The sequence below is a fragment of the Coffea eugenioides genome, chromosome 8 (genome assembly GCF_003713205.1).
Source record: "Coffea eugenioides isolate CCC68of chromosome 8, Ceug_1.0, whole genome shotgun sequence".
Lineage (NCBI taxonomy): Eukaryota > Viridiplantae > Streptophyta > Magnoliopsida > Gentianales > Rubiaceae > Coffea > Coffea eugenioides.
This window is the reverse complement of record NC_040042.1, coordinates 5710107-5772367: the sequence shown is the minus strand read 5'-3', so window position 1 is coordinate 5772367 and position 62261 is coordinate 5710107. Positions and strand designations below refer to the sequence as shown.

Here is a 62261-nt window from a genome sequence, read left to right as displayed (position 1 = left end):
GCATGAAGTGCAATTTAAACAACGCATGGTAGTTAATTGAAACAAAACAAGCCATGAAGTCGTAGAGTTAAAACTTCCAAGGACCAAATTGAAGAAATTATTTAATTGGTTGGGTCATAGCGGCATTAGTTAGAAACCAAGGGGTCAAAGTGCAATTTTCAGAATTATTTTTGCATGCATGCAGACTAACGTAAGATAACATTCTACAACAAGAAACAAGCAATTACTGCACTTTCTGTTTGCAAATTCATGTCCCCAGGCAACTTTTGATCAAACTTTCTCAAACAAAACCAAAACTCTAAACTAAACCACCAAATACATAACTTCAACATCTAAAAATAGACTAAAACAAAAAACTTGGCAAGTGATTATATAAGTGCTGGAAAATTTTCATGCGCAAACCTCTTTCAATTTCGGCAAAACAGATTCCATACAACAACTTTGAGATTGCTTCCATTTAAACATCACTTAACAAATCAATTAGATGGAAGAAATCCAAGCAAAGTGGTCATTCGAATGCTACAAAGAAAGAAAAACAAATCTGCAATTTGAAGCTATTATTCTGAATTTTCAAACGAGACAAACATTCCTGCCCAGGATCCCAACGTATCTTCACCCATTCAACACAAAGTGCAGATATTTACGACAAAAGTAGATAGAAATCTAACAGACTTAAGGACAAAAATGCAACAAGATGAGCTAGAAAACATGCCAACATTTGAGAAGAGAAACTGCTGCAATTTTCCAGGTATGATTAGCCACACTGATAGTGTTCATTAGCTGTAATTTTTCAGCTATGATTAGCCACATTTATAGTGTTCATTAGCAGCCTGGAAAACTTACATTAAATTCCAGAAAAACACCGTAACACACTGGATTAAACATGCAAACTAATAACTCATTCACAGTTCATTCCGGGCTACACTCATTCAAGGTTTCTTGCTGCAATTCTCTTTAGCAACTTATCGAGACAGGAAAACCAGTTTTATGGGAGTGTCTCGTGGAGAGTCTGGGTTCTTACAACTTCAACAATATCTGGTGATTCACCTAGACGTGCTCGTGTGAAGTAATTCAAACAAAATCTGCTAATTCAACAATCAAAACCTGAAGCAAAGACTTCAAATTACTCTTATTAACACTACCTAACACGAATATCTATCCCAGGAGATTCAATCAAGGCAACTGGATAAAAAAAATTGCAGCAAAGAAAAAGTGGAAACTTGCTGTCAATCATGGAAAAACCATCGCAGTCAAGCAACATGAACATTTCAAGCAAGCAGAAACTTTGGCACTATAGCCTTTAGACACTTAGCTACTGAACTACATTAACATTTCTGCAGCAGATTTCTGATACTCTAAAGGTTCCAGCCATTGCACGCAACAAATTCTGGTACCAAGCCCAAGTCAAAAGCAAACATTCATCCTTACTTCCACAGCATCTAACATCGGACAAATCTTCATTAGCAAAAACCAAAGCTAACAAACTCATCAATCAATATGCAATCTGACCCAAACGAAAATGATATATTCAGCAAACATGCATCCTGCAAAGACCATTAAATGCCGAACGGAGGAAAACCAGACAGCAAGGGAAAGGCTGTGGCAAAAAAAAACATCAAACGGATCTTGTTCTTCATGCAAAAGTACGTTAAATCAAACCAGGGAGGGAGACATGGTTACCTAAGGGTGTTCTAAACCCGGATGGAAGCAAAGAGTCGTGGGAAGGCTGTACAGAATCTGGGGAACGAAGCAAAGGAATATCGCCGCCGTAAAACATAGCGCTGATGAACCCGCCACTTGGAGCTTCCATTTAGCTGTCTTAGAGATGTTTTCAGTCGATTGTTGCTGAACGAAAGCCGCTCCCAGACATCCCAAGAAGGTGTAGGAAAAGAGATCTCTCAGAAATATAGACTATCTAGATCTGAAATGAGTGAGAACAGGGTGAATCGCCAGCCTGGTTCATCATCCGGGCAAATTTCTGAAAATGTTTCCTTCTTGTTTTCCTCTCACTTTCTTCTTGCTGGTCTCTTTTCTTTTCCTTTTCCTCTCTGATTTCTCCAAACTCTCTCAATCCCTCGGCCCCTTTTGTTGTTCTCTACCCCAGCCGCCAACCCAGAATCCTTCCTTTGTTTCTTTCTTTTGCCGTAAGCTTTTTCTTTTCCTCGATGCCCTCTCTCGATTTCTCTCTTTCGGCTGCTGCTCTCTCTCTCGTCCCCCCTTTGCGGCTACCTCCTCTCTTGCTATTTATGCCAGGAACCCCCCTCCTAAAACCCTTAGCACTCTTCTATATTTTCAAATAAGGGCTGCCCCAACAATGCTCCTTTTGCAAGCTGCGGCAAAACGCAGCTTGCATGCCGCAGGACCCTTTTCTTTTTCTTTTTTCTTTTTTTTTTTTAAATACAGAATATAAATAATAACAAAATGACAAAACCATGTAATAATAATAAGAATGAAAACAAATAAATAAAAACAACAAAAATGTCCATTTTTCAAATTTTCTTCATTTTTTCTTTTTTTTCCCTCTTTTTCCAAAATAACTTAATAAAAATAACTAAAGTGCAAAAAGGTTGAATTTAAAGAAATAAACATATTTTTGTGAACAAATTTTCTTTTTTTTCTTTCTTTTCCATTGTTTTTTCATCATCATTTTTTTATCAAGAAAGCATTAAATAAAAACAAAATGACTAAAACATATTTTTTTGAATGTTTTTCCCTTTTTCTCTCTAGCAACTCTATGCTAACTTAAAATTTAAAAACTAAATAAAACTAAAAAGACAAACAAGAATAAATGACAAATGAAATAGATCAACTAAAAGGGCCAAAAATGAACTAAAATAAAATAACTACTAAAAATGAGAAACGAACAATAACGTACTAGAATGCAAACAATCTAAAACAACCAAAATCATGAAATAGATGCCACATACAAATTATTCAAAATTTGGTGTCTACAACATTTATACATTTATATTTATTATATTAATACATTTATACATAATATTAATATATATTTATAATATATTAATTTATACATTTATATAATATTCATTTATAATTTATACACATTTATAATAATATACATTTATACATTTATAAATATATTTATATTATGTAGTATATATAGTATAATACATTTATATATTTTTATGGGATAATTTCAGAAACCTCCCCTGAGGTTTCTGACATTTACACTCACCTCCCCTGTGGTTTGAACAATTACACTAACCTCCCCTGAGGTTACTAATCCTTTACAAATTCAGTCCAAATGATTAAAATATTGTTTTAGAGAGTGAAATTAGAATTTTGTACCTCATTTGCCCTTTGTGCTACATATCCAATGAATGACAAAGTATTACAAATTAATTAATAATTAATAAACTTTAAGGAGTGTAGTTTATAGACAAAAACGTTTTACTTATTTAAAGTACCAGCTCTTTACGAGTATTTTACTTTCAAACATTTACTTTATTACAAATATTTATTCTTAAATACAGATTTGTATTACTCTCAAATATTTAATTTTTATTAAATAAAAAACCTACCAGTTATTATTCCGTAGAAATATTAATATAACACTTTTTCAATTTTAGTTATAAATATTTATGTATTTAGCATAAATTAAATGATTCAGGATTAAATACTCATAAAGAGCTAATACTTTACTCATGTAACGGATGAAAATCATAAAAAATTAATACTTTATGAGGGCATTTCTTTTTTAAAAAAATATTTAATTTATATTAAATAGATAACCTACTGATTTTCTTTTTGCGAGAATATTACTATAACACTTTTTAATTTTTAATTACAAACGTTAATATATTTATCATAAATTAAATATTTGAAAATAAAATATCTGTAAAGAGCGGGTACTTTAAATAAGTTATGTGTATTTGCCTATAAACTATACTCTTTAAAGTAAAGAGTATAGTTTATTGATTTAAGTTAAGGAGTGTAGTTTATTAATTTAAGTAAGGAGTGTAGTTGATAAAATAAATGGTCTCGGAATTAAAGTTTTCTTTCATTTTCACCCATCTTTTTTGAAAATGTTTCAAAGAACAATAATATTATATGTTTCTTTTCCTTTTGCCTGGCTTCTTTAGAAGGTGCGAGATTCAAGCACAAATATTTCATTTAGACACAAGTACCATAACAGCTACTATACCAATAGTTTACATAATACTACGTTGATCCAGTGCGGTCCCCCCCTCTCTCTCTCTCTTTGAAGTTTCGTCGAAGGCTTACCAAAGATTATTGATTGTGCGGACAGTTAAATAGACCCAACCACTTTTGTGTGCACGCTCGTACTTACACGTATAAACTAATCGTTTTACCAAAAGCATACCCATTTTTGTCTCTTAAGAGGACTAACCCCGCCACCTACAAAAGATTCTCTACTAGCTAAATCAATAAACTATACTCCTTACTTTAAAGAGTATAGTTTATAGGCAAATACACATAACCTATTTAAAGTAACGACTCTTTACAGATATTTTATTTTTGAATATTTAATTTATGATAAATATATTAACGTTTGTAATTAAAAATTAAAAAGTGTTACAGTAATATTCTGAAAAAAAGAAAATCAGTAGGTTATCTATTTAACATAAATTAAATATTTTTTTAAAAAAGAAATGACCCATAAAGTATTAATTTTTTATGGTTTTCATCCATTACATGAGTAAAGTATTAGCTCTTTATGAGTATTTAATCCTGAATCATTTAATTTATGCTAAATACATAAATATTTATAACTAAAATTGAAAAAGTGTTATATTAATATTTCTACGGAAGAAAAACTGGTAGGTTTTTTATTTAACAAAAATTAAATATTTGAGAGTAATACAAATCTGTATTTGAGAATAAATATTTGTAATAAAGTAAATGTTTGAAAGTAAAATACTCGTAAAGAGTTGGTACTTTAAATAAGTAATACGTTTTTTCCTATAAACTACGCTCCTTAAAGTTTATTAATTATTAATTAATTTGTAATACTTTGTCATTCATTGGATATGTAGCACAAAGGGCAAATCAGGTACAAAATTCTAATTTCACTCTCTAAAACAATATTTTAATCATTTGGACTGAATTTGTAAAGGATTAGTAACCTCAGGGGAGGTTAGTGTAATTGTTCAAACCACAGGGGAGGTGAGTGTAAATGTCAGAAACCTCAGGGGAGGTTTCTGAAATTATCCCTATTTTTATATAAATATATTTATTTATAAATATTTATAAATGTATTATAAATGTATAAATGTATAAATGTAATTGTTATAAAAATATATAAATTATAAAAATAATCAAAAATATGTTATTCTAAAAGTAATCCATAAAACATCTACAGTAAAAGTTTTTCATATAGTTTTTGAAAAACAACCCAAAAAACAACTAATCCAAATGGACTTGTATTTGAAAAACGAAATGCTACAGTGTTGTTTTTGAAAAATAATCCCAAAAACAGCTAATTCAAACGAACCCCAAACTTTTTCAGTTCAAGAGAACTTTGCTGCTAATGTTTATCCTTCCTAATGGTGCTCCACTTAGTTTGGCAAAAAGCAGATTGGTGTAGGATTAAAATCAGTCAAATCAGACCCTGCCTTTTTTTATTCACTGTTAAAATGCTTGGCTTATTTAGGCACAAATTAAGTTCGTTATGGGAGTACAATAAATTAAGGATTTCACAGCAGAAACATCAGAAGCAAAGACCGGATGTAATTTGGTCAGCCGCGGACGTGCGCAGTCAGCACGTCTGCGTCTGACACATGCTCTGTCCGAAATCAGCCACGAACGTGCCCAGTCAGCACGTCCACTCTGACACCTGCTGCTCTCTGAATTTTTTGCAAAATTTTTTGCAGGCAAGTTTCTGGTGGAATTTTTAATTATGCGGATGATAGGCTGCAATTTATCTATTTATTTTATTATTATTTTCCCCTATTACCTGACTTGATGTGGATTAATTGCTGGATTCTACTCATTTTTCTTAATTTACGTATACTTCAGGGAGTAGAACGAAAATATGATAACAGATGCCAAATTGACAGGAAAAGATTTCAGATGATAAAGCTTGTCCCAGGGGCACTTTTGGAAGAGGAGATGTCACGCCCATTTTGGTAAATTTCGGAAAGGAATGACGGACGGAGGGCTTCTCTTCCTGCTGTGAGCCGCCGCAATTAAAAGAGGAAAAAGAGGATCAGATGGGGGCTGGCTTAATTCTTAGCTTTTCGTCTTTAGCTTAGCAAAGAAAATTGTTGACTTTTCCCTTGTACTTTACTTTTTGGCTTAAGACATGTACGAATGTGAGGAGGAAGCTTTTGGTCAGCTTTCTTTGACTTTTCCTTCTTGCACCTTGTGAATGATTTTGCTCTGCGGATGCTAGGAACAATAAAGGGCTTCAATTTGTTACCTGTGCCTTACATTTGCTTACCAAGTGTTTGACGAATTGCGGCTCTTGAAATGCATACAATGGCCGTGACTTCTGCTGAAATTTCCCGCGGGCTTAGTTCATCCAATATGAGCTAATCCCCTCGTTCTAGTCAAGAAACGACGGATGCTTTGGGTCACCTGAAAACTGTGAGATCGATTTAATTTAATCTTTCCCTTTTATTTATTGGTATTCGTGTATTCCCTGATTACTATGCTTATGGTTATTTAATTAGTTGATTGTCTTGGATCCAGATAATTAATTGATTTGGTAATCTATTGTCAATTGGGTATTGAATCCGTAATTGTTTAATTACCTCAAAATAGTGACAACTGGCACGATTAGATTCGTGTCAGGAGGGATACGCGGGCTAATCTAAAATAACCCTGGTAGTGCGTTATTTGGTTAGAATAGGGCTCCTCTAATACGTAAGGCAATTGGGGAATTAAATTCTACGGGCGTACCTAGGATTATTTCTCAATTAGAGCAGTGTTTAACGGGCGTACCTTGATCACCGACACAGTAAGGAGGCGTTGACTGTCATCGCTTGTTTGGCAGTTATAACCTATTTATTAGTAAATAATTGGAATTGCCTTTGCTTATCGATGATCAATTAGGTGAACCATTGCTGAAGTTATTTCTTGGCTAGATCCTTAATTATCACTTATTAGATTTTAGTAACTTGTTATTTAATTTCTAGTTGGCTATTCTACTTTTATCATTTTATTTTTAGTTGAATTGTTTAAATTGTCACTCCTGATATAAAACACCCCCTTTTGTTACTGTGAATTTGGAAAGGAACAATTACTCCCAGTCCCTGTGGATTCGATCCTGCTTACTGCTATCTACAGAAATTACTTTTAGTTTGAGCAGGTTTTATTATTGCACAGGTTTCGACAACCTGTCAGCGGACGTGCCCAGTCAGCACGGCTGCTATAGAATGAGAAACACCCCTGTCAGAGGTACATTTGACGGATTATTTTTTTTTTAACGTATAATCTAAGAAATTAGCCCCCGGACCCGAACTGCTATTTCTGTTGTCGTTCCTTTTATCATGAAATCAAGATGAATAAATCAAAATTTGGGGGAAAAAAAAAAGACCGAATATGTAGACGTAGATGTCAAAATTCATAATAAACGTCAATCCTTTTTTTTTCTTTCGGCATCGAAGGACAATCTAGACTTTCTGTATCCAATGCATAGTATTACACTTCATGAATTATACTTCAATTTTTTCAAAAAATTTTAAGATTTGAGTAAGATAATGACATACTTTTTGAATTATATATAAAATAATAGCGACATATATCATAGCAACTGTAGATTTATACATATTTAAGTGATAAAGTGATAAAATCTTAATAAATTTAACATCTCATGCATAAAAATAAGTTTAAAATTGTTATAAATGTAGTATAGTCTTCGAAAATTATAATAAATTTATCCCTTTTTTTTTAGTTTGTTAACATTCAAATATGTTCATACTATTCATGTAAGAATTTATATACGTAATTTTTTCGAACACAAATTTTCATGTCGAACTTTTACTCATATTTTTTCAAAAAAATTCAGTATATTATGCATATATATAATATCTCATATTATACCCATCACGTATTTTGTTAACTATGGTCCAATGTAAACTTGGGGCTGAAGTCGTTGTTCTTTGTAATAAAGTCATTCCCCTTTTTTTTTTCGGTCCTTGTTAGGTATGAAGTTGTCATTATCCAGTAGTTGTTGTTGGGCATAAAGTCGTCGTTCTTTGGCATTTATTTGTCTACTAGTGAGACGAGAGCTAATATTTTTCGTGTTAAGTTATTTAATTTTTAGCCGTTATATATTTTTTATAATATAGAGAGTTATATAATTATTAGAAGTCTGACTTGAATTATAAAATAATAGTGCGGTAAATTGGTTGGGTGAATATAGTGTTAATAGTTTGTGAAGTATGAAGGATATTTTGTAATATAATATTTAATAAAGTACAATAATTGAGACAATGCAGTGTCGACATTTTGTGTGGTATGATTTGTATAAATTATGTGGTTTGGGTGAGGTAATTATAAAGATATCCATCTATATTTATGTATATCTCTATTACTCACTAAGTTCCATAATACATCACAAGAATTATTTTTCTTTCATATTTTTGTATAATGTCGCTCACTAATATTACATCATTAATTCACATTAAGAGCCATGTATTGTTACATTGTTTTTGAAATTTACAGTACTTTAATTTTTTTAATGTAAGAAACAATGTAATTAATGTTGCATGTTTGACTAAAAGAGTAATAAAAAAATAGCATACAACATTTCTTTTCAATTTAGAGTAATTTAGAGCCATTAGGAAAAATGAATATATACACATTAAATTTAGAGACATTAGGCAACATTTTATAATAATTATATATATACATTAAATATGGATATTTATCTAACAATATAAAAGTGAGTTTGCCCCATGAACAATTTTTTTTTGTCAAGCAGTTATCCTGCAATTGTTATTGGATGCCCGGACTATTAGTAAATAACATACTAATTATTCTTTTTTAAAGAACGAAAAATAAGAATAAAAACAAGGGCATTAAAAATTTGTAATAATTATATAGAGTAATATGGATATATAGACTAATATATCTTTATAATTATATGTTTTAAAAAGTAGTAGGATTAGAAACCATTTTTAGTCCATGACACCTTAATCGATTTTGGTTAATTGTGATAACAATGTTGGACTTCCTTTCTTTTCTCTTTTTTTTTAACTGCTGTTTAACTTTTGGGAATCATTCAGTCAAAAGCTACTGCTGAACATGCTAAACAATTACTGCATTCAACAATTTTACAGAGCACTATTTTATTTCATTTTTTTGCAATATATGCATTCATTTTTTTCCAAACAATTTTATTTCATGTCGCAGTAATAAAATCCATTTTTTAAAGTCACTAAAGCCAATAATAATTTATTAATTATTTCCTCAATAATTGTGTATTTACAGAACACTCAACATTATTTAGATTGTTTCTTACATTAAAAAAATTAAAGTACTGTAAATTTCAAAAACAATGTAATAATACATGGCTCTTAATGTAGATTAATGATCTAATATTAGTGAGCAGTATTTTACAAAAATATGAAAGAAAAATAATTATTGTGATTATATTGATTAAATGTTTTAATTTGTGCAAAAAAAAAAGGAAAAAGCCAAGAAATTTGCCCTCAAAGTTGCCCAAAATTACCTTATAACCGCTTGACAAAAAATTCACTATTCATAAGCCAACTCCCTCGGAAAAATAATTGTGATTATATTGATTAAATGTTTTAATTTGTGTAAAAAAAAAGGAAAAAGCCAACAAATTTGCCCTCAAAGTTGTCCAAAATTACCTTATAACTGCTTGACAAAAAAGTCACTTTTCATACGCCAATTCCATCTTTTATTCCCAAAATTGCAGGATAATCGCTTAACAAAAAAAAAATACTATTCATAGGGCAACTGCCCCTTTTATATTGTTAAAGATTAGATTATTTTACCCATGAATTAGTAGTGTGTATTATTAACTTATTTTGTCCTACAATTTTTTCTTCAAGATAATCAAAACTAAATGCCATAGGAAACACGTGGCTTGGTGTTGGAAATAATCCCACGGCAAGGCAAGGCACGTGGCTTGGTGTTGGAAAGAAATTTGCTTTGAGCCATCTTGTTTGTGGCTAAGGAGGTAAAGCAAAGAATTTTGATGACTAAAACGCCCCTCAAAGTCATCCAATGCCAAAAGCAAATTTCCAGCAGACCAAAACGCCCCTTAAAGTCACAAAAATAACGGCATAACCGCTTGACCAAAAAGCTACTGTTCATTCTCCAATTCCCGCTTTTATATAGTTAGATTTGCATTTGTTAGGTAAGAAGTCGTTGTTCTTTTGTGTGTGTCAATACCTTTTCCTTTTAGAAATAAAACGCGTAATTGGTATATAAAACAAAAACGCGTGCACTTGCGCGTGATTTCGTGCTTTTTATGTTGGGATAATTTCAGAAACCTCCCTTTAGATTTCTGGCAATTTCACTGAGCTCTCCTAAAATTTGAAAAATTATACATACCTCCCTTATCATTTAAAATAATAATTTTATCCTTAAATATTTTAATAAAATCCTCTTACTTGATATGCTTATACTTAGAATGAGTTTTAAAATTATTTTTCATTATTTTTCCTTCTTATTCCTTTTTTTAAATTTTTTGCTAATAAAACTGTAGAACTACCACTATTGTCTCTAGGTTTCTATTATAATCAAATGTCAAACTAGTGATTTTTTTGACGAGTTAATTTTATATATGATCCAATATTTTTGCTAATCTTTGTTTTCTATTTTTGATATTAAAATTAACAATAAATCAAAAGAAAATGGGCCAAAGGTACTACTAAATTATGATAATCCCACTACTTAAAAAATTTATAGATTCTAAATGAATTATTTCAACATTTTCTTTTTCTATATTATAAATTTAAATCCATAATAAAATACCATTAAAAATATCATAACATAATAATAAAATTGTTATTATTATTATTATAGTTGTTTATCAAATGGTAGATATGGACATGAAAAATTTGGCACATTTTCCTTATAAGTATACTAAATATCTTATAATTGTATAGGAAAATAAATTTAAACTCATTCCACAAGGACATTTTTGAGTATTCGTTTAAAAATTGTTCAACTCGATATTATTTTAAGATTTTGTTACTAAAACTATCAAATCAAGGGAGATAAGTGTAATTTTTTAAACCTTAAGAGAACTCAATGAAATGGTCAAAAAGCTCAGGAGAAGTTTCTGAAATTATCCCTTTTATGTTTGCTTCTTTTTTATATGTATAAGTGGTATGGTTGCATCTAGCGTGCAAAGTGGGAATTTCCTCCCACCATGGGTAGAACCACTACAATCATAGCAACTCTGCCTGGGACCATTGTCAAACGCTTATGGGTCCACATGGGCTTAGCCAACCGGCAGGCAATCGTAGGTGAATTACGTAGCAGAGGAATGTGGGACTTTCTATAAGACTAAATTGGATTTATGCATGTACATTAGATTGGGTTGATAAATTAATCATCATCGAGCTAAATGCTCAATTGGGGGAACATAAAGAGCCGAGAGACAATAAGACATAAATGCCAAATTCCTTTTCTCAAGACATGAATCCGATGGCATCATTTTCCAATTTTACTAATATTCAATTTCTGTGCATATGATTGTAAAAAATTCCTCCAATTTCTCTTATGGTGGCCAACTCTTTTACTAAACCAAGTAATTAAAACTAACTGTTTACTAAAAGTTTACTATTCACTATTCACTATCATTAGTTAATGATAGTGGATTTTTGTTGAACCCATGAAATGTTTGGTAACTAAGGGGCGCTTGGTTCTTGCTTTTGAATTGAAAAGGGAAATGGAATGATGGATAGAGGGCCCACTAATAAGGGTTTTGATAAATTCCTCCCAATTTGGTCGGGAATCATGAACTGCTAAATTTTAAGGTATGATTCCAATATTTCAATTCCCATTACACTAGACCAAGCGCGCAGTATTGGAATTATTGTAATTCTAAGTATCGAAACCCCTAAATCAAACGGTCCCTAAAAATATTTAGGTATACCTTTTACATTTTTTTCCCTTTTTCCTACTTCATTTTCTTCTAAATTTTCCTCACTCTCTCAATTTGTTCTAGTATTTTTGTTAAGTTATATTAAACTAGTGTACAAGACACATTATAAGCGTATGCAAGTAATTAAATTATTGTAAAACCTCTACAAATTAATAAATTTGAGACTATACAATTTTTATTAATTTAAAGAGGTACTAGTTAATTGATAAGTTAATAATATATTAAGTTCTCGAGTGTACTTACAATTCAAAGAAACATCCATTTAATCAACTAAAGTTTTATTTTATTTTATGTAAGTTTTGATTTTCACTATAATTTGGTTATCCTTATCATTAGATAATATTAATATTTAAAAAGCCAAAAAATTTTGACACTACTTTACTAGTCAAATTTGTGATTCATAACCTGTCATGTCCAGGACAACTAGCTGCAGAGCTATGAATTAAGTTGATAACCATCTAGTTATTTCAATAGTTGAAATGTTCAATCTTTGAAACCTTTATGTAATGTGATTTATGTTTATGATTATTTTATCTACAATCTCAATTCTAGTTTCTAGGAGTACTATGTTAGCTATGTTTATGATTACAAATGTACAAATTCGATTTCGATTTAAAAGTCACAATGTTACATATAAGATTACTTATCTAATTTCTAAATTTAAATTAAAATCTACCAGATCAATTATTTCACGATTCTGGTTTCTTGAAGCACTATATTAATTATGTTTCTAATAATTCATCTATAATTTTGATTCCAGTTAAAAAGCCACTATCTATGCAACAGATAAAGTTAGAGGGATCACGGTTTGTGTAAACTTTTTTATGTCATTTTTTAAACTTTCTATTTTATCCTTAAAGAAAAACTAATTTTTGCTCTGACTATTTAATCACATTTTGTCAATATAACAACTCTAAATATTGTAACTACTAAATTACAATAACCTTATAAACCAAAATTCTTTGATAAATTTATAATAAATTTAATTACATAAAAAATAAATTTTATATAAAATTAATGACAATTTTTGGGTGCATACAAATGCCCATAAGTTGTTGAGCGGCATACATGTTATTTCTCCTAAAAGTACAATGAACCTTGTGTGAAACTTCTACTTTCCGGTCACTACTTTTAACAGCTTTTCTCTGCCCTACTCCACAGTGATGTGTTGTTCCTTTGCTCTTCCCACCATGCATAGGTGAGTCAGCTTCCACCATAGATGAAATCTGTATAATTGAAACTCATGAAAATTGTTTGATAGCTTTGGAATGGGGATTCTGTTAAATTTTCTTAACTGATTATGTATATTTGTATCTCTTGTATATAGTATAGGTTTTCTTATGTACTTGAAAGCTTTTTCTCTTGTAAAAAACGTTATTGCTCATATTAATATAAACTTTTACAGTTTTGCGTAAACATGAAAAAACTTATAATAGCAAATTTAGTATTTGTAAATTGAGGATTATCACATTTTCCTTTTCTTAATCTGTTTAGCAACCATTTGTCTCCAAATTTTTTTCTTTATTTTTCTTGAGATTTTTTTTTTCATGAATATTATTTCTTCTAGCTGTTGAATATTTTTTCATCGAACTTTGTGCTCTGGGTCAAACTTGCAAGGCTGTTTCTGTAGAACCTTTTAGATTTTTTCTTCTTTTTTTTTTTTTTTGAATTAGACCAAGTTATGATTTTATAGATAAAATTCTGCGCTGCTATGGATTCTGTGATCACCAACACTACTATCAAATAAACCACAAACAAAGTAATTTTTATAGTCTTCCTGCCGTTTAATAAGCGGATAAGCGAGACAAGAATTCAAAAAAAAAAAGAATTATTTTTTATTAGTTTTATTTAGACATTCAAGAACCTAAAGAAATCTATGAATAGATGAATACCAAACATGAGATATAAGAGGAACTTGCGACATGGATGATGGAGGCAAAGTAAAACAATGGAGGCGGCAGATTACTAATCAGTGGATTCACCGTCAATATTTTCAAATACTAGATAACATGTATTCTCTTAATTTGGGTATAATACAGTTAATATTTGTTTTTAGGGGAATTCTGTAGTACCTTTCAAATCCTATATTGATCGAAAGTGTTTGGATTGCAAGTTTTCAAAGAAAAGATTCTACATTTTTTATGGACATATTTTTCAATCATCTTTTTATCTCACATATATCAAATCGCTATAGTAATTTTTTTACAAAAAGTCCAAAAAAATGCAATCCAAACAAGGACTAAATTTATTATTGAATGAGAGTTATGAATTGTTAGATTATTCAATAATTTGAATCATTAGACGATGTGGCAAAATGTAATTGGATTAAAATCATGATACAGTGTTCAAAAGCAATTGTTGCATTTTTCACATTTTGCATTTTCAAGGATTCGCCATCAATTGCTTTTTTTTTAAATCCTATTGTGGTACGAATTCGTACTTATGGTAAGTGTTCATTGATTTCTCCTTTTTAATCGTTGTTCCTCTAAATTCCCTCTGTTGTCTACTTATTATTAACCTTCTAAATAATTGTGTGCATTTTATCTTAGAGAAAATATTCTTTGCAATTACACTCTGTGTTGGTAATTTCCACAAGAGAAATCCAACAAGGCATTGATATGTTATCAAGAATATTCTCGAGCAGAAAAAAGAAATTTATCCAACTCTGCTGAATCCTTGCGGCCCCATTAAAAATTGCAGAATCACATATCTCGTATACAGCTGAAGCAAGAATCCAAAAAACGTCATTTAACTCCAATAACAACTTGTGACTAGATATGTGTGATTTGAGACGTCTAAAATAGCATGGAAAATAATAGAATATCCAAGAACATTAGAGCATGGAAAATTAGAAATTATTTTTTCAAGAAAATAATTGCTAACATATGTTTCAAAAAGAAAGTAAAACGTACTTCATTTTCGATGAAAAAAATTCCTTGATCCTTGACCATTTGTTTTTTCCACAGTTTTGTACATGTTCAAGGGTCTTAATTGGTCAGGGACTTTGGTGGAATAATTGATGTTTGTGAAGGCATTTTTGTACACGGAATTTGAAAGCAAAAGTCAATTGTCTATAGAGATTTATGAGTGACATATATAGTTTGTTGAATTACAACAATGGTGACGTACCTGACAACTATGTTGAAGAAGATTCCCTTTCAAATGGAATTAAACAACTATGGATTTCTTTAAATAATTGTATTAAATAGGATTTGATTAAACTATTAATTCTTTGAATCTACGATTAGATTTTGAAACTATAGTTATTAAATCCGACCCGAAGGGAATCCAACGAGGGAGATGGGTCAATGGGTCACTGATTCAATCAGTGAGTAAATGGTTAAACTTAGGGCTGTTCACGAGTCGAGCAGCTCGAATACGAGTTTGACTCGAGATCGGTCAATATCGAGTTCGAACTAATTAAGTCGAGCTCGAGTTCAAAAATATTAAGCTCGTTGGCTCTCGAGCGGCTCGTGAGCTGAATAATATATATTTTTTATTTTTTACTTTAATAATAAAATTACATAACCCTAATATTTTATTATTTGTTAAAAAATTATTATTTTATTCATTTTTAATAATAAAATAATTATTATTTTTTATTTTTTAACCTCGAACTTGAGTTCGATCTTGACATTTTGAGCTCGTCGAGCTCGAACTCGAGTTTGAGTTTCATAAAATTAATTGAAGGTTTGGCTCGATTAGACCAAAATTCGACTCGACTCGACTCGTTTGTACCCCTAGTGAGACCAGTGAGTCACTAAATATATTTAAATATTATATTTCATAATTTTTGATATAGGATATATGATATAAAGTGTAATAAACAATGTCATAGAAAATGCTCATTTAATTTAATTCACTATAGAATAATTAATTCATATAAGAATCAACAAAATATAAATTTAATTAGTCATCCATGAAACTTCAAGTATAAAATTTTATCTATGTTTAGTGTAATTATCAAGGTTATTTATGAATTTTAAGTGCAAAAAAATATTAAAAACAATATTTATCTTCAAAATAAATTATGTAATATGTTATTTTTGAAATCCATTTTATAACTTATAGAATTTGAGGGATCATAAGTTTTATTAAAAGATTTCAAATAAAATTGTTTTAGAGAAATAAAAAAAGAATAAAGATAAAATTGACAAAATGTTCATATAGTATAAGAAGGCTAATTAACTAGCATATGACAAAGTGGTTTGGTGGAAAGCATGTCATAGAGAACGGAGAGAGGTGTTGCGAGCGGTGGGCGAGGAAGAGGCGAGCGGCGGCAGCTCGTGCGCGGCGGTGACGATGGCAAACAACAGCAGCGGCGGACGCGGATTGGTGGTGGTGTGGGCAGGCAGCGCGAGGAAGAGAGGAGATCTGGGGTGGGTGGCGGCGTGCGAAAAAAAAAAAAAGGAAAGGGAGAAACAGGGGAAGCGGCGGAGAAGAAGAAGAAAAGAAGAAAGAAAGAAAAAAAAAGAAAGAAAGAAAAGAAAGAAAAAGAAAAAGAAAAAAAAATAGTTTTTTGGTTCTTTATTTTTCAAAAGTTTTTTCTTCTTTTTTTTCAAACTTATATTTCAAATTTTCAATTTTTGAGAAAAAAAAACAAAACTGAAGGTTTAAAAGGAAAATAATTTTATTTTTCAGTTCTTCTAATTTTTTTTTTAATATTACCTTTGTTTTTGGGTTGTCAAATACAGCGTGGGCATGCCAGAATTATAAAACGTCCACTGACCTCGGGAGGCACTGACACGGCGTGGGCACGCCAAGATTGCACTTCCTGCCAATGTCGCGAGATATTGAGATTTTACCAACATGGCGTAGGCACGCCAAAATTATAAAACGTCCACTGACCTCGGGAGGCACTGACACAGCGTAGGCATGCCAAGATTGTACTTCCTAGTCACAGTGAAGAAAAATATTAAGACCGACTACCACTCAAATGAGAAACGATAAAGCGAAAGAATTGAACAACCAAAAACAATAAAACTAATATTTGGATTGCCTCCCAAAAAGCGCCTCTCTTTAATATTTTTGACTAGACGTTGAATACCACTCTTCAATTTGGATGTAATTCAATTTTTCTTGTAATCGGTGGCTCTCCTCCGGGATCCAAATAGCCATAGCCATTGAGTACAGCATTCTTTCTAAATTTTATACTCATTTTCACCTCATAAGTTGCTTTCATTCCCTGATACTTGTTCGCAGGAACTTTGACTTTTCCTCTACAACCAAACTCAGAAAATTCTTGTACAGTGGGATTAGTAGCATGAATAGCAAACACAGAATGAGAGTTAACAGGATATTTTATTGTATTAAAAATATTGAAGTGGACTATGTCTCCATCAAATTTCATTGTGAGAGTACCCTTACTAACATCAATCTTAGTTTGGGCAGTACTCAAGAATGGCCTTCCTAATATAATGGGTGATGGATTTGGGGCACTTTCATCATCCATGTAAAGCACATAAAAATCAGTAAGAAAAATTAATCCATCTACTTGCATTAAAACATCCTCAACTACCCCATCCAGATAACCAAATGTACGATCAGCTAATTGAATTATTATTCTTGTTTCTTTTAAAGGTCCTAAATTTAGGAAATCATAGACTGATTTAAGCATCACATTAATAGAAGCCCCTAAATTTAGCATGTCATTTTTTATATTGAAACGTCCAATCTTACAGGGAATAATAAATATACCTGGATCCCCACATTTAGGTGGTAATTTTCTTTGTAAAATCGCTGAAACGTTCTCACCTACCACAATATGCTTATCCCTCCTCAACTTTTTCTTGTTGACTGATAGGGTATAATTTGTTAGTAATTTTATTATTAATTTCCTCTTTTATCCCTGCCAAATATTGTGTTAATTGTCGATATCTACTTAGATTTGGTATCTGGATTTAATTTCAGGGAATGAAGCAAAAAATTACCAAAAAGGAGGGACTTGCTCCATAAGTGGGAGACTTAAGAAGAAAGTCCCATGGACTTGGCCCACAAGAGGAGACGGATTGCCTTGGTCTTTGCTCCTGGCTGACTAGTAGCCGCGGACCAAGAGTCCTAAAACATCAACGGAGCTTTCTTCTTGTATTTCTTTTAGCTTCCCAATTTCGGTGGGGACCACGAGAGGAGAAAAGGCTTTTTCTTCATTTGGCCTTTAAGAGAAGTAACGTACAGAGATGGGAAACAAGAAGCAATTCGGCAGGACCCACCTTGTGGATTTGGTTTTCTCTCAATTCGGCAGAGTTTCCTTCTTGGACTTTGACTCTCAATTCGGCGGGATCCACGCACTAGGAGAGGCATTAGTCCTCTTTGGCTTTAAAAACAAGTACACGGATGGAGATCAGGGGATGAATACTTTTTATCTTTAGTTCTTATCGAAGCTTTAGGATAGTTTTAGTTTTTTCGTTTCTTTCTTGGCTCTTTTGATGGCCTGGACCTCAGTGGAATTACTTGAAGATTTTCTCATGAGGCGTGGCTAAGTTTGTCTAGTCAAGAACAACGGAGGATTTGGTTCTACTAAATTTGTGAGATCGAATTAGTTTTTATTTATTCCCATTATTCACTGGTATTTGTCTATCTTCTGCTTTATGTTCATATGGTTGTTTTATTATTCGATTATCCAGGGCCCGGATTCTAGATTAATTCAATAACCTGAAGCCAATTAGGGTAGTTAAATCCGTAATTGTTTAATTATTCTAAACTGGTGGCAACTGGCATGATTGGGTTTGTGTCAGGGAGATAGGCAGGCTAACTTAAAGAGACCCTCGTAGCGTGTTGATTGGTTAGAATTAGGCTCTTCTAATTATTCATGCAATTAGGGAATTGAACTTCTATGGTCGTACCTAGGGTTATTTCCTGATTAGAGAAATAGTCAACGGTCGTACCTTGGCTATCGACAAATTGAGGAAGAGTTGGTTGTTTATCGCGTGTATGACAACTATAACTAATTTATCAGATAGTAACTGGAATAATCCTTGCATCTGTGATCGAATTAAGTGAACCATCTCCGAAGTTGTCTCTTGGCTAGAGTTCGTCCATTATTATTTTTATTGTGATAATTAGTTATTTGAGTTGTAGTTATTTTATTTTAATTAATTTATTCCAAGTAATTTAGTGACTATCATTTTCAAAACCCCCCATATCTGGAACTTGAGAAGAAATTAAATTATCCCCAATCCCTGTGGATTCGACCCTGCTTACCGCTATATACAGAATTTGTATTTTATTTAAGTAGGTATTTATTATTGCACAGGTTTGACGCCTGTCATTGACGCACAAGTTTTTCAAGCATTTAGTGTATTTTGGCACTTGCTTGATCGCATCCAACAAAAGGGATATTGATTGCCATCTTTCGAAACACCTCTAGAATCTCCTTTTCCTTATCTTGTTTTTTCAGTTTCTCTAACATACTAGAAAAAAACGGTAGGTTAGTTTTAACTGTAATGAATGGGTTCAGGAGTACTTTCGGATCCTTGTTGCTTCTGCCCTCCTCTTCAAGCTCTTTTTCAATTCGTTCCTCATCCTTGTCCTTAGGAATCACGAGCTCGGGTCCTTGGATTTCCTTTCCACTCCTCAAGGTCATTGCGCTCACATTCTTCAGGTTCAGTGCAGGTTGAGACAGTAATTTTTCATAAACTTGGGATTCCAGGTGGTTGATTGCTATTGCTATCTGACTCATCTGACTCTGCATTGCTTGCACCTGTCCCAATTGATTCCTTATACTTTGTAGGTCAGAATCCGTCTTTTGTTGATTAATAATTAATTGTTTCATCATCTCTTCCAAGGACGGACTTGAGTTTGAAGGGGGTGGTGGTGGGCGAGGCTGGTACTGTTGTTGATGCCCTTGCTGTCTATTTGGCACAAAGTTAGACTACCTATTCCCTCCATAGCTGAGGTTGGGGTGATCCCTCCAACCAGGATTGTAGGTACTTGAATACAGGTCATACTGCTTTCTTGGCGCGGGCGTGTGGCCAGCCATATTCACTTGTTCTGCAATTTTTTCTTGAACCAGTGGACACATCTCCATAGAATAACCCACAGCAGTGCATACCCCACATACTTTGGCTTGTGAGACACTTTCCATAGCTAGTTGTTGCACGAAAGACGTCAATTCGGAGAGTTCCTGTTGGATAGAGAATGTTTCTATCTCATTCACCTTACACGTCGGGATATCCTCTCTTGAATCAAATTGCTGTGACTTTTCAACCATCCCCTCAATCAACTCCCATGCTACTCGAGGGGTCTTGCTCACTAACACCCCTCCACTTGCAGCATCGATTATGCTCCTATCCCTGAAGAGTAGCTCCTCATAGAAATATTGGATGAGCAGTTGCTCACTTATCTAATGATGAGGGCATTTAATGCACAACTTCTTAAATCACTCCCAGTACTCATAGAGAGACTCGCTTGGGTGTTGTTTGATACCGCATATCTTTATCCTTAGGCTTGCAGCTCGAGACGCAGGAAAATATTTGTCTAAAAATTTTTTCTTCAGCTGGTCCCACGTGGTGATATTACCTGATAGTAGATAGGACAACCAGTCTTTCGCGGAGTCCTTCAAAAAGAAGGGAAATGGTCTCATTTTTATTTGCTCTTCTGTAATTTCCGGGAGTTTCATACTGTTGCAACGACGTCGAACTCTTACAAGTGCTTGTAAGGTTCCTCACCTAGTAAACCCTGGAAAGATGGTAAAAGATGAATTAGGCCAGATTTTAACTCAAAAGATGTGTTATCATTTAAACTTGAAAAAGTAATGCACAAAGGCTGTTGAGTTAAATCAGGAGCAGCTAACTCCATTAATGTTCGTGCATTTGCCATGGTGACTTTCTCTTGGTCCGAATCACTTGAGTGATCACCACGCAAATTTGTCGACTCCACCTTTGGATTAGGTCCTTGAGGTGCAACATTGGATTGCTTCTCTCTGAGCTGTCTAGTTTCTTTCCTAGTTCGGCGTGCAGTTTTCTCTACTTCAGGGTCGAAAATCAATTCGCCTGTACAAGAAGAACGAGGCATGCACTAGAAAAACATATATCAGAAAATTAAAATAAAATAACACTTAAAAAGAAACAAATAATTAACGCCAGTCCCTGATAACGGCACCAAAAATTGACAGATTGTTAAGCCTGTGCAATAATAATAATAAAACCTATTACCACTAAAAACAGTCAATAATCAATTCTAGGTATTGGAGTAGGAACTCTAGGTGTGCAATGAGTTACTTGATTCACCCTATTCCTGAAGAGTTTGTTTAATCCGATATACCAGAATTAATTAGTTGACCAAATAAATTAACTAGTAGACAGTGGCAAGCAGGGTCGTCTCCTCAGGGATTGGGAATATTTGTCTCTTTGAGGTTCCAATTGGAAAAAAAAAGGGGTTTTATCAGAATAAAGCTAAAAATAATTAAACAACTCAACTAAAACAAATAAATAACTAGCACGAATGCAGACAGGAATTAAATCAAGAATAGATAAATTCTAGCCAAATATACAACTACTCAGACACAGTCTATTCATCCGATCATTGATGCAAAAAAGGTTCACTTAATTTTATTAACAGGTCAGTTATAGTTGCCGACGAGCTCTGACGACCAATTTTTTCTTAATTTATTGATAACCAAGGTATGACCATTGATTACCCCTAACTAGAAAATACTCCTAAGTACGACCATAGAAATTAATTTCCTAATTGTATTAACAAATAGAAAAACCTAATCCTAATCAATAACACACTATGAGAGTTATTTAAATCAGATCGCACGTTCCCTTAGGGTATAAAAATGCTAGTTGTCACTAATATTAATCAATTTAAACAATTACGGGTTTAATTGACTAACTTGGCAGGAGATTAATAAGTCACATTGAACATCGGACCCTTGACATTCAATTAACAAAATAATCCCGTAGAAATTCAAATAGACAACGTGCGAATATTAACAAATTAAGGAACGCATGAAAATTAATTCGATCTCACAGATATTTGGGACTGCGTCGTTGCATTGATCCTTGACTAGATGGAAAGGTTAACCACGCCACATGAATAAATCTTCACACAAATTAATTGATTTCAAAGGCATCGGTTTCTTGCTATTAATGGAGAATGAGAATTCGTTTTCCAGTCGTCCAATGGAAGAAAAACGGCCAAGCGATACCAAAAAGAAATAATCCTCAATACGAAGGAACTAGCTAGAACCTCCCAATAACGAAATTCTCCTATTCTAAAACTAAACTACTACTTGTCTCGTGGTCCCCCCGAAATTGAAAGTAAAAGGAAGTACAAGAGGTGCGGCTCTGCCGAAATCCTTGTTTTTAGTTTCCTCTTCATAGGAAAACTCCTAGTCATCAACTCTTCTAATCAGCAAAAGAAATGCAATCCATCTGTAGCACCATGTGGGCCAGGGTCTGTGAAGCTTTTAGGAGTCTCCCACGTATGGAGCAATTTTCTCCAACAAGTCCCCCCTTTTTAGCACCTTTCAGTCACCTTCCTGTAGATAGGTCCAAATACCAAATATAAATATATATTAACACTTTAAAACAATATTTGGTAAGGATAAAGGGGAAAATAAACAATAAAATTGCTAACAATTAACACCCTATCAATTTAACATATCAGGCATAGATGATTAACCAAATAATTCCCACCTCCAAATTTTCAATTGCACACAAATATTTATAGATATCTTGCAAGAAAAAGCAAAACCCTTTGGGTAAAATACCATAAAACTTCTTGTGGTTTACTAAATGTTTAATTTAACTCCCTTTGATTTGGAAACTTACACTATAACTCCCTATGGTTTCAACTAATTTAAAAATTGGATGGAAAACATCCAATCTAACGGTTATACGTGAAATATCAATATTGCCCCTATATAAATGAACTCCCTATGGTTTGTCGAATGTTCAATTTAACTCCTTCTAGTTTGAAAAATTATATTATAACTCCCTGTGATTTCGACTAAATTAAAAATTGAATGGAAAGTATCTTTCATCTAGTAGGGGCAATATTAACATTTCACACACAATCGTTAGATTGGGTGCTTTCTGTCCAATTTTCAATTTATTCAACACCACAGGGAGTTATAGTGTAGATTTTCAAACTAGAGGAAGTTAAATTAAACATTTATCAAATCACAGGGAATTTTTTGGTATTTTACCCAAACCCTTTACACAACTCAATATAGGCAAGTGGTAATTGTCAGTTCGTTCGTTATCCATCGATTAGTATCCTACTTTACATAAAGCCTGGAAGGCTGAGCAACAGTGATTGTGCCGGTTATTTTGTAATTTGGTTCACATTTTTCCCCCTTTGTTGTCTCTTTGGAGCTGCAAGCTTGCTTGGGTCCAATTTTCCTCCAGTTCATTTTGCCTTGCTAATCTTCTTTTAGACTATTTTGCCCTTTGTCCTGGTTATCCTGTTGTTTATGCATATATTTTGGACATGTTCGTCTTTCTGCTGCTTTGGGAGCCATGGGATACCACATGTTTCTGATCATTTTGTTCCCCGCAAGATAGCCGCTGCCCTTAAACAAAATCGATATATATACTTATTTGCCTGCCGCCATTTTTACTCTGGTTTCAAGCATGTTCTAGCAACTACACACCTCTTTGCATAAACGTCATTAATGACATACGATGCATGCATGCCGCGTGTATTTTGCATGGATAGCCAGCTATCTTTAGCTGATCCTTCATTGTTATTGCATTAGAAATTTGAGCCATATCATTTCATCTGCATTGCATGTTCATGTGAAGTTTCCCCATTATCCTCATTCATTTTCTTTTTATCCTCTATTTCTTCCGCCTTTTGCAAAACTATAGAAATCTTCTGCACTTTTGCTTCGCTTGCGTCTTGCATTTTGTCTTCCTTTCTGTTACTGGTGAATTACCATCTTAATTGATGTCTTTCTACATCGCTATGCTGCTCTATCCCTGCTTAGATTTTTCTTCCATAAAATTTTTTTGCATGCCCACGTTATGCTCGGGATATATGCTTTGTTTGCCTTTTATTTGCTTTGATGTTTTTGTTAGTTTCTTTAAGTCACCCTGATTCCTTTTTGTCCTTCGCCAATTTATTATGTGTTTTCCAGCTGATTGCTTGTACTGAGTGTAATTACTCTTACATTCATGGGAATGTTCTGCCGTTATCCACAATTAAATATTTTCAGTGCAGTTATTTTGCATCTTTCTATTTATCTCTCCTTTATCTGCGTTTTTTCTATGTGCATGCTTTTTGCTTCTGATGAACTCTTTCATGCATGTTGTGTTCTATGTGCATGCTTTTTCTTTCTGTGTTTTAACTAGCTTTCTGAGTTTCACCCTCTCTTTTCTTTCTTATTTTTAAATTGCTGAACATTTCTTTCATTTCCCTACCATAGTATTTGTATACCTTTCCACCTTTTACTTCTGCTCTTAATTATTTTGTCATAACGTGCTTTAGCTTATGAATTAATATTTTGTAGTTTTTCCTTCCGAAAGTATGCTTGCTCTTAATTTCTGTTTCTCTTTTTTTTTCTCACCTTTATAATTCCCTGTGTTTTTATCGTTTAAATTTTTGACACATGGAACCAAAATCTTATTTCTTATTATTTTCCATATTTACGTTTTGCTCCTGTTTATTAATCCTTTTCTTTGTGCTATTTGTGTTTATAGGTGATATATACAATATTGATGTTCGAACTTGTTTATTTTTTGCATAGCATTTAAAGATATTGACATTACTTTGTTTTATGTCTCCTTTGCATCAGCTGCCTTCTGTCTAATTTACACTGTGGGCTTTTCCTACACTACTTTGGAAGTACTTGCATTTCTTTTAAACTTAAATTTTGCATGTTCATCCATTGGCTGCATAATTTCCTTTGATTGTGTGACTTTGCTTCTGTTTCATTTACATACCATCGTCATTCATACTTTTTTTTACCATGCTATTTTTATCTATTTTCTCGCTGTATGAATTCTCTTCGTTAGAGTTATTATCTGCTGTATAGCATGAAAATGCTGCTATCATATCTATTCTGAACTCTACGCCTTTTCCTATGAAGAGCCATCTTCTAGTATGGGCCGAAAATGCAAATATATTTCTGAAGATGAATATCGTATACAAGCTAATCAGCCTCGACGAAAAAGATATGTTGAGAAAGTAGTAGAAAAATAGAAGCGCATACAGGAGGGTACTGAACATCAAAACAAAGACAACAACAACACAGATGCTATGCCTGTTTCTTCAGCCGATCATACACTTGGTAATATGCCTGTTCACAATGATATATCACTTTCAGCTGTATTGAAAGCTAAATGTATGTGCTTTCAAATGCCTGTTGTTGATCTTTCTAATCAGCCAATCATGCATTCGAACTCCACAAATGATACTAGTCACCAAAGTATTTTTCCAAACTCCTGAACTTATTGTTCTATACTGGCTATTAAATCCCTATGACAACTAACAAATTACCAGCATTTATTTTTGTTATATGAACAGTTGTTACAGCAATTGACTGTGTGCTTTCTGATAAAATCGTTTCTTCCACCACTGTTGAAACAAATATCTTGCGCCATTCTTCAGCTCTAGACTTAGGTAGGTTTATCAATTATTTTATCTCATATGCTGTTCTCTCTGATTATTATATGCTTACAGCTGTTAGTTTTATTCTCTTATGAATGCTTCCTTCTGTATTGCAGTGTCTTCTGCAATCTTGTTACCCTCTACTATCAACTTTTCTATCTCAAGGCTGTCCATCAACCAGCAATCCACAGCATCCAACTGGTAGCTATATACTTTAGATTCATGCATGGAAATGTTTGTGTGCGCGTTTTGAATTTTTTACACTTTTTTCTGTTCTTTCGATTAGTTAGAAGCACCTGTATTTCATATGGTATAGGTCTGCATCACAGAAGAAGAAACATACGATTATTAGAACAAATACCATTTCAGCCAAGTGTTTTGCCAGAGGTTCCAGATTGTATGTTTTGCCGTGCTAAACGATTTTATATGGAACCAGCGAGATTCTGTTGTTCAGCAGGTGAAATTCGCTTAGTAGAAACTCAAATGCTAGATAAATTACTTCATTTTTATAAGGCAAATACTCCTGAAGCTAGAGAGTTTCAATTGTGCATCCGAAGTTACAACAATATGTTTGCCTTTACATCCTTGGGCATTCATTATGACAAAGATTTAAGTAGAAGGAATAATGGTATTCAGAGTACAAGGCCAGATTTATCACTTCATCAACCCATTGGTTCCTTCTGAGGGTGAAAAAACAGCATATTTGCAGTTATATTTTTATGATACAGAACATGAGATAGCAAATCGGATGGCAATTTCTAGCAAGTTCAAATAATCCATTGTCCAACAGCTTAAAGATATTCTACATGATAATCCTTACTCCACTTTCATAAGAAGTTTGGTAGACCTTCATGATGCTGAAGATTATAAAATTTTCTTGAAATTAGATCCAGGTATGGATCAAAGAGTTTACAATCTTCCTGCAGTATCTCAAGTAGCAGCAATATGGAATGAAAATGATCATACCACTGGTGATAGCACCAGAAATATCCAGATCTTCACAAAGGGAGGAAATGAGCGTATACTAAAACAATACTATGGATGTTATGATACACTCCAATATCCACTTATATTTGCAAGAGGTGAGACTGGATAGTATAAGGGTATACTATGAATACCAAAATCAGATATTCTTAGCCAATCATCCCTAACATGCCAGAAGGAAAACATTGTCTCAGTCCAGAATTGCTCACACATAGATGAAGTTATATCTGCCGAAAAAAAGGTATTAATAACAATTGCACATTTAATCATATTAGTAAAACACTCACTCACATTTATTTATATTTTGCTGTATTCCATTCAATTGCAGCTTCATATCGTTACTCCTTCTAGCAAATCACGATTCCAAAACATTGATACAAATTTCCTTATATTTCAGTTATGTATATTTAGTTTCTATACATTTACTCTCTAATTACAATTCCAAACCATTCATGCAGATTTGCTTGTATTTTACTTCTGCACAGTTTCATATTGTTACTCCTTCTAGCAAATCACGATTCCAAAACATTGATATACATTTCCTTATATTTCAGTTATGTATATTTAGTTTCAGTACATTTACTCTCTAATTACAATGCCAAAGCATTCATGCAGATTTGTTGATATTTTACTTCTGCACGTCTACTTTGTATTTCATATTCTCGTCCATTTCTGACAGCGGCTAAAAAAAAGAACACCAAGAGACCAACAATATCTTGTCGTGAATACTATGCATACAAGTTTCAAATAATAGATGGTGACAAATCAAATATGTTACACATAGGAAGACTGCTGCAACAATATTCAGTGGAAACATATATCAAGCCAGAGACATCGCGGTTGGAATTTCACAGAAATAGGCAGCAACACTTGAGAACTGAAGTTTATCAAGGACTGATGGATAGTGTCACAAGTGGTGAAACTTCGGCATCAAACATTGGAAAGCGAATTATTCTTCCAGCAAGTTTCATAGAAGGCCCCAGAGACTTGCGCCGAAGATATATGGATACCATGTCACTTGTTCAATGGTATGGAAAACCTGATATTTTTCTCACAATGACATGCAATCCATCCTGGCCAGAGATAAAAAAACATTTAGCAGACGAAGATGAAATCCAAAATAGACCAGATTTGGTTTCTTGAGTATTTCGAGCAAAAATTGAGCAATTAAAAGATGACTTGTTCAAGAAAAATCTCTTTGGTGAAGTTGCAGCTTATATTTATGTGATCGAATTCCAGAAACGAGGATTGCCACATGCTCATTTTCTAATTATTCTCAAACAAAGATCAAAGATGTTTTTCCCTGAAGCATATGATACAATTGTTTTTGTAGAGCTACCAGATCCAAAAGAGTCATCTTATCTATATTTATTGGTGATAAAACATATGCTACATGGACCATGTGGTGTACTAAATTCCAATAATCCATGTATGCGTCAGAATGGCAAGTGCAGAAATAACTATCCAAAAGATTTTTCTGCATACACTAAACATGCAAAAAACTCTTTTCCTGTTTATAGAAGGCACAATGATGGAAGAAATGTTGTTATCAGAAATCACACGCTTGATAATCGATGGATTGTCTCATATAATGCATATCTACTTGCAAAATTTGACTGCCACATCTATGTAGAAATATGCTCTGCTATTGAAGCAGTGAAATATATTTACAAGTACATCTACAAAGGGCACGACAAGGTTATGTATCAGATCACTTCTCAACAGACAGAAAATACCATTGATGAGATTCACAATTTTCAATCTGCTAGATGGATCTGTGCTCCTGAATCCATGTGGAGAATATGTGATTTAACCAACATTCATCCATCAGTAATGACAATAGACTTACATTGGGAGAATTATCAGTCTATATCATTTACTCAGAATCAAACACTGGAGGATCTCCTTGCTAATGAGAGAAATTCAAGAACAATGTTAACAGAATTCTTTTCTATGAATCGAACAAATAAAAGAGCACAGGATCTCAATTGTCTCTACAAAGAATTTCTCCGATACTTCACTTGGGATGAAGGTGATCTAATATGGATCGACAAAAAATGCGGAGAAGTTATTGGCCGTGTTAACACAGCACACTCCATTGAAGGAGAAAGATACTACCGGAGAATGTTACTTATGCATGTAAGAAAACCAACCTCCTTTGATGATTTAAAATCTGTTGATGATTATAGAGCATCTTCATACAAAGAAGTAGTAGAAGTTCGTGGACTGCTCCAAGTAGACAATGGTTTTGATGAATGTTTGTCTGAGGCACTTGTGTACAACATGCCAAGTTCCCTCAAACAAGTTTTTGCTGTCTTACTTTGCATTCTCCACCAATAAATCCAAGAGCCATTTAGTTGAAATATGAGAATCATCTATCAGAAGACATGCAAAAAATTTGACATTATCGCAACAACAAGTGCAAATTCAAGTTCTCAGACTTATTGACCAACATGCAGATTATGGGAAAAGATATAAATGACTACAGTCTGATAAATATTTCGTATCATCTGTTGTGCTCAGATAGCTCCACCAAAGAAATTGAAGTTGAGTACCAAATACCTGTTTCTGACGACGATTTGGCTTCAATTTCAATGCTGAACAAAGCCCAAAAGTTTACATTTGACAAAATAATGGAAAAGCTCAATAGAAACATCCCTGCTGCCTTCTTTATTGATGGTCCTGGTGGAACTGGCAAATCATTTTTATATTAAGCATTACTTGCAACTGTGAGATCAAGGGGTCATATTGCACTGGCAATAGCAACCTTTGGTGCTGCAACATCACTGTTACCTGGAGGATGCTCTTGTTTCAAAATTCCACTTCACCAAGAGAATAACCAAACCTGTAACATCTCAAAACAAAGCAGCATCAGTAAGCTTCTCAAACTTGCAATGTTAATCATATGGGATGAAGCAGCAATGGCTAAGAAATACGCAATTGAATCATTCGATACAATGCTTCGTGGTATTTTGGATTCTGATATTATATTTGGTGGCAAAATCATTGTCTTTGGTGGTGATTTTCAACAAACTCTCCCTGTCGTTCGAAGATATCAGAAAGAAGATTATATATCTGCATCACTCATCAATTCTTACATTTGGCCTCATCTGCAAAAAATACAACTAACTGAAAATATGCGAGCACAATTGGACCCTCAATTTTCTGATCTACTGCTTAGAATTGGGAATGGCACACAACCAACACTTGGAGATAGCAGAATTCAATTGTCATCATCTATTCTGATACCTTTTGTGGACGATGCTACTTCTCTTGATGAATTGATAAGTGTCGTCTATCCTTCGCTTATTGATTTCATTCATAACACTTCCAGTATTATCAATAGAGCCATTCTTACTACAATAAATGACTTTGTCCATGATATAAACAGTCTTTTGATTCAGAGATTTCTTGGTCAAGAAACAAGATACATAAGTTTCGATCAAACAATTGACCCTTCAAAGCAAGCTAATCATGAGATTTTCTCAATAGTATCCAGCCACCAGGATTACCACCCCACGAGTTAATCTTGAAACCTTATTCTCCTATAATTCTTTTGAGAAATTTGAATCCTGTTAAAGGTTTGTGTAATGGAACATGCTTAATTTGTTTGAATTTTGCTCGCAATCTCATTCATGCACAAATTACTTCAGGAAATCACAGTGGAAAACAAGTTTTCATCCCTCGCATTCCACTTCATAGCTCAAATGATGAATCTTATCCAATACCATTCAAACAAACTCAATTTCCTGTTTCTCTCTGTTTTGCAATGACCATTAACAAATCACAGGGCCAGACACTTGATTTTGTAGGAATATATTTAAAAGAGCCAGTCTTTTCACATGGTCAATTGTATGTTGCAATGTCAAGGGCAAGAACTATAGAAAAAATAAAAGATACTTCTAAGACCAGTTACTCTTGAATCCATGCCATAGAATAGCACTCGAAACCTTGTTTATCAAGAAATACTTGCAGCTGCAACAGCCATTGAGTACTCATATTTTCCACTCTGATTATGGTGCATTTTACAGTTAATTTATATGTGCTTGCATCCAAATTATTTCCAGTACATTATTCTTTATCCATTATATTTAGCATGCCCACATCTTATAATTTTCAATCATCACTGTTACTAATTACTTTCACCAATTTATATGTTTCATATCATGTAGCTATGGCCAACAGATGTATTCCTATTAGCAGTTTGACTCATGAAACAAAAGATTGGATGATCAAGGTGATTGTCACTGCAAAATCACCAATCTATCCAGGAAATGATCAAAGCTCTTGGTTCATCAGAGTCATGTTTTTAGATCAACAGGTTAGAAGCATACTTCTATTTAACTTATAACAGCAAAACAAATTTAACTTATAACACTAAAACAAATTACTATTACTTTTAATATTTCTTGTATCATTAATTGTCATTCTAAACAACTCATTTATCAAAATTAATGACTTTACCATGAAACTACTTACACTTCCATCTCAATATATGACTGCTCCGTAAACATTTCCTTTACTTATTGAGTTACCCCTTTTTTCAGTTACTTATTTTTATTTATACTCATTGACTTCTCTCTTTCTCTTTGCTTTTCACAGCATAAGTCAATTCAAGCAATTGCATTTAATAGAGATGTGAATTACATCCATGACAAATTACAGTTTAATGAGACCTACTACATTGCTAACGCTGCTGTTATGCCAATTACTGATGCAAGAAACCAAGCTAGCTCTGTTCCACTCCAGTTAACGCTGACCAAAGCTACCGTCATCAAGAAAGTCAACAAAACGGACTCACTTCAGCTAATGGAACACTTTCCTATCACTTCTTTCTGGAATCTTGACAAATACAAAATACAGTGATGCAGATAGATTCAGTATAAAAAAGTCATAAATAATAAATACTATACACTAAACTGCTATACATCTTCTAACCACAAATTCCTCATACTCATGCAGATATCTGATGTGTAGCAATCCATGCATTCCCAGAAGAAGTAGTCAATACTGCAAGGACCACGAAGAATCCAAAAATTCATAGTTGTGAATCCTGAGTAAGCCTCTCATCATTTTAACTCTAAAAACTGCAACATAAATTTCCTTACACAACATTTTACATATTAAGATGTCACTTATCATTTACATTCAACTCTATCACCCACATGTTCAATTTTGCAGATGCAGACCGATGATATTTGTGATGCCCGAAAGAAAAGAAAAGGGAAAAATTTTCTTCAACCAGAATTTTTGCAGAATCCCGCCGTATATCCGGCCAGTTTTTGGCCGGATTGGTGGGCTCATTTGAAAAAAAAAATTAATTTCTCTTCTGCCCTAAATCCGGCCTAGAATCCGGCCAGATTGTGACGTGGCATGGTCGACAGCCAGGTTTGACTGGGTGTTTTCTTCATTCTTATCTTGCTTTTAGTTGAAAATATCTTCATTTCTTTCCTTGGCCTGGCCGAGCTTCAAGAGAGAGAGAAGAGAGAAAGAAAACTCCAACTTCATTCTTCCATTTCTTGCTTACATCTTGAGATTTCACCGATGGTTTTGGAAACCACTCCATACAAGTGTGTGTTTAGGAGGTTTAAAGTTTTTGGTGGAGTGATCTTTGAAAGGGAAACTATAAGTTGCTAGCTTTCTTGAGTTATGAGGTAAGTTGCTTGGAAAATTCCCTCGAACACTCTTTGTTCGAATAATGGTTTGGCGGTTTGTAGAGGTTAGAAATGCTATTTTGGGAATGATTTCATGATTTTAATTAGAGTTGGACCAATTTCTGATTTATTGGGGAATTTTCTGATTTTATATGATTATAGTTCGTTGGTCATGAAATGATAACTTGTTGTGGTATAAAATAGAGTTTGTATACGTTAGATACGATTGTTTGCGGAAAATTTTTGGTTAATGCGGAAATTCCGATTTTAGGGTTTATTTTGGGGCTTTCTTATTGTGGGTTCCTGAGCTCTTAATTGGTGAAGATTGAAGAGTGTTTGATAGCCTATTATGTATATGTGCTATTGTGGTTCATAGTTATGGATTTGGTGAATGTTTGTAGGTTGGAAAAATGAAGAAATTAAGGGGAAGTGCTGTCCGAATTTTGAGAGTGTTTGATTGCTTTGAATTTGTGATCTAGGGCTTGGACTTGAACAAGGCAATGATATATGATGGATGGTTCCTGAGCCGTGATTGGTGAGTGACCCCAAACTATTTTCAAAGCTACTTATGAACTCTTTCTTGCATTATTTACTCGATTGCATATCATGTGTGCTTGCATGTGAGTTCATGACATGATTTGGTTTCAATGAGTTCTTGGGAAGTCTTGTGCTGAACACGAACGTCTCCATCACTGTTTACTTGGAGCAAATGACTCCCTATTACTGTTTCACTGTTACTGGATCAATTTGAGCGTTGGGTGTTTAAGTACAATGATTTCCCTGGCTTACAAGAGCAATAAACGTATCTTTGATTACTGATTCATGACATCATTGAAATGAACTATTCTAAAACTTATTTGATTACTGATTTTACTGATTACTCGCTGAGCTTCTAACTCACCCCCAAATGTTTTTCCTTCCCACAGGGCTCGAGGCAAAGGAAGTGCTTGTATTACATTATTTGTGGGACTGGATGGCATATATCTTGTACAGTTTGGAGTTGGATTCATTTTGTGTAAAAGTTGGGCTAGTGTGACTGGTTGGAATTGAAGTGGATGTATGTGTACGTTTCACGCTTAGAATCAGTTTTCGCTTCGCTTATGATATGTAAATTTGAGGAACATTTGATGTGTATTGGAGATTTATATTGTAATTGAATTGAGGACTATAGTGAGTGAGTGAGTCCCGGCGAGAGTTGGGCAGGCGGTCCGCCGAACCCTTTGGTTCGCCTTAGGGGGAGGTGGGGTTGTCACAATATTCACAATGTGGGAACCTTACGTTTACTATGAAGGTGTTGAACTCATAAACACAATCCACACCCATCCAGCAATTCTGATTGTACGACCCAGAATCACCACATATCATGGTAAAAATACAAATAAAATCAAGCTAATGCTATTTCCATTTACCTTAAATAAATAAAATTCAATTTACTTTCTCTGCACAATAAATTAGGAATTGCCATTAGCACTAGACCAAATAGCACAATTGTTCTGGATCCACCATTACATCAGACTGCTACGCTCAAAACATGGTATGATTTCACATACATATACTATTATTTTTTATTGAAAATTCTCTTGCAAACTATACACATTAACACTGATATTTACTTTTACTATCACAGGACTCAAGAAAACATTTTTTACATTCACAGAGTCATCAATGAGAAACTGTATGAAAAAAAAACAAAAAACAGTTGCACCGGTTAGCACTGAAATTCGTTTGATTGCACAAATCCTTGCATCATCAAATCTGGTATGCCATAAACATATATCCGCTAATCTTCTACATTATCAACTCCACATCTTATTGTTGTTATAATGCCACTATCTCAATTATACTAACAACCATATAACTTTGTTTGAATTAGATAAAAAAAACTTTTGGATCAAAGGGAAGATTAAAATCATCAATTACAATCAACGATTCTTCTCTGCAACATGTATTGGCTGCAACAAAATCACTGGTGCTCCAATGGATATGGAATTTGATTGCAATTTTTGCGGACTTAAAGATACAAAACCAAAACCAAAGTAAGTTGATTTTTAATTTCTTAAAATTTTCATTACACATTTTATATACTTTGTCTCATATACTAATAACCATTTATGCTATAGAGCTAAATTCCAGGTACAAAGTCATGATGACACTGGTTTCATTGAGGCAACAGTGGATGACATACTTGCCGAGACTCTGCTTGATTTCATTGCCACTGAAATCTATGAAAAACATCTCTAGGTACATTAACTTTGCTATAATTATACAAACAAATATAATATCAATCAACATTAACTATGAAGATGACTAACACAGATTATCCCATTAATGTTGCAGGGAGAATCACTGCCTTTCAGCGCAATCAACCAAAAACTACAAAATCAAAACTTCTTCTGTGAAATGAGATCATATCTTCCCTCTCAAAAACAACCTCTCCCGCTATTTTTTCTCACAGCTTTCATTCTAGAAAAACCACCAGAGCAACCAGTAACTAGTCACATTGCTGAAACACAGCCATCACAATTCCCTACAACTCCACCACCTTGGCTCCAAAACAGCACCACAGAAATCACATCTTCAATTGGACAAGTTTCCCCGACTTTCACTTCAACATCAACTTTATCTGCTATTCCAGTCAATCAAAGTAGACAAAGGACCCTCATCTTTAGTCAAGCGAAGCCTTGAAGAAGAACTGACAAAAAGAACAAAGCACGCAAAGCTTGATTGAGCTCTGTAAAAAAAAAATGACAGAAGCTCCAAAAATCATCAGTCGGAAAACAGTAACTACGCATGAACTACTTTTGCTTCAGACAACAAACTACTTTTGTTATTTTGGTGATAAACTAGCACTTATGAGATTTTCAGCTCTATATTCATGTTTTTAATCACCAAAACATACTACTTTATGTAAATTATCTTAGCACATTTACAAATATTACCTAATTCTACTAAATCACTCCTCTTACCATATGATAGGGGCACCCTGCGTCAAACGCGGGGTCTCACCACCTAGTACTAGAAAAAGTCACAACTTTAATTCTTAACCAGACCAAATGAAAATAACAAATAAATATATCAAAGGGGTGATTTCAAGACAACTGCCCTTGTTTCCTTGAAAGTTTAGCTGAGGATAGGATACCAGTCTTGCTCTGGGAAGCCAATAGATGGGAAGGGATATAATAAAGGGGTGGATTTATGGTGGCTGATAGAGCGGTTATTTGGCATATTTTGCACTGTTATTTTGTCCTAATTTTAGCTACTTACTGTGCTAAGTATTGAGGTTTTGCTCATATTTCATATTTGTATGAATTACAGATGATTGGCGTTAAAAGTAATCTCTTGAGGCAAATTTCCAGAAGACCCTTCATCTCAGAGCGTGGCCACGCCAGAAAAGGTAGATGCTCCCGAAAAGCTGGATCCGTGGGACCAATAGCAGGTGACCCAATTAAGGCACTAGGTCCATGTGAACCAGATGCGTGGGATTAAAACCCATAGACAAGTCCTGCTCCTAATTGCTTTGGCTAGCGGCGGCTACAAAAGGCAAAAAGAAAGCCAGATTCACGGATGAGGAATTAGATAGCCTTAGTTTTCTTTTTCCCTAGCCGTCAGACATTGTAGACTCTTCTCTTGCTTTTTGGCTTTCACGTTTTTGACTCTTTGGCTTTGGCTTTGGCTCTGTACAATTTTCGTTGGCTTTTGCGTTGTATTTCGGCTTCAGTACGAACATTAACGCAAAGACAAAGAAGACGTTTTCTTTTCTTTCTTTCGTCATTACTTCATCGTTCCAATTTCGCTGATGACTGTGCGGATGAAATCAACCAACCCACGCAAAATTGATACGATGAGGAGCGGTTAGGTTTTTCTTCTACCCAAAGGTTAACGCGAAGGCGTGGTCCATAACATCTGTGAGATCTAATCAAACTTTCATTACTTTTTCCAATTTGTTGCTATTCGTACGTTTCCTGAATTAATTATTCATGGGTATTTTATTAATTGAATATCAACGGCCGGGTATTTGATTTAATTTAATAGCCTACTGTCATATTAACTAAATTGAATCTGTAATTGTTCGTTTAGTCGATACCTAGTGACAACCACCATAATTGGGTTTATGTTGGGGAAACGTAAGATCTAACTTAAATAAACCCTCTTAGCGTGTTTATTAGTCAGGGTTGGATTCTTCTAGTTTTAATACAATTGGGTAATTAAATTCCTACGGTCGTACCTAGGGTTGTTATCTGGTTAGAGAAGCAGTCAATGGTCGTACCTTGACTGTCGAAAAAGTAAGGAAGAACTGGTTGTCAGAGCTTATTGATAACTATAACCAACCTAGTGATGAATGGATGAAATATCTTTGCATCGATGATCATTTAATTGGACCGTACCTGAACAGCTGATCATTTGGGTAGAACTTTTATTAATTGCTATTTTTAATAAATTGTGCTTTGTGAGTTAGTTTTGAATTTTGTTTGTTTTATTTCATTTTTTATTTTCCTCCCATCAAAAATCCCCCATACTCTGAACTCGAGAAGAAACGAATTATTCCCAATCTCTGTGGATTCGATCCTACTCACCGCTATATACAAAATTTGTAATTTTCTTGAGTAAATATTTATTATTGCACAGGTTTGGCACCTGTCAGTGGCGTTGGAGGTGGAGGGGGAGGCGCTGGTGAAGAAAAGAAGAAGGGTGGGAAAACGGAGGTGGTGGCGCCGGATAGTGCGGAAAAAGTTCTGATTTGGAACTGTCAACAAGTATGTTTGGATAGGAGATTATTTGGGATAATTTTGTGAAAAAAATATAGTAGCACTTTTTTAATATAATGTGTATGAGATAAAAAAGTAGTTGAAAAATATGTTGATGGTACAAACAAATTAATGTATATAAATAAGGTGTAAATAATGTGCAATCCAAACACACTCGTTACGGTTACTGGTTACTTCCAACGTTTTATTGTCTTCAAAAGTTGATTTTTGATTAAAAAAATGACTTTAGTAAAAAACCAAAAAAGAAAAAAAAAACCCTCCCTCTTTTATACTCTTCTATTAAGCCATGCCATTTTTCTTCTTCTTCTTATATTTCCTTTTTATTTTTTTTATTTTTAATTGGGAAACAAAATATATAGACTTAATTTTGAGTTGAAAAATGTTAATTGTAGAAACATATGCACTAAAAAAAATTTCAGTACTAAACCACGTGGTTTTGAAGTAGAAATGTTCTATTTCCTTAAAGAAACAAAAATAGGAGTATTCTTCATATTTTTGTCAAAAGTACAACTATAAATACACGATGGTTAACAAACAGTCCCTTAATTTCATCTAAAAACAATAATATTTAGTGAAATAAGCATTCTATTTTGCCAATTTCGATTTCGATTTGTGGACATTTTATATTTTTGTACTTTGAGGAAGGATTGGATTGGGTGATAAAGTAGAAAGGATTGTAAATAGAAGTTCCTAAATTCAAAATTTCTCACTTGTAATATATATATATATATATATATATATATATATATGTTGTGGTTTAATTTCTTTTGATATATATGTTTGTTTATTGGTGTGCACATGAAGTTATCCCATTTTTTTAGACTTATCTTTTTTGCGGCCTTTCCAAATTGGGTTCTTGAGAATCACATAAATCACATCTGTATGGATTACATGAACATTTTCCAATTCGATTCCGCTTACGTAATAGCAATTTTTAAAATATGAAGTGTGGATTGTAGAATGCTGAATCAGAACAGTTATCAATATATCAAAACCTGGCACTAAAATTCCAAATACAATTAAAATGCTACAATAAAATTCATCTTACCATAATTAGTAGTATTTGATAGTCAATAAAACTCATTTATAGAGAACAAGAAGTTTTGTTTTGTAAAACAAAAGGAATACTCGGTCACTAATTGACTAGTCAAACTTTGTTTTGAAGAGTTTTGAACTCCTGCATTCCCTTCCCTTGCTTGTAATTCGCACCAAAATGTGCGCATGTTCGACCTCTAGTACTGCTCCCACAGCCAACAGATTCTTATTTGCAATTGCAATTCTTGATTTTCTGAATAATTATGTTGTCCATCTTCTTGCTTCCTCAACAGCTTCCTACAAACTAGTGTCCTTGTTGATCTATCAATTTTACGAGTACGAGAGAATAAGAAAAATCAAGGTGGATAACTCTTTTTAGGTTAGTAGAAGTAAAATTCCAAGAAGCAATTAACCAACTTTGGATTGTAAATAGCAGATTCTTGTTGACTGGTTTTACACATCACAAAAATTTCTTTAACTTTATAGATTTAATCAAATTGAGTACTACTTCAAAGCATTTAAAGAGTGGAATGTACAAGATTTATCCACAACTAAGAACTACAATTGACATTGCTCCACCTCATCTCATTTGGCTCTCATTTATAACCTGAATAAACTCATTCCTGATTCCTTGTAATCCACTGAGGACATCTTTAATATTCATCCTGTCCCTCTGAATTTCTTCAGAGCATGAAACACCAATCCGAAACATCGATAAGTAGCATTCCTCCTGACTGATGCTGCCGCCTTTGCTTGTTTTGGTGATTATACCTGGTATGGATTCTGCTTCCATTGAGATCTTTGGATCAACAATTTCCATTACCTGGTGGGGAAGAGCCATCTTGACATAACTATGGAGACTAAAATCTTCTGTGAACATGCTGTCAGTAGGCCTTTTCCCTGTAAACAATTCAAGCAATAGAATACCATAGCTGTATACATCTCCTTGTGTTGATACCTCTCCACCCATGCCATATTCTGCAATTTCAGGTTCCAGGAGGATGGACAAGAATTATTAGCTGAAATGCTGAAGGGATTGAAAGGTTGAATAATTGTGTACATCTCGGACATTCTAATTGAAAGATTGTTTAAACTTAAGAAGGCATGTAAATGTACCTGGAGCAACATATCCAACTGTTCCTCTAATTGCTACTGAGCTGCTTTGATGTTGATGGGATTTACCTTCAATGGAGGAAAGAAATTTTGCTAGGCCAAAATCACTAACCAAGGCGTGAAAATCATCACCTACAAGTATGTTGCTCGGCTTTAGATCACAGTGGATAATCGGTGTCCCACAATGGTTATGAAGGTAATCCAAGGCGGACGCAATGTCGATTGCAATATTCAGTCTTTGTATCAACTGGAGCTTCATTAGGCTTTGTCCTTCTTCCTCAGCTGAACTTGGATGTAGCCAATTCTCTAAACTTCCATTGGGCACATATTCGAAAATCAAAGCTTTGAAATCGTTGTGTTTGAAGTCTAAACTTGAACAAGACGTTATGATCTTGACAAGGTTTCGATGGCGGATGTTTCTCAATGCTGCACATTCAGCCAAGAAGCTCTTATGGGCACCATGTTGGTGGAGCTTAAGAACCTTAACAGCAACCATTTGCTCATCAGGTTTGAGGACCCCTTTGTAAACAGAGCCATATTTACCTTCACCAATCAAATTTTCTGAAGAAAAACCAATGGTGGAATCATATAATTCTGCATATGAGAGCTTCTGATTCTGTTTTTCTGCTTCAGAGGTAAAAGGTAATTGTATAGCCAGATAAGAGTAGTAAAACTAAAGCTAGAGGAATGGCAATAACTATTAGTAATGGCAATAACTATTAGTATAGGAGTAGACAGCTTTGCTTTCTTATTGGTAGGTTTAGGACAAGATGATAAGTTCAATGCTTTGATTCCTCCGCATAGCTTTCCATTCCCCAGTGCTGAAAAGGTACTAGAGTTTGCAAAGATCCCATCCATTGGCACTTCACCCTCTAGCATATTATAGGAAAGATTTAGAGTGCTGATGAATTTTAATTTTGCCAAAGAAGTTGGAATTTGCTCTGATAAATTATTCTGAGATAGATCTATGACATGAATGCTTTTCAATTCTCCTAAAGTAGAAGGTACAGAGCCTTCCAAAAAGTTACCTTTCAACCGAAGATATTCCAACATCTCACAACCATCAATAGAGGATGGAATTTCACCAGATAATTTGTTTTCTGAAATATCCAATGACACAAGATTCTTCAAATTGCCAACTTCCGATGGTAATGATCCGGTGAATTGGTTTTGAACTAAGAGGAGGCCAAGAGAGAGAGATGAAAGACCAAGAATTCTTTAGGTAAAGCTCCACTTAGGCGATTCTGACTAACAGTAAATCCTTGCAAGTTACTGCAGTTACTCAGAGAAACAGGAATGTTACCTGTAAGCATGTTCTGTTCTAATACAAGAATCTGTAGTTCAGAAATGTCACCGATTGTTTAAGGAATTTCTCCTGTGAAGCTATTTTCAGACAGATAAAGCTCCTGCATTTTAACAAGTTTCCCCACGGAATCAGGAATAATGCCTGAGAGAGAATTGTTACGTACATCGAGATAGCCCAAGCTTGCAAGGTTTCCAATCCCAGAAGGTAAGCTACCAGATATAATGTTATCATTTAGCCACAAAGATGTGAGTTTGGTTGAAAGATTGGCAATGACAGTTGGTAGAATGCCTCCAATTTGAATTCTTGACAAACTCAATATTTGTAGATTTGTGCAATTTGTTGAGGAAATAAAGCTAATATCATTTGCTTTATCAGTTCCAAGGGGATTATGGCCAAAATGTAAAACGTGAAGTTCTTTCAGACTACCTAGACTTTTTGGAATTGGTCCTGTGAGTGAATTGTCTCCTATGCTAATTTTTATAAGCTATGAAGCATTTGCTAATGTAGTGGGAATTGATCCAAAGAATTGGTTCAAATCAGCCAAAAATAAAGTAAGGTTTGGAAGAGTCAATCCCACAGTAGCAGGAAACTGTCCACTTAATAGATTGTTAGTAATAGAAAAGATCTGGAGTGTCGAAATGTTGTAGAGCTGAGGAGAAACTGCACCTAAAAGTCTATTTGAGGACAGCTCAAGGACATGCAGATTTGAAAGCCAACCAATCTCCGCCGGAATATTTCCACCTAGATTGTTTCTTGACATGTTAAGTATCTGAAGAGAGGAAATATTACCTAAAGATGGTGGAATGCTGCCTGAGAAATTATTCCTGGAAAGGCTCAGGGCGTAAAGCTTAGATAAAGTGCTCAGGTCATCTCGAATTCCCCCGATGAGCCTGTTACCCCTTAAATCAAGAATACTTAGCTCTGAACAACCCGTGATATTTAATGGAAGTTCTCCCTCAAAGGAATTATTGGCAAAACGAAGATACTGAAGCCGAAAAAGCCTGCCTACTTCTTCAGGAATCATACCATGAAAATCGTTATCCTGAATATTGAGTTCTCTGAGAAAGGTAAGGTTTCCTACGGAGGGAGAAAGAGAACCAACCAAGTAAAATGATGACATATTCAAGACAGTGACTCTTTGATGAAGCAGGCCACATGTGACTCCACGCCAATCACAAAAATGAATGGAATCATTCCAGGAGCTTAGAGCCTGGAATGGATCTCCTTGTATTAGACCCTTGATGTCAAGCAGAGATTGGTAGTCTGTCTCATTGCTTGTCTCGAAATGAATTGCAGCAGCAGAAGCAGTAATAAAGATATGAAAAAGAGTACAAAACAAAAAACAAGATGAGCTTGCTAGCCTGAAATTCTTCCTTTCATATGCCATTGCGTACAAGAATTAAAGCTCAGAAAAGCAGATGATAGTTAACTACACAGAACGCATATATGCATCTTCTCCTGTGTTGATGTTTCATAAGAAGTTGACTAGTATCCTCTCTTCCTGTTCATGGCGTAAGCAGGAAAATGACCTTTCCCTTGGTATCATGCATCGAAGTGAGTGAGGAACAGGGGACGAAAATGTGCAAGAGTGGAATTTATGTATTTGCGTTTTTAGATTAGCTATCCACTGTTGTCTTTAGTTGAACCTTTGCATTTAGCAAGAATAGCACCTCCAATAGTCAACTTTTTTGAACTGCTAATTCACGTAGTCCTTTAAGTCAAATTTTCCATTTACTTAGTTTGGAATTTGGATTGGCATCTACGCTGCATTTGATGGAATACTACGAAAGCCTGCAACTGATGTCAAGTAAAAGATGTGATTAAATTCAAGGCTGAATGTGAACTCAATGCCTAACCTCCTAGCGTCGGACCAGACAGGCACCCGCTATTGAAATTTTTAGAAAAGCCTACATCCTAGTGGCCAAGTCAGCTGGTTCTGTAAACTTTTGTCAAGAAATGTACTTGTTCTTGGGAAAAGAAGAATGATATCATAAAAGATATCCGCGTATGTTAAAGCAGTTAGTTCTAGAATATCGGATGAAAGTGACCTAGAGATATATCGATATCTGTTATTATATCACATAATTTGGACTTAGCAAGGGACCCAGTCTGCCCATCATCTTAAATTTGGACTTCCTTTTTTAGAATGCCCGCTTTTTGGACTTTAACATCATTAATAACATATTAGGAAAAATGCTAAATATAGTCCCTCGCGTTTCCTGAAAATAATTTATTTTTTCGTCACGTCTAAATTCAAATTCCTATTCCAAAGAATGACGCTAGGACACTCCATAAGCTTGCAACCAGCAATAAGAAACTGTTGGAGACTGGGCATCGATTCCTCTTCCACGCTTACCCATTTCAGTCTTTTTAATTGCACAAGCTGTAATCTCTGGAGTTTTGGGAATCCTCCAGCCTTAAAACACAATGTCTCCCCTTCACAAGCACGAGAGAGAATAAGAGCTGCCAGATTGGGCAAGTGTCCAAGGCAGTCTATTGCATTCTCATCTTCACTCAACTCACTATTGTCCAAGGCTAAAGTGCGCAAGGATTGAAGTGACATTACCCATTCCGGTACTCTCTCTAAACGCCCACTCAACGACAGCCTTGTAAGAAATCCAAGTCTGGGAGAGACGGAATTTTGGAGATCAAGGTCCCCTCTTCTTTAATGGAGAAGATGTATAACTCTCGAAGGTTGGTCAGCCTCAAGAGGGAGGAGACCAACTCCTTTCCATCTTCTTCTCAGCTTTGTAATCCATAATTGCCGCAACTGAACGAGCTTCCCAATCTCCCTTACTATTTTACCACTATCTGCTTCTATATTCCCAAACTCTCCAAGGAGGTAAGCTTTCCAATTCCATCCGGAGATTTAAAGCCCCAAACTGAAAAGTTATTTGAATAATCACCCACTCTGCCTACGGCAAGGGAACGGAGTTTTCTCAGCTTTATAATTTCCACGGGCAACTCCGTTATAGTGGTTCGAGTCAGAATTAAAACCTCCAGGTTTTGAAGCTGCCCGATAGATTTTGGAATGATTTTAACTCTGGTGCCACTTAGATCCAGATACTCGAGATGAAATAGTTTGAAAACTGCCTTTGGGATGCTGTCCAGTTCCGCACTTGCTAAGTTTAAAACCTTCAGGAACTTGGGACCACCACAAAAAACTTGGACAACAATGAAGTTGTGAGAGAATCTTTATTCCCGAATGTTTCCACGGACCGAAGACACTTTAAGCTGCTGAAGCCTTGTGGAGGATTATCAGTGAAGCTATGGATTGCCAGGTGTCGAACTTTGTCAGGCCATCTTGTGCAATATCCAGTGATTATGGCTGTGAAGCTCTGCTCTTTAGACTTTGAAACAATGATTTCGCGCAAAATATCATGAAGACCACATTTCACCAATCTGCCATCGTACCATGTGTCTTTAACTTGGATTAAGCTTCTGTTGATGAGTTCTTTTAGATATCTCATAGCAATGTCAGTGGCCGTCATTCCTTCTTCCTCTTCTACAAATCCTAGTGCTATCCATTTACCAAGTAAAATTTCGACATTAATTGGATGATCTTCAGGATAGATACTTAGATATAATAGGCAGTTTTTAAGATGGTGAGGCAAATCACTGTAGCTAAGTAAGAGTATCCTTCTAATTCTATCAAGCTTACCGCTACCATCTACCTCACTGCCAAAGCCACGAAAAATCATCTCCCATTCATCTATCTTATCCTTATCCTTCAAAGCCAAAACACCACCCATTGTTACAATTCCAAGTGGTAGGCCCTCACATTTTTTTAGTATTTTTCTACAAACTTCTTCTAGATATGAAGGACAACCATTACTCTGAAATGTTCTATTGCAAAAAAGAGTCCAAGACTCATCATAAGAGAGAGGACTCATCTTATGGATAAAGTCATGGGAAGCTAAACAGGATGCAGAAGCTACATCGGTAATTCGCGTTGTTAATACAACACGACTAGCGATGTTGCAGTCCGACAATATGTATTTGATAGCTTCCCAGGCATCTAGACTCCACACATCATCAAGGACAAGGATGTACCTTCTTTCTTTGAGGAAGTCTCTGACAAATTCACTCAGTCTAACACGATTCATGGATTCCACTTGCGGAGGCACCGGCTGTCTGATTTCCTCGCACAATTGTTGAATCAAGTCCTTGATGATGACATTGAATTGAAAATTTTGAGAAACAGTTATCCAGGCATGGCTCTGAAATTGTTTCTTCACTGCAGCATCATCGTAGACCTTTTTCACCAGGGTGGTTTTACCGAGTCCCCCCATTCCCACCACTGAAACTAGTTTCAAGTGGGAATGGTCATCAAGGATTTTGGAGATGAGCTCTTTTTTGGGCTGATCGATGCCAACAAGCTTAGCTTCTTCAATTAGGAGTGCTTGGTCACGAATATCACAATCTGCGCTTGCCACGTGCAAAGAGCTGGAGCCTATTTCTTGAGTACCATACAGAGACTGGTACCTCTGATACCTTGCAGAAATCTCTACAACTCTGGCCTTGATATCTTTTATCTCCAAAGAAATCCGATGGCGGGCATTCAGATTTTTTATTGAGTTGTAGATCTTGCCAACACGGCCAAAGAATCCATCTGCATCACCACGAGCAAAGCGGAAGGCAAAATCATCGAGAACGTCCTCTGTATCATAAGCAACTTCTCGAACCTGCTTTACCCATTCTTGGAGTTGAGAGTCATCGTCCTCCTTTGCTTCAGCTTGTCGGAGGAAAGCCTTCATGCTGCCGAGTTCATCTTTGATGAACTGAACATCTGGTCGAAGTCCTCCCAAAAGCGTGCTCTCTTGGGAAAGTAAGGTGGAGAGCTGCTTAATTAGAAAGCCTACAACACTCTCAGCCATATTCCTTGGATAAATTTCACAGGAGTTGGTTTTCTTACCAAAACAATCACAAGAAAAAGTATGCTGTTCTCTCTTCTGGAAAGGGGAGGGTTAACTAGCTTGTTGGAAATATCAAGATCATGTTCAGGAAAGTCGTCCTTTCCTTTCTGTGACTTGTGGGGCTTGAATTTAAGTTGTCCGTAGAATATCAAACAAATCAAACTTTCTTTTGGGTTACTGGGCTCCATGGATGGAAAGTGGCAGCTGAATTTACCCAGTCTTTGTTCCTTCATTATCTCCCGGTCCCGAAGTGCTCTTTCTTCTACTGGCCCTAGTTGATTTGAACATGAAAATCAAGATGAGTAAATCAAAATTTGGAAAAAAAAGGAAAAGACCGAATATGTAGACTTTGATGTCAAAATTCACGATCAACGTCAATCCTTTTTTTTTTCTTTTGGCCTTGAAGGGAGTACAATCCAATGCATAGTCAGTAAATACTTGTATTATACCCATTTAACACATGTTCGTACGTTTCATTCAAAGAATTTTTCATATTTCATATATTTAACAAATATTCAAAAAATACTTATCCTTTTCAATTAACCATATATAACAGGTAATAAACTTTTTACATATTTTACTTCATGAATTATACTTCAATTTTTTCAAAAAATTTTAAGATTTGAGTAAGATAATGACATACTTTTTGAATTATATATAAAATAATAGCGACATATATCATAGCAACTATAGATTTATACATATTTAAGTGATAAAGTGATAAAATTTTAATAAATTTAACGTCTCATACATAAAAATAAGTTTAAAATTGGTATAAATGTAGTATAGTCTTCAAAAAATTTACCTTTTTTTTAGTTCCCTAACATTCAAATATGTTCATACTATTCATGTATGAATTTATATATGTAATTTTTTCAAACACATATTTTCATGTCAAACTTTTACTCATATTTTTTCAAAAAAATTCCATATAATATGCGCATATATAATATCTCATATTATGCCCGTCACATTATTTCACTGACTATCTCATATGCATATATATATATATATATATATATATAATATCTCGTATTACACCCGTCACGTTATTTTACTAACTATGGTCCAATGTAAACTTTGGGGCTTAAGTCGTTGTTCTTTGTAATAAAGTTAGGTATTCTTATTGGGTGATACGAAGTCGTTGTCCTTTTGTGCGCGTCAATACCTTTTCCATTTAGAAATGAAACGCGTAATTCTATATATAACAAAAACGCGTGCACTTGAGCGTGATTTCGTGCCACAATGGGCAGAAGCCGCAGGACCACTACAATCGCAGCAACTCTGCCTGGGACCATTGTCAAAGGTTTATGGGTCCACATGGGCTTAGGCAACCGGTAGGCAGTCGGAGCAGAGGAATGTCAATGTGGGACTTTCTATAAGACTAAATTGCATATATGCATATACATTAGATTGGGCTGATTAGACTAAATTGCAAATGCTCAATTGGGAGAGCATAAAGAGCCGAGAGACAATAAGACATAAACGCAAGTAATAAGACATAAGACAGTTTTTTCCCTTTTTCCTACTTCTTTTTCTTCTAAATTTTCTTCACTCTCCCAATTTGTTCTAGTATTTTTTGAAGTTAATATTATACTAGTGTACATGACACATTATAAGCGTACGCAAGTAATTAAAATTATAGTAAACCCTCTACAAATTAATACATTTGAGACCATACAATTTTTATTAATTTAAAGCGGTACTAATTAATTGATAAATTAATGATGTTTTAAGTTCTCGAGTGTACTTACAATTCAAAGAAACATCCATTTAATCAACTAAAGTTTTATTTTTTTTTATGTAAATTTTGATTTTTACTACAATTTGGTTATCCTTGTCATTAGATAATGTTAATATTTAAAAAGCCAAAAATTTTTGACACTACTTTACTAGTCAAATTTGTGATTTATAACCTATCATGTCCAGTATAACTAGTTGCGGAACTATGACTTAAGTTGATAACCATCTAGTTATTTCAATAGTTGAAATGTTCAATCTTTGAAAACTTTATATTATGTGATTTATATTTATGATTATTTTATCTACAATCTCAATTCTAGTTTCTTGGAGTACTATGTTAATTATGTTTATGACTACTCATCTACAAATTCGATTTGGATTTAAAAGTCACAATGTTACATATAAGATTACTTATCTAATTGCTAAATTTAAATTAAAATCTACTAGGTCAATTATGTCACGATTCTGGTTTCTTGACGCACTATGTTAATTATGTTTGTAATAATTCATCTATAATTTTTACTCCAATTAAAAAGCCACTATCTATGCAACATATAAAGTTAGAGGGATTGCAGTTAGTGTAAACTTTTTTATGTCATTTTTTAAACTTTCTATTTTATCCTTAAAGAAAAACTAATTTTTGATCTGACTATTTAATCACATTTTGTCAATATAACAACTCTAAATATTGTAACTAGGGATGGCAATGGGGGCGGGTGCCCGCGGGGGGCTCTCGGGGCGGGGGTTGGGGCGGGGGCGGGGGGGAATTTTTTCCCCCCGCTTAGAAACGGGGCGGGGGAGTATACCCCCGCCCCATCCCCCGCCCCGCCACCCGCAAAAAAAAAAATAAATTATATATATATGTAAGTTAATTAGTTATAAACTTATGATAATGATATTATTAGTTAGATGTATTATATAATGTATATTAGTTTATGTAATATAATTGATATTATCAATTATATGAATAATTATACATGTCTACTAATAGAATTTATTAATTAGTTATACTAAATTTACTAATACATTTATACTAAATTTCTAATTACACTTAATAGAATAACACTTTTTTCTCAAAAAAAAGCACAAACACAATAATGAATTAGTGATTGCATTTGTACTAAAAGTGAAAACTTGACTATTTTAGTTATATTTATTTCATCATATTGGATTGTATTCAAATAACTTCTGTTTGATTGTTTTTATGAGTTTCAATTGTAAAATTACAATGAATAATAATTTGGTGATGTGTTGATATTTTAGTACTTGATTATTTATTAAAAAATATAATAATTATAATAAAATTTTATTAACCCCGCGGGGGGGGCAAGGGGGGTGGGGGCGGGGGCGGGGCGGGGGGCAAGGGGGGCAGGGCGGGGGACGGGGGGAACTAATAGGCAACGGGGCGGGGGCGGGGGAGGGGTCCCCCGCCCCAACCCTGCCCCGTTGCCATCCCTAATTGTAACTACTAAATTACAATAACCTTATAAACGAAAATTTTTTGATAGATTTATAATAAATGCAATTACATAAAAAATAAATTTTATATAAAATTAATGCAATTTTTGTGTGCATACAAATGCCCATAAGTTGTTGAGGGGCATACATGTTATTTCTCCTAAAAGCACAATGGACCTTGTGTGAAACTTCTTCTACTTTCCGGTCACTACTTTTAATAGCTCTTTTCTGCCCTGCTCCGCAGTGATGTGTTGTTCCTTTGCTCTTCCCACATGCATAGGTGAGTCAGCTTCCACCATAGATAAAACCTCTATAATTGAAACTCATGAAAATTGTCTGATAGCTTTGGAATGGGGATTGTCTGTTAAATTTTCTTAACTGATTATGTCTATTTGTATCTCTTGTATATAGTATAGGTTTTCTTATGTACTTGAGAGCTTTTTCTTTTGTAAAAGAACGTTATTGCTCATATTAGGGTTAATTCCACTTTGTCCCCCCAAACTTTGAATGATTACCCACTTCAGTCCCTAAATTTCAAAATGGAACACTTAATTCCCTAAATTTATAAATACCTCCCACTTAAGTCCCTAAACTTATAAAATAGGACACTTAAATCCCTAAACCTTTATAAAATGGGACACTTCGACCACTAACGGCATTCAGGATTTGTTAACAATTTTCCTTAAGTGGAAAGTATTTATAAGTTTAGGGACTTAAGTGTCCCATTTTGAAATTTAGGGATTGAAGTGGGTAATCGTCCAAAGTTTGGGGGGACAAAGTGGTATTAACCCCTCATATTAATATAAACTTTTACAGTTTAGCGTAAACAAGAAAAAACTTGTAATAGCAAATTTAGTATTTGTAAATTGAGAATTATCATATTTTCCTTTTCTTAATCTGTTTAGCAACCATTTGTATCCAAATTTTTTTCTTTTTATTTCTTCTAGCTGTTGATTTCTTATTCTGCTGGCTGGCGATTCTTTTATTTGTTCTGCCAGTGCGATTTTTCTTAAAATGCCCAAGTTAGCCTTCACTAATCAAATCCCTTTTTAACATTTCATCTAACTTTCTGTTTTGCCAGAGTCAAACTTGCAAGGCTGTTTCTGCTAACCATAGTCAGATAATCGAGTGGTCACATAGAAATTCAGATTGTTAAATTTTAATGAACAAGAATATCTGTAGAACCTTTTAGATGTAAAGTTTGAAACAAAAGCTACAAAAAGAATATTTCTTCTTTGTCATTAACGAGTCACCGAGTTTTGTGCTTAAACGGTCTAATTAGAGATCCAATATCTGGTTCACCGAGTTGATCAGTTCGACCATCAGATTGGGCCAGGTTTAATAAATATGATTGAAACGTACAGTTGATAGACTTTCTTTGTGTTGTCCAATTATACAGACATCATTGATTAGTAATAACTTATTTTAACAGATTTTTGATACATACACGTGATAGTTGTTTTTATAAAGAAAATAATAATAATATCTCTAAATTGAGCATAATCAAATTTTAGATGTTAGAATTGGGTGTGTTTATTTATTAAAACAAGCATCAATAAAATCAGTATAGACTTAACTTAATTATCATGAAATATGTCATAGGACAACATATATTTTTAATTTTGTTTTATTTGTTTGTATTGTGCTATTTGTTTACCTTATATTGGGAACTTTGACTTTTATTCCTTTACTTTAAGAATAAGTAATGCATTTATTAAAAAAGCATTCATGTATAATTACCAGCTAAGAAAATATCAAATTACATGAAATCAAGCATTCCTTATTCGTTATTATGTTCTCATTGTCCATATCAAGTGAAAAAAAAATATTTATACATTTGCTCGAAAACAAACAATTTAAACCTGGTCAAAATGCAATTGCAATCAAATGTCTACCCTGCAAAAAAAAAAATGATCAAGTAGAATAGCAGGGGTCATATACCAACATGTACAACTTATCAAAACCATGATTCTATTAACCAACTTAAAATGACATACAAATTAATTTTAGAGAGTCTTTACTATTACTATTGTAAAACTTTTCCATGTCAAAATCTTCTGAGTCATAAAATAGATTTGTTCAAACATTAGTACGGAATAATATAGCCAAAACTACACCTGAGCAGTTACACGTGTAGAAGAACATGAAGACTTCTGACAAAATTCAGAAAGATAAACAAAAAAAAAAAAAACAATTAACTTTATGAACTAAATAACTGAAACATAGTCGTATTTTCTGAATAATATGTTGTCCATCTTCTTGCTCCCTCAACAGCTTCGTACAAACTGGTGTCCCTACCGATCTATCAATTTTATGAGTGCGAGAGAATAAGAAAAATCAAGGTGGATAACTCCTTTTAGGTTACTAGAAGTAAAATTCCAAGGAGCAATTAAGCAACTTTGGATTGTAAATAGGAGCTTCTTGTTGACTGCTTTTACACACATCACAAAAATATCTTTAACTTTATAGATTTAATCAAATTGAGTACTGCTTCAAAGCATTTAAAGAGTGGAATGTACAAGATTTATCCACAACTAAGAACTATAATTCACATTGCTCTCATCTCATTAACCTGAACAAACTCATTCCTGATTGCTTGTAATCCACTGAGGACATCTTTAATATTCATCCTGTCCCTCTGAATTTCTGAAGAGCATGAAACACCAATCCGAAACATCGATAGGTAGCATTCCTCCTGACTGATGCTGCCGCCTTTGCTTGTTTTGGTGATTATACCTGGTATGGATTCTGCTTCCATTGAGATCTTTGGATCAACAATTTCCATTACCTGATGGGAAAGAGCCGTCTTAACATAACTATGGAGACTAAAATCTTCTGTGAACATGCTATCTGATAGGGTATAATTTGTTAGTAATTTTATTATTAATTTCCCCTTTTATCCCTGATAAATATTGTGTTAATTGCTGATATCTACTCATATTTGGTATCTGGACTTAATTTCAGGAATGAAACAGAAAACTACCAAAAAGGAGGGATTTTATGAAGAATATGGAGACTTCTAAGGGCTTCAATCCTTGGGCCCTTGGATTGGTGGGGACCACAAAGCTATAAGTCATTTGGGCTCTTCAAAGAAAGCTACGTAAAAAGAGACTTGGAACAAGAAATATTTTGGAGGCTTTGTCCACATGTGTGGGGACCACCTAGATAGCTTTAGTCTATCTTTCTTTTGCTTCTTAAATAGGGATAACGTAGGGAAAGAAGACATCTCTAGTTTTTAGTTTATCTTTTAGTTTAGTTTTTAGCCTAGTCTTTAGTTTTTCTTTCCTTCTCCTGACTGGCCTCTGACACACGCCAGGTGTTCGACAATATTCCCCAACGGGAAAAACACCTTTTATTCCTTACTTCCTAATAGAAAACGCAATGCCTTTGCAATTTATTAATTCGTGTGGTGATTTCATTATGCGGCGTGGCTAAGCCTTCCATCTAGTCAAGGGTCAACTCGACGGCGCAGTCCCGAAAATCTGTGAGATCTAATTAGTTTTCACGTGTTCCTTAATTTATTAATATTTGCACGTTGTCTGCTTGAATTTTCATGGGATTATTTTATTAATTGGATGTCAAGGGCCCGATGTTCAATGTGATTTATTAATCTCGTGCCAATTTAGTCAATTAAATCCGTAATTGTTTGATTGATTAATATTAGTGGCAACTGGTGTGTTTACACATTAGGGGAACGTGCGATCTAATTTAAATAACCCTCGTAGCGTGTTATTGATTAGGGCTAGGTTTTTCTAGTTATTAATGCAATTGGAAAATTACTTCCTATGGTCGTACCTAGGAGTATTTGCTGATTAGGGGTAATCAACGGTCGTACCTTGGTTATCAATAATTTAAGGAAAAATTGGTCGTCAGACTATAACTAGCCTATTAATACATTAAGTGAACATCTCTTGCATCAATGATCGGATGATTGGATTGTGCCAGAGTAGTTGCGTCCTTGGCTAGAATTTATTTATTCTTGATTTAATTCTTGCTAAACTTGTGCTAGTTAATTATTTATTTTTAGTTGGATTGTTTAATTATTTTTAGTTGCCTATCCACAAAAACACCCCCCTTTGTCACTGTGAGTTTGAAAAGAAACAATTACTCCCAGTCCCTGTGGATTCGACCCTGCTTACCGCTGTCTACAGAAATTACTTTTAGTTTGAGCAGGTTTTATTATTGCACAGGCTGACAACCTGTCACTATCAGTAGGCCTTTTCCCTGTAAACAATTCAAGCAATAGAATACCATAGCTGTATACATCTTCTTGTGTTGATACCTCTCCACCCATGCCATATTCTGCAATTTCAAGTTCCAGGAGGACGGAGAAGAATTATTGGCTGAAATGCTGAAGGGATTGAAAGGTCGAATAATTGTGTACATCTCGGACATTCTAATTGAAAGATTGTTTAAACTTCAGAAGGCATGTAATTGTACCTGGAGCAACATATCCAACTGTTCCTTTAATTGCTACTGAGTTGCTTTGATGTTGATGGGATTTACCTTCGATGGAGGAAAGAAATTTTGCTAGGCCAAAATCACTAACCAAGGCAGGAAAATCATCACCTAGAAGTATGTTGCTTGGCTTTATATCACAGTGGATAATCGGTGTCCCGCAATGGTTATGAAGGTAATCCAAGGCGGACGCAATGTCGATTGCAGTATTCAGTCTTTGTATCAACTGGAGCTTCATTAGGCCTTGTCCCTCTTCCTCAGCTGAACTTGGATGTAACCAATTCTCTAAACTTCCATTAGGCACATATTCGAAAATCAAAGCCTTGAAATCGTTGTGCTTGAAGTCTAAACTTGAACAAGAGGTTATGATCTTGACAAGGTTTCGATGGCGGATGTTTCTCAATGCTGCACATTCAGCCAAGAAGCTCTTATGGGCACCGTGTTGGTGGAGCTTAAGAACCTTAACAGCAACCATTTGCTCACCAGGTTTGAGGACCCCTTTGTAAACAGAGCCATATTTACCTTCACCAATCAAATTTTCTGAAGAAAAACCATTGGTGGAATCATATAATTCTGCATATGAGAGCTTCTGATTCTGTTTTTCTGCTGCAGAGGTAAAAGGTAATTGTTGTTTTGAGCTTCTTAGTCTATGAATTGCATAGGCAGATATGAGTAGTAAAACTATAGCTAGAGGAATAGTAATGGCAATAACTATTACTATAGGAGTACACAGCTTTGCTTTCTTTTTGGTAGGTTTAGGACAAGATGATAAGTTCAATGCTTTGATTCCTCCGCATAGCTTTCCATTCCCCAGTGCTGAAAAGGCACTAGAGTTTGCAAAGATCCCATCCATTGGCACTTCACCCTCTAGCATATTATAGGAAAGATTTAGAGTGCTGATGAATTTTAATTTTGCCAAAGAAGCTGGAATTTGCTCTGACAAATTATTTTGAGATAGATCTATGACCTGAATGCTTTTCAATTCTCCTAAAGTAGAAGGTACAGAGCCTTCCAAAAAGTTACCTTTCAACCGAAGATATTCCAACATCTCACAACCATCAATAGAGGTTGGAATTTCACCAGATAATTTGTTTTCTGAAATATCCAATGACACAAGATTCTTCAAATTGCCAACTTCCGATGGTAATGATCCGGTGAATTGGTTTTGAGCTAAGAGGAGGCCAAGAGAGAGAGATGAAAGAGCAAGAAGTTCTTTAGGTAAAGCTCCACTTAGGCGATTCTGACTAACAGTAAATCCTTGCAAGTTACTGCAGTTACTCAAAGAAACAGGAATGTTACCTGTAAGCATGTTCTGTTCTAATACAAGAATCTGTAGTTCAGAAATGTCACCGATTGTTGAAGGAATTTCTCCTGTGAAGCTATTTTCAGACAGATAAAGCTCCTGCATTTTAACAAGTTTCCCCACGGAATCAGGAATTATGCCTGAGAGAGAATTGTTACGCACATCGAGATAGCCCAAGCTTGCAAGGTTTCCAATCCCGGAAGGTAAGCTACCAGATATAATGTTATCATTCAGCCACAAAGATGTGAGTTTGGTTGAAAGATTGGCAATGGCAGTTGGTAGCATGCCTCCAATTTGAATTCTTGACAAACTCAATATTTGTAGATTTGTGCAATTTGTTAAGGAGGAAATAAAGCTAATATCATTTGCTTTATCAGTTCCAAGGGGATTATGGCCAAAATGCAAAACCTGAAGTTCTTTCAGGCTACCTAGATTTTGTGGAATTGGTCCTGTGAGTGAATTGTCTCCTATGCTAATTTTTGTGAGCCCTGAAACATTTGCTAATGTAGTTGGAATTGATCCAAAGAATTGGTTCAAATCAGCCAAAAATAAAGTAAGGTTTGGAAGAGTCAATCCCACAGTAGCAGGAAACTGTCCACTTAATAGATTGTTAGTAATAGAAAAGATCTGGAGTGTCGAAATGTTGTAGAGCTGAGGAGGAACTGCACCTAAAAGTTTATTTGAGGACAGCTCAAGGACATGCAGATTTGAAAGCCGACCAATCTCAGCTGGAATATTTCCACCTAGATTGTTTCTTGATATGCTAAGTATCTGAAGAGAGGAAATATTACCCAAAGATGGTGGAATGCTGCCTGAGAAATTATTCCTGGAAAGGCTCAGAGCATAAAGCTTAGATAAAGTGCTCAAGTCATCTCGAATTCGCCCGATGAGCCTGTTACCCCTTAAATCAAGAATACTTAGCTCTGAACAACCCGAGATATTTAATGGAAGTTCTCCCTCAAAGGAATTATTGGCAAAACGAAGATATTGAAGCCGAAAAAGTCTGCCTACTTCTTCAGGAATCATACCATGAAAATTGTTATCCGGAATATTGAGTTCTCTGAGAAAGGTAAGGTTTCCTATGGAGGGAGAAAGAGAACCAACCAAGTGAAATGATGACATATTCAAGACAGTGACTCTTTGATGAAGCAGGCCACATGTGACTCCACGCCAATCACAAAAATGAATGGAATCATTCCAGGAGCTTAGAGCCTGGAATGGATCTCCTTGTATTAGACCCTTGATGTCAAGCAGAGATTGGTAGTCTGTCTCATTGCTTGTCTCGAAATGAATTGCAGCAGCAGAAGCAGTAATAAAGATATGAAAAAGAGTACAAAACAAAAAACAAGATGAGCTTGCTAGCCTGAAATTCTTCCTTTCATATGCCATTGCGTACAAGAATTAAAGCTCAGAAAAGCAGATGATAGTTAACTACACAGAATGCATATATGCATCTTCTCTTGTGTTGACGTTTCATAAGAAGTTGACTAGTATCCTCTCTTCCTGTTCATGGCGTAAGCAGGAAAATGACCTTTCCCTTGGTATCATGCATCGAAGTGAGTGAGGAACAGGGGACGAAAATGTGCAAGAGTGGAATTTATGTATTTGCGGCCAACTCAGCCTTTCCCTTGGTATCCTAGCGGCCAACTCAGCTGGTTCTATAAACTTTTGTCAAGATATGTATTTGTTCTTGAGAAAAGAAGAATGATATCATAAAAGATATCCGCGTACGTTAAAGCAGTTAGAGATATCGGATGAAACGCTGCAGGGATCTTTTCTTCTAGAATATCGGATGAAAGTGACTTAGAGATATATAGGATGATATATTAATATCTGTTATTGTATCACATAATTTGGACTTAGCAAGGGACCCAGTCTTGATCATCAAAGCAATTTGAAAGCATTCTCTGCCCACTTTTTGGACTTTAACATCATTAATAATATATTAGGAAATATGCTAAATATAGTCCCTCACGTTTCTTGAAAATATTTAATTCATTTTTTATTTTTTATATAACTTTAATATTTTTTATTTATTAAATTTCTTTTAGTCTTATTGTGAATTTATATTTTCATGAATTCATTTTTTCATCAAATGGGGAATGTAATGCAATTTCCGACAAAATCATATTACCATAAAAAATGATCTTTGAGTTAGCAAGTAGTAGCATTGGGTAATCAAATTAGTCCACTGAGCCTGAATAACATTGATTTACACTCTAGAATGATCAATAATTGCTTAAAAGAGATATGACATTTTGGTAAGAATGAACATATCTTCTCCTTGGATTAAAGCAAAAGAATGAACATTTTGGTTTATTCATATATGAAGTTGACATTTTCACTTCCTCAAAAGCATGAAAACAAAAGGGCAAAGGAAATAGCTAACAAGAAAATAAACATGCAAGTGCCTTATACTCAAGATTCCCACCAAAAATTGGATTAACAAATAAAGGAAAAAATAGATATATAGCCATATTCCAATAGATATCAAGATGGCCAAGGCACTTAGGGTGTTGAATATTTATCCTCATCATTGTCCAAAGATAGCAGGTCCAAATTGACTGAAATGCTGGAAATTCTTGTGGATAATGACTAGTAAGACTGCTAGATTATATTCGCTGGTATGACTAGAAAAACTGTTAGAGATAATTTTTGAATAAATTAAATTTTTTGGTGAGATATTTGGGCCCAATGGGTACCCAAGTATTTCCCAAAATTTCCCATCAATTAATGAGTACAATTAGGATTTGTCCCATTTTAAGCTCAATATCAAATTACAATAACCCTCCCGTCCAAAGTCCCCATGGGCATGGGTAGTCCATTGCGATTTGAGACAAATTACCACATCTATCCTTATCCAAAGAGTGATACTAGAACACTGTTTCAAATTTTGTTTTTGAGCAAAAAAAATAACTTTTTCAAAATCAAAAAACAAAAGACACAAGAAAAGGAAAAAGAAAAGGATTTATTACAAAGAATCAAGATAATTTTACAAATCAAATCTTTATGCACATAAAAACACATACATATCTAAGGACTAAATGTGGTTGAACAACAATCCAGAGTCACGCCTTTATTAGAAAGATAAGAAGTAGGAAAAACTAAGAAGGCCACAACTAGATTTTTTTTTGTTCAAAAGTTTGATTCCGAGTGTTTGTGATACCTAGAGGGTATGCAGAGTTTGTGTATATTGAAGAATTGGATCACAAGTGTTTTTGTAGTGATCGGGGACTCTATTATTGATTGTGATTGTTACTGCAAGTGGGCCGAGAAATTCAAGTAGGGGAAAAAAAGTTATTTGTGAAGGTACACAAATTATTTTCAAGTTGCCATGGAAAGAGAATTTATCAATAGTACAAAAATTAAAATTTTACACACACTAAGTACGTATGATGAAAGATTAGAATGGGAGCCAGTAGTGGAGAAATATCTCAAAGGATGTGATTTGGATAATATTCTTAAAATAAATCCTTTCTGTGGTTTGTTAAAAGAAAATGAGAAAAAAGAAGGCAAAGTTATTTATCAAAATTATGCAGAAATCCATGATTATGCAGAATATTATATGAGAGTCCTTGTTGACTCTCAATCACTTGAATGGTTTTGGTTAGATCTCTATGGAACTTGATTATGAGTCCAATCCTAAGTTTGACATAGGAAGTTGGTTTGACAGAAGATATGTTTATTGGTATGTGAGAGATTTTTGAAAATTTTGATATAGTTGAAAATTATGATTTGCATACATTATTTTAGGTAACTGATGAAGATGAATTTGTCAGTGAAAGTTTTGATTTGAATGAAAACGTGCATGAAAATATCTATGGAGTGGATGAAACTATTGAAAACTTTTGTGGCAAAAATTATTTGCAAAAAGAAAGGCATGAACTATTGTTTGGAAATTGTTTGCGAAAAGAGACCCAGTCTTGATCATTGAATCATTGAATCATTCTCCACTCTCGTTTTGGACTTTTACATCCTTAATAATCTCTTACTAGCGAAAATGATAAATATAGTCCCTCACATTTCCAAAAATATTTATTTTTCATTTAGTCCATCAAGTATACATTCAAGTTCCTAATCCAAAGAAAGCCACAAGGAGAAAAAGGGATTTACTAATAAACCAAAAAGGAAAACGTCACCACAAATTCTGTAGAAGTCCAGGAAATAATGTATATACCCTTTATGAATTTGCGAGGTTTCCCTACTCCTAATGAAAATTTATCCATATTACTAATTTATTCCCCATTTTCAATTATAGAAGAGGGAAAATTGAACTTGTAATTGTTGTAACAGGCAATCCCACAATATTCATAAACGTAGAAACACATATATGTCTAACTATCTAAGGAACTAATTATGGTTGAATAGCAATATAGAGTCATGATTTTATTACAAGGATAAGAAGTAGGAAAAAGCAATTGACAACAAACATCATAATTTAAATGTTGATGACTGCAACAGATTGTCCTTTACCTATCTTTTCTTAGAGGAACTCTTCTTTCCATTCAATCTTCACTCTGTTTATCCAAATTCTGTACTTCGTGGATTAGCTTAATTGAAGAAATTTAAGCTCGGTCAAGTTTTGGAGGCCCAAAGGCAGGCCCTCCATAAGCTTGCAGCCAGCAATAACAAACTCTTGGAGACTGGGCATCGATTCCTCTTCCACGCTTACCCATTTCAGTCTTTTTAATTGCACAAGGTCTAATTCCTTGAGTTTTTGGAATCTTCCAGCCTTAAAGCACAATGTCTCCCCTTCATAAGCACGAGAGAGAATAAGAGCTGCCAGATTGGGCAAGTGTCCAAGGCAGTCTATTGCATTCTCATCTTCACTCAACTCACTATTGTGCAAGGCTAAAGTGCGCAAGGATTGAAGTGACATTACCCATTCCGGTACTCTCTCTAAACGCCCATTCAAGAGTAGCCTCGTAAGAAATCCAAGACTTGGAGAGACGGAATGTTGGAGGTCAAGGATCTCCTCTTCTTTAATGGAGAAGATGTATAACTCTCGAAGGTTGGTCAGCCTCAAGAGGGAGGAGACCAACTCCTTTCCATCTTCTCTTCTCAGCTTTGTGATGGATAATTGCCGCAACTGAATGAGCTTCCCAATCTCCCTTACTACTTTACCACTATCTGCTTCTATATTTCCCAAACTCTCCAAGGAGGTAAGCTTTCCAATTCCATCCGGAGATTTAAAGCCCCAAATTGCAAAGTTATTTGAATAATCACCCGCTCTGCCTACGGCAAGGGAACGGAGTTTTCTCAGCTTTAGAATTTCCACGGGCAACTCCGTTATAGTGGTTTCGGCCAGAATTTAAAGATTCTAGGTTTTGAAGCTGCCCAATAGATTTTGGAATGATTTTAACTCTGGTGCCACTTAGATCCAGATACTCGAGATGAAATAGTTTGAAAACTTCCTTTGGGATGCTGTCCAGTTCCGCACTTGCTAAGTTTAAAACCTTCAGGAACTTGGGACCACCACATAAAAACTTGGACAAAAATGAAGTTGTGAGAGAATCTTTATTCCCGAATGTTTCCACGGACCGAAGACACTTTAAGCTGCTGAAGCCTTGTGGAGGATTATCAGTGAAGTTATGGATTGCCAGGTGTCGAACTTTGTCAGGCCATCTTGTGCAATATCCAGTGATTATGGCTGTGAAGCTCTGCTCCTTAGATTTTGAAACAATGATTTCACGCAAAATATCATGAAGACCACATTTCACCAATTTGCCATCAGCCCATGTGCCTTTAACTTGGATTAAGCTTCTGTTGATGAGTTCTTTTAGATATCTCATAGCTACATCAGTGGCTATCATTCCTTCTTTCTCTTCTATAAATCCTAGTGCTATCCATTTATCAAGTAACTTAGCGACATCAATTGGATGATCTTCAGGATAGATACTTAGATATAATAGACAGTTTTTAAGATGGTGAGGCAAATCACTGTAGCTAAGTAAGAGTATCCTTCTAATTCTATCAAGCTTACCGCTACCATCTACCTCACTGTCAAAGCCACGAAAAATCATCTCCCATTCATCTATCTTATCCTTGTCCTTCAAAGCCAAAACACCACCCATTGTTACAATTCCAAGTGGTAGGCCCTCACATTTTTTTAGTATTTTTCTACAAACTTTTTCTAGATTTGAAGGGCAACCATTACTTTGAAATGTTCTATTGCAAAAAAGAGTCCAAGAATCTTCATAAGAGAGAGGACGCATTTTATGGATAAAGTCATGGGATGCTAAACAGGATGCAGAAGCTACATCGGTAATTCGTGTTGTCAATACAACACGACTAGCGATGTTGTAGTCAGGCAACACGTATTTGATAGCTTCCCAGGCATCTAGACTCCACACATCATCAAGGACAAGGATGTACCTTCTTTCTTTGAGGAAGTCCTTGACAAATTCGCTGAGCCTAATACCTTCCATGGAATCCACTTGCGGAGGGACCGGTTGTCTAATTTCATCATACAATTGTTGAATCAAGTTCCTGATGATGACTTTGAATTGAAAAAGTTATCCAAGCATGGCTCTGAAATTGTTTCTTCACTGCAGCATCGTAGACTTTTTCACCAGGGTGGTTTTACCGAGTCCCCCCATTCCCACCACTGAAACTAGTTTCAAGTGGAATGGTCATCAAAGGATTTTGGAGATGAGCTCTTTCGATTTGCTTCTTAATCAGGAGTGCTTGGCTGATCGATGCCAACAAGCTTAGCTTCTTCAATCAGGATGCTTGGTCACGAATATCACAATCTGCGCTTGCCACGTGCGAAGAGCTGGAGCCTATTTCTTGAAGTACCATACAGAGACTGGTACCTCTGATGCTTGCAGAAATCTCTACAACTCTGTCTTTGATATCTTTTATCTCCAAAGAAATCGACGCCGAGCTTTCAGATTTTTTGTTGACTTGAGATCTTGCCAACACGCCAAAGAATCCATCTGCATCACCACGAGCAAAGCGGAAGGCAAAATCATCGAGAACATCCTCTGTATCATAAGCAACTTCTCGAACCTGCTTTACCCATTCTTGGAGTTGAGAGTCATCGTCCTCCTTTGCTTCAGCTTGTCTGAGGAAAGCTTTCATGCTGCCGAGTTCATCTTTGATGAACTGAACATCTGGTCGAAGTCCACCCAAAAGCGTGCTCTCTTGGGAAAGTAAGGTGGAGAGCTGCTTAATTAGAAAGCCTACAGCACTCTCGGCCATATTCCTCGGTTAAATTTCACAGGAGTTGGTTCTCGTGCGGAAACAATCACAAGCAACCAAAATGTGGCAAACTTGGGAAAGTATGCAGTTTTCTCTCTCTTCTGTGAAGGGAGGGTTAACTGGCTCGTTGGAAATATCAAGCTCAGTTCAGGAAGGTCGTCCTTTCCTTTCTGTAATTTGTGGGGCCTGAATTCAGTAATAATGATAGACCCGTACAATTCAACGCGTCAAACTTTCTTTTTCGTTACTGGGCTCCACGGAGGGTTAATGCCTGGAATCTGGACTTGACTTACCCAGTCGTTGTTTCCTTTATATCGAGTGTGTTTTGATCGTAAGTTATTTGAGATATTTTTGCTGTAGCACCTTTTATGATGTGATGTATGTGAGATAAAAAGGTAATTGGGAAGATAAAAAGGTGTATTGGAAATTGTAATGGTGATGTAAGCAAATATATTTGATCAAATAACTTGCTATCCAAACACACTCAATTATATCCCGGACCCGAACTGCTATTTCTGTTGTTGTTCCTTTTATCATGAAAATCAAGATGAGTAAATCAAAATTTGGGAAAAAAAAAGAGACCGAATATGTAGACGTAGATGTCAAAATTCATAATAAACGTCAATCCTTTTTTTTTTCTTTCGGCATCGAAGGACTATCTAGACTTTCTGTATCCAATGCATAGTTAG

General features: G+C 34.7%; 5 protein-coding genes, 1 non-coding gene and 1 pseudogene across 6 annotated transcripts; 2 read left to right on the top strand and 5 right to left on the bottom strand.

Moving 5' to 3' along the window:
- Window positions 1–20415: 20415 nt before the first annotated feature.
- LOC113781790 lies at window positions 20416–20522 on the top strand. Its single transcript, XR_003469695.1, has one exon. It is a non-coding gene; the product is annotated as a small nucleolar RNA R71 (small nucleolar RNA).
- Window positions 20523–27910: 7388 nt separating this feature from the next.
- On the top strand, window positions 27911–29331 carry LOC113780054. Its single transcript, XM_027325874.1, has 2 exons — window positions 27911–28921; window positions 29077–29331. Exons 1-2 carry the CDS (start codon window positions 27911–27913, stop codon window positions 29329–29331), a joined length of 1266 nt encoding a protein of 421 aa, XP_027181675.1.
- Window positions 29332–38652: 9321 nt separating this feature from the next.
- Window positions 38653–40498, bottom strand: LOC113780053 (probable LRR receptor-like serine/threonine-protein kinase At3g47570). The gene is made up of 4 exons (XM_027325873.1): window positions 40489–40498; window positions 40214–40285; window positions 39189–39809; window positions 38653–39050 (listed from the first exon to the last, which is right to left on the bottom strand). The coding sequence occupies exons 1-4, from the start codon at window positions 40496–40498 to the stop codon at window positions 38653–38655; spliced, it is 1101 nt and encodes a 366-aa protein (XP_027181674.1).
- Window positions 40499–40975: 477 nt separating this feature from the next.
- Window positions 40976–41878, bottom strand: LOC113780051 (LRR receptor-like serine/threonine-protein kinase EFR). Its single transcript, XM_027325872.1, has one exon. It carries the CDS (start codon window positions 41876–41878, stop codon window positions 40976–40978), a length of 903 nt encoding a protein of 300 aa, XP_027181673.1.
- Window positions 41879–43628: 1750 nt separating this feature from the next.
- LOC113780050 (disease resistance protein RPM1-like) lies at window positions 43629–45368 on the bottom strand. The gene has a single exon (XM_027325871.1). It carries the CDS (start codon window positions 45366–45368, stop codon window positions 43629–43631), a length of 1740 nt encoding a protein of 579 aa, XP_027181672.1.
- Window positions 45369–51156: 5788 nt separating this feature from the next.
- Window positions 51157–55758, bottom strand: LOC113780049 (putative receptor-like protein kinase At3g47110). Its single transcript, XM_027325870.1, has 3 exons — window positions 53049–55758; window positions 52797–52910; window positions 51157–51458 (listed from the first exon to the last, which is right to left on the bottom strand). The coding sequence occupies exons 1-3, from the start codon at window positions 55756–55758 to the stop codon at window positions 51157–51159; spliced, it is 3126 nt and encodes a 1041-aa protein (XP_027181671.1).
- Window positions 55759–58915: 3157 nt separating this feature from the next.
- On the bottom strand, window positions 58916–61572 carry LOC113780048 (annotated as a pseudogene).
- Between the last annotated feature and the right edge of the window lie 689 nt (window positions 61573–62261).

Coding starts and splice junctions, on each gene's coding strand:
- LOC113780054 (XM_027325874.1), top strand. CDS start 27,911: ATGTTTTTCCCTGAAGCATATGATACAATTGTTTTTGTAGAGCTACCA. Junction 28,922..29,076: donor TGCCAAGTTCCCTCAAACAA/GTTTTTGCTGTC, acceptor ACCAACATGCAG/ATTATGGGAAAAGATATAAA.
- LOC113780053 (XM_027325873.1), bottom strand. Junction 39,810..40,213: donor GGAATATCTTCGGTTGAAAG/GTAACTTTTTGG, acceptor CCTCTGAAGCAG/AAAAACAGAATCAGAAGCTC. Junction 39,051..39,188: donor AGTTGGATATGTTGCTCCAG/GTACATTTACAT, acceptor CTGAAATTGCAG/AATATGGCATGGGTGGAGAG.
- LOC113780051 (XM_027325872.1), bottom strand. CDS start 41,878: ATGGCATATGAAAGGAAGAATTTCAGGCTAGCAAGCTCATCTTGTTTT.
- LOC113780050 (XM_027325871.1), bottom strand. CDS start 45,368: ATGGCTGAGAGTGTTGTAGGCTTTCTAATTAAGCAGCTCTCCACCTTA.
- LOC113780049 (XM_027325870.1), bottom strand. CDS start 55,758: ATGGCATATGAAAGGAAGAATTTCAGGCTAGCAAGCTCATCTTGTTTT. Junction 52,911..53,048: donor AGTTGGATATGTTGCTCCAG/GTACAATTACAT, acceptor TTGAAATTGCAG/AATATGGCATGGGTGGAGAG. Junction 51,459..52,796: donor TAGTGACAGGTTGTCAGCCT/GTGCAATAATAA, acceptor ATACCCTATCAG/ATAGCATGTTCACAGAAGAT.